Source organism: Heptranchias perlo, chromosome 20 (assembly GCF_035084215.1).
Source record: "Heptranchias perlo isolate sHepPer1 chromosome 20, sHepPer1.hap1, whole genome shotgun sequence".
In the NCBI taxonomy this organism is placed as follows: domain Eukaryota; kingdom Metazoa; phylum Chordata; class Chondrichthyes; order Hexanchiformes; family Hexanchidae; genus Heptranchias; species Heptranchias perlo.
In genome coordinates this window covers 28,622,080-28,694,168 of record NC_090344.1, presented here as the reverse complement: position 1 = coordinate 28,694,168, position 72,089 = coordinate 28,622,080, and the positions used below count along the sequence as shown (strand labels likewise).

At 43.9% G+C, this 72,089-nt stretch overlaps 9 non-coding genes across 9 annotated transcripts; 4 read left to right on the top strand and 5 right to left on the bottom strand.

Annotated features, from left to right (window-relative positions):
• Positions 1-5,761: 5,761 nt before the first annotated feature.
• trnas-gcu (transfer RNA serine (anticodon GCU)) lies at positions 5,762-5,843 on the bottom strand. Its single transcript has one exon. It is a non-coding gene; the product is annotated as a tRNA-Ser (tRNA).
• Positions 5,844-9,165: 3,322 nt separating this feature from the next.
• Positions 9,166-9,239, bottom strand: trnat-ugu (transfer RNA threonine (anticodon UGU)). Its single transcript has one exon. It is a non-coding gene; the product is annotated as a tRNA-Thr (tRNA).
• Positions 9,240-18,057: 8,818 nt separating this feature from the next.
• Positions 18,058-18,130, bottom strand: trnav-aac (transfer RNA valine (anticodon AAC)). The gene has a single exon. It is a non-coding gene; the product is annotated as a tRNA-Val (tRNA).
• A 443-nt stretch (positions 18,131-18,573) lies between these two features.
• On the bottom strand, positions 18,574-18,646 carry trnav-aac (transfer RNA valine (anticodon AAC)). Its single transcript has one exon. It is a non-coding gene; the product is annotated as a tRNA-Val (tRNA).
• Positions 18,647-43,422: 24,776 nt separating this feature from the next.
• trnat-agu (transfer RNA threonine (anticodon AGU)) lies at positions 43,423-43,496 on the bottom strand. Its single transcript has one exon. It is a non-coding gene; the product is annotated as a tRNA-Thr (tRNA).
• Positions 43,497-47,690: 4,194 nt separating this feature from the next.
• On the top strand, positions 47,691-47,779 carry trnap-agg (transfer RNA proline (anticodon AGG)). Its single transcript is given in 2 exon segments — positions 47,691-47,726; positions 47,744-47,779. It is a non-coding gene; the product is annotated as a tRNA-Pro (tRNA).
• An 11,015-nt stretch (positions 47,780-58,794) lies between these two features.
• Positions 58,795-58,865, top strand: trnag-gcc (transfer RNA glycine (anticodon GCC)). Its single transcript has one exon. It is a non-coding gene; the product is annotated as a tRNA-Gly (tRNA).
• A 2,947-nt stretch (positions 58,866-61,812) lies between these two features.
• Positions 61,813-61,883, top strand: trnag-gcc (transfer RNA glycine (anticodon GCC)). The gene has a single exon. It is a non-coding gene; the product is annotated as a tRNA-Gly (tRNA).
• A 7,901-nt stretch (positions 61,884-69,784) lies between these two features.
• trnar-acg (transfer RNA arginine (anticodon ACG)) lies at positions 69,785-69,857 on the top strand. Its single transcript has one exon. It is a non-coding gene; the product is annotated as a tRNA-Arg (tRNA).
• Positions 69,858-72,089: the final 2,232 nt, after the last annotated feature.

Sequence of the window (72,089 nt, the reverse complement as noted above, 5' to 3'; positions counted from 1 at the left end):
GGTCAAGAACCAGAGGACATAGATTGAAGGTGATTGACAAAATAACCAAAGGTGACATGAGGAAAAACTTTTTTACACAGCGAGAGGTTTGGATCTGGAATGCACTGCCCGAGGGTGTGATGGCGGCAGATTCAATCATGGCCTTCAAAGGGGAACTGGATTCGTTCTTGAAAGGAAAAAAAATGCAGGGCTTCGGGGAAAGGCCGGTGGAGTGGTTCTAACTGGATTGCTCTTGTCGAGATCTCGCACGGACTCGATGGCGCGAATGGCGTCTTTCCGTGCTGTCACCTTTCTATGATTCAATTCTACGTGTCGGAGGCAATGGAAAGGGAACAGAGCGTGCCATAAATCGACACAACTCTCAGTATCCTCACAAGCAATGTAGTTTAAGAGCAACTAATTCTGAAACGTCTTACTTGATTACTCAAGTCGTTTACTCGAAAGCAATTTGGGAAAGGGAGACTAATATTGGTGACTGGAAATAGTTCGTGTACAACTTGATATTGCTGTACACCCGATTAGAAAACGAGATTGGATGGATCGAAGTGGTCTGAAAGGATGGTCGATCGGCTGTGGGAGGCAACGAACGTTTACACTGGTTGCACAACTAATTTAACAGCGGCTCGTTAATCTAGGGGTATGATTCTAGCTTAGAGATTTTGATTTGAGTTAGGTGGGAGAGGTCCCGGTTTCAAATCCAGGACGAGCCCTCATGTGTTTCTCCTTTTAGTGAAAAGTCACAAATTGGCTTTTCACATCTTTTCAGTTTTGCTGTTGCTGGAACTGAATTATGTCCAGAGGATGTTTGAGCTCCAGTTGTGTGAATGCCGAAGTTTCGTCGGCGCAACACACATGAAGCAAATGAAATGTCTCAAGATGATGAGGAGATTGATACTGAATTTGGATTTTTCCCAATTCAGGCGGATATTAGGTGACGGGATAGAAAGCCACATATCCAAGTTTGCCGATGACACCAAGATGGGCAGCATTGTAAGCAGTGCAGATGAAAGCATAAAATTGCAGCGAGGCATTAATATAATAAATGAATGTGCAAATTTGTGGCAAATCGATATGAATTTAGTCAAGTGTGAGGTCATCCACTTTGGACCTAAAAGGAGAGATGAGAGTACTTTCTAAATGGTGAAAAGCTCGAAACAGTGGAGGTCCAAAAGACTGAGGTGTCCATGAACATACATCATTAAAATGTCATGGACAGGTATAAAAAATAATCAAAAAGGTTAATGGAATGTTGGTCTTTATATCCAGAGGACTAGAATACAAGGGGATAGGCATTATGATACAGTTATACAAAGCTCTGGTTAGACCACACCTGAAGTATTGCATTCAGTTCTGGGCAACGCACCTTCGGAAGGATATATTGACTATGAAGGGAGTGCATCGTCGATTTACCAGAATGCTACCTGGACTCCAAAGTTGAAATTACGCGGAGAGATTACACAAACTCGGGTTTGCCTCGAATTTGTAGATTAAGGGCTGATTTGATCGAACATTTCAAAATATTAAGGGGAACTGATGGGGTAAATAGAAAAAAAAAAGATTTCCACCCGTTAGCGTGCCTTGGACTCGGGGACGCAGCCTAAATATTAGGGTCAGGACTTTCAGGAGTGAAGTTGGGAAACTCCTCTGCAAGCAAAGGGAGGTAGAAGTTTGGAACTCTCTTCCACAAACGGCAGTTGATGCGAGCTCAATTGTTAATTTTAAAACTGAAATTGAACGATTTTTGTTAACCAAAGGCATTAAGGGACATGGGGCTAAGGCGATAATATGCAGTCAGGTTACATATCAACCAGGATCTCACTGAATTGCGCATAAGGCTCGAGGGGCGAAATAGTATACTTTTGCTCCTCAGTTCCTCATTGTTGCAGAATGATCCTGCATTGTATTGGGAATCGAACCAAGGTCTCCAGCGTAACAGGTAAGAATTCGACCCCTGCACAACCAATGCGCGCGTTTGTAACAGCAGCATGTGTCCATTTGGAATCCGATCTGAACGAACATGCCGTTCACAGCTGCGGTGGCCGAGTGTTCAAAGCGTTGGACTCAAAATTCAATTGAGGATTTCCTGCGCAGGTTTGAATTCTGCTCGCAGAGCTACTGTTTAAAGATCACTTCAGTTCTGAAATAGATTAATTGGAGTTAATTGACCGCATTTATCTCTCTCCCAGAATGAGAGATTCTCCAGCGAGGCCGGTGCTTTTAACTTCTGTCCAATCTTCTCTTGAAAGATTTCAACACCCGAGAAGGAATCTCTCCCAATCTGTAACTTAAATTCTGCTAGTTTGCAAAACCTGACATTTATACTCTTGATTTTCTTTGTCTGCATCTCTCTGTCTCTCCATGTCTCTGTCTCTTGTCTCTCTGTATTGTCCCCAATGGACTTCTCAGGCTTCCTTGAACGGCGATGGCTGATCTAACCGTCAACAATAGCAGAGAAGGGTAAAGAAAAAAAAAAGACTGAGACAGCAGGAAAAGGAAAGGTGCAACCCAGGTGATAAATTCGTAATAATGTATCCACATTCATGGCTCTTCGCTCTCACAGTGAATAAAAGCAGCAATTTGAGTGAAGTGTACTTATGGTGGCGTGTAAACTATGACGATGCCGAGACAGACGACAATGTCGTTTCAGAGTAATTCATTCTGTAAAGTGTTACTTGATAATACAAGTCGTACATTCAAAACAAATTTGATAAAGAGAGAGTAATATTGTTGATATGAAATAATTAGTTTAGAACCTGATATTGCTCTACATCGTATATCGTACAAGAAAGCGAGATTGGATGGCCATGGTGTTCTGAAATGATGGTGGATCAGCTGCGTGGCAGCGAAATTTTACATTGGCTGCACGGCTCTGTTGCCAGTTGGACTTTGGATCTGATTCTCGCTCAGGGAGTTTCACCGGTACAAATCCGGGATGAGCCCCCTTGCGTCCCCATTTTTCGTCAAAAACCACCAATTGGCTTCTCACATCTTTGCAGCAAGTGCACAAGGCAGGTTTGACTTATCTCCAGCAGAGCATGTTTGAACACCATGGACAGAATGCAGAAGGTTATGTCCACGAAAGACACGTGGACGAAATGAAGATAATCTTTCAAGAAGTTGTACAGATTGAAGCCGGCACATGAATTCATCCCAATTCAGGCTATCTCATGGGTACAGATGCAAAAGGTAAAGGAAGCTGCATTGGCCTGGAACCAAACCCCTGGTTTCCCACCGGCAGGCGAGGGTTCTGCACTGAATCACCAATGCCCGCACGACTGCAGGCTGCACGTGTCGTGCTGGATACGTGTCTAAGAACATGCAGTCTGGCAGAGTTCCTGTGATAACCGTATGCAGTCTGTTCGACAGCCGCGTGCTACCTGTGGGTGACGTAATGAGTGGGTGAAGCATGGTCTTGAATTTCACTGGGATTCGAAATCACCTCACATTGTCACTGTGAAATGCTCAAATAAATAAGAGCCGTCGTTACCAAGCAGTGTTTACTTCTCTCAGAAATAAAGTTGTAATCCAACCCTATATACACCTCTAAGATTTCACGACATGCGACGGACTTCCTTTAAGCTGCTCAATCACAGAATTTGGAGATTTATATTATTTTTCTTTGCATGTATCCCTCTATCTCTGTCTGCATTTCTTCACTTTCGGTGTTGCTCCCTAATGGACTTATCAGGCTTCCTTCAACGGCCAGTTCTGGAAACCAGGGATGGGAAAAGGCTGTCGGATCTTCGACCAATTGTTGGATTTCGACGGAATGAGTTTTGCTATTTTCCGTCTCCGCTTTCGGAAAATATAAACCCAGATGGGATTTCCCCTCCTCGGGTCCCGTCACCCCCGGGTCATGGGAATGAACCCGATCTCGCACTCGATCTTAATATCTGTATTCTCATTGCTTAACAATAAAATTACGGGCTGACAGCTATTTTGAGGACACATTTTAGAAATTAACACATAACAGACATATTCGAAATCTAGAAGCACGTGGGATTAAAGGGCCGGTGGTAACGTGGGCAAGTAATTGGCTCAGGGATAGGAGGCCGAGAGTAGTGGTGAACGGATGTTTTTTGTGACTGGTGAGAAATATGCAGTGGGATCCCCCAGGGGTCGGTATTCGGACTATTGCTTTTCTTGTTATATATAAATGATTTTGATGTGGCAATAGGGAGTACAATTTCGAAGTTTGCGGATGATACAAAACTTGGTAACGTAGTAAATAGTGAGGAAGATAGTAGCAGATTTCAGGAGGACATAGACAGACTGGGGAAATGGGCAGTCACGTGACAGATTTAACGCCGATCAGTGTGAAGTGATGCACTTTTGGAAGAAGAACATGGAGAGGCAGTATAATCTAAACGGAACAATTTATGGGGGTTTCTAAGAGCAGAGGGACCTGGGGGTTCATATTCAGAAAACAGGGTAAGTTGATAAGGTGGTTAAGAAAGCGTATGGGATACTTTGCTTTGTAAATAGGGGCATTGAATACATTAAAAAGGGAAATCATACTAATCCTTACAAATCTTTGGTTAGCCCTCAGCTGAAGTATATTGTACAGATCTGGGCACCACACTTTTGGATGAAAAGGCATTGAAGAGGATTCAGAGCAGGTTGATCTGGATGACACCAGTGATGAGGGACTTCAGTTATGTGGAGAGATTGGAGAAGCTGGGATTGTTCTCCTTACAGCAGAGATGGTTAACGGGAGACCTAATAGAGGTATTCAAAATAATGAGGGGTTTTGAAAGAGCAAGTAGGGAGAAACTGTTTCCTCTGGTAAGTAGGTCGGTAACCGGAGATCACAGATTGAAAATAATTGGCAAAAGAACAAGAGGGGAATTGAGGAGAATTTTTTTCACACAGAGGGTTTGTTAAGATCAGGAACGCACTTCCTGAAAGGGTGGTGGAAGCAGATTCCATAGGATCATTCAAAAGGCAATTGGACATAATTGAAGAGGACTAATTTGCAGGGTTATGGGGAAAATCTGGGGTGTGGGTCTAATTTGGACAGATCTTCGAAAAAGCTGACACTGGCACGACGGCCGAATGGCCTCCTTCTGTGCTGTAAGATTCTATGATTCTATGATAACCTTCTGAATCATTGCAATTGATGCTATTCAGTGTTGAGCAACCAAGAAAATTATAACCGTGATATTTGGCTTCTCCATTCCCTTATGAATATCGCAGATTATAATGTCCAGGCGGGGGTGGGACTGAATGTGGGATAGAGTGCGGAGATTGGAATGGAAGCCCAGCAAAATGAACTTGGTCTCATCAGTTTTTGTTGTTTTTCCTACCAGTTGCCCGAAGCAGGCGGTGAACCTTCTTCTTGAGAGAGGATCGTCATTTCAGTTCAGAAGGGAAAAGGTATCAAGAAAATCTGGTAAAACGCACACAGAATGATACGGGACTGACAGCACACCCCTTTTAAACAGACACAGATACGGAATAATCCGGGACTAACAGTACGTCCCTTTTTAACGGACACAGACACGGAATGATCCGGTCATAAATCTTCATTGTGGTCCATAAGTTTCTCTTCCGTTCACCATAAGATTTACTCTTTTTACAATGACACCAATGTACAATCTGATATTTCGCGACCATACAATCTCAACACCTTCCTGGAAGGAACTGTTGCTGATTTCGGCAAACAATGCAATACCCACGGTCTGCCGTTTCGAGAAGGATGGGACTTCGACCAGAACTTCTGGGTGGACTGAATGAGAGAAACAAAACTTAAACAAAATAACGACGAGGGTGGGATTCGAACCCACGCGTGCATCGCACAATGGATTAGCAGTCCATCGCCTTAACCTCTCGGCCACCTCGTCGCATGCTGAAGTAAGCGAAAGCTCCTTTATTCAAAATGAAAATACTGGCTATGTTGCCAACCTGAAATGAAAACTGTGAATTGTTTATCCTCAGCAGGTCAGGCAGAATCTTTAGATATGGAAACAGAGTTAACGTTTCAGGTCGATGACCATCACATGAGCATTCCAACTCACTCAACTTGCGCCTTGTAGATGGTTGAACGGCTTGAGGGAATTAGAAGGTGAGTGACTTGGCTCTGAATCTCCAGCCTCTGATCTGCTCTTGTAACCACAGCATGTATGTGGCTGGTCCAGTTATGTTTCTGGTTAATGATAACCACTAGTATGTTGATGGTGGGGGTTCGGCGATGTTAATACCAAATCCCAACAGAAGAGATTTACTGTAAAGATTCTAGGGATGAGGGGCATAAGTTTCATGGATTGATTAGAGAAGCTGGGGTTGTTCTGCTTGGAACAGAGACGGTTACGAGGAGATTTGATAGAGGTATTCAAAATCATGAAGGATCTGGACAGAGTAGATAGAGAGAAACTGTTCCTATTGGCGGAAGGTTCAAGGACCAGAGAACATCGATTAAAGGTGTTTGGCAAAATAACGAAAGGTGACATGAGGAGAAACATTTCTGCACAGCGAGTGTTTAGGATCTGGAATGTACTGCCCGAGGTGGTGGTGGAGGCAGATTCAATCATGGTCTTCAATAAGGAACTGAATAAGTATTTTAAACGAAAGAGAATTCAGGGCTACAGGGAAAGGGTGGGGGAGTGGGTCTGTCTGGGTTGCACTTGCAGAGAGCCGGCACGGACTCGATGTGCCGAATGGCCTCTTTTCGTGCTGTGACCATTCTATGATTCTATTCTATTTGTGGGAGGCGATGCGAAGCGACCGGAGCGTGACGTAAATCGACCTGTTCATGTACATTCCCTGATAATAAATCCTAGTGTGATGCAAAGAAGAAATTCATAATTATGGTGCATATCTTTTATATTATACTGACTATAAGAGGTACTCGGTTCACCAGGGCGCCATTGTGCACATTGGTTGATACTTCGCCGAGATCACACCTTACAGTCCCAACTCCTCCGTCGAAGAAACAGTTGGGTGGCAATCCAGACTTTGCTGAATTGTGCAAATAGGTGGAAACCAGCAATGCGGAAAAGCACTTCGTTTTTAAGAAGGCTTTTTGGTGAGGCGGTCAAAATGGAAGGGTGTACAAATTCTGGCAGCAGTGAGATTCGGACCCACATAATTCAGAGATGGAAACCAGCATCGCAGACAGCGCAGTTACTCACGCATAGGGTAAGCTATTCAGATCTGACGATAAATGCCATAGAGCTGAAACATTCCCTCTGGCTCTTTGGCCACAGGTGCTGCCTGACCTTTTCAGCATTTTCTGTTTTCATTTTTGTGATTTCACAATGGCTGTTTTCCTGAAAACACCCAATTTGACCCAAGGACAAAGCTCGCACTTCACTTTCCCCACGCGCTTAAAGTCTGCGGTTTCCGAACTAAATCTCCTCCACGCCGAGCTTTCAAATGACCTTTCGCTCACGGCCAACCTCCTGTAATCGACACCTTTTCACCATTGCCGCTCTTTTCATTTCTCCTCATTCATTTTCAATCGGACATTTCCACAGACCAAGTAAGATCAAGCGGAACATTTCCGACTTTCCTGCACCGCCCAGATTGCCAAAAATGCACCTTTCAGCCCTCATTCGCAGCGATGTCGCGCCGTCCGTCTCTCCCGCACATCAACTGCTCGGGGAAAAGCGCCAACGACCATGGAAACAAAACCCAGTTCTTCAGTTAACATCCCCCGTGTCACAAGATACCCCATGGAAATTTCCTGGAAAAGTATGCGATGTCCTACCGAATGCCAGCCCTGCTTTCTTAGAGCTTGTCTCTGGAGCAGATCGAAATGTATCGATTGGTTTCATGCACAAATGAACATTGATGCGAACGGGGCATGTGCCACCGAGAAACAGCGGTCGATGTAGAGCAAACTTAAAGGTGTATGAATGTGAAAGTGAGTGTTAGAGTCGGCAAGGCCGCAGGAAAGTCTCAATGAAATAGACCATGATTGTGGAAGGAAGGGAAAGCTGGAAGAAGCGGCGGGTCTGAATTTTGGATCATCCAACAGAGACACACGAGAGAACAAAAACAGGATACAGACAAAGGTGCTGGGGCAGAAAGAAAAATAACGAAATAAGACGAATGAAAAGAGAGTGAAAGAAATAATGGGAGAGAGGGAGGTGAAAGAAAGAAAGAGAGAAAGAAAGATAGAAGGGAGAGAGAAAATCAAGCGTGCAATACTCACCCCGCAAACGGGCGCTGCTCCCAATCTCCTGCACTTCGCCCCACAGACCCTCATCCCATTCACACCATCCGACAATACACTGTCAATGTTGTGCAGTGAAACAGAGAGTTTAAAGGTATAAAGACAAACACACCGTCCTACAATACACTTTCAATACCTGTGCAGAGAGACAGTGAGTTTAAAGATACAGAGATACTTACAGTACACATTAAACATCCGTGCAGTGAGTCAGAGAGTTGACAGGCACAGAGACACTCACAGCGTCCCACAATACACTTTATAAATCATGTGCAGTGAGACAGAGCATTTAAAGATATGGAGAAATTCACCTTTTTTTTCAAAAGTGTCACATCCCAGAAGCAAGAGAGAGCGTGGGTCAGTCTCCCTCTCCTGATAGAGCTGAGGCTTGTCAGTCAAGAATCCTCTCCTCCCTGTATTGGCCGTGGAGGAAGTGCAGAGTAGATTTAATAGAATACCTTCAGCCTGACTGGCCTGTAATTACTTGATCTATCCTTTTCTCCCTGTTTATACAACAGTACAACTTTAGCAGTCCTCCAATCCTTCGGCATATCACCTGTAACCAGAGAGGATTGGAAAATGATGACCAGAGCCTCCGTTATTTCCTTCCTTGCTTCTGTTAACAGCCTGGGATATATTTCATCGGGGTCTGGAGATTCAGGTGGAGTGATCTGCGGACTTCATTTTCCTCTTTGCAAAGATTTTCACCGCAGGTCAAGATCACAAGTCTCGGTCCAAATTAGGACTACTTCCGGGTTTGAATCTCAAATCGTGAATTACACCCTGACCTCAACGAGCCCAAAAACGAGAACGTGTCTTTAAGTTAACCCGTTGCTGACACATTCTATGAGAGGTCTGACTGTACACTGAAAGGGCGTTTCAGAAGAGTCAATCTGATATCCGTTTCCTCCTCAAACCTGAACAAATACCAATTCCAAAGTGCCATTTTGTCGCTTAATTCCACAAATTAGGTAAAAATAATTAGTTATGCAAGGCACTGCTGGAAGTTGAACCCAGGATCTCCTGTTTACAAAACGGATGCTTTAACCAACTAAGCCACAGCGCCCATTCATGATAGCTCAGCCCCACCTCCTCTCACTAATATCTATCAGCGATACGTTACTGTCTGTTTGTGGTTCAGACCTTTTCATCTTTGTCTGTTTGGTTTGTCCGTTCACCTGTGCATCCCGATGCTGCCGACAAATCTCGTTATGTTTATCTTTGTGTCTCCATCAATGCGTTGATATACGGATGAGTATGTGTACTTATGTTTGTTACATTAAATAAATTACCGGTTTAGACAATTCTCGCTCTGAAAGTGAAGAACTATTGAGACGCACTTTACTTTGTTTATTTTGGTGCTGAAAATAAAAAACCGTAAGAGGTCCAAACAGGGAAAAGGAGATAAACCTGTTAGGGAAAATGAGGACAACAGTCAAGATTTTTACCAGTATATTAAGTGAAAGAAGGGAGGCTGAGAGTAATGTGGGCCGCTTAAAGACAGATGGAGGTGATATTGTAATTGAAAATCATGAAATGTCGAGTTGCTAAATATTTACTTTGCTTCGTTCGTCACAGAAATAAATGAGGCTAACATATCAGAAATATGAGGAAAACTGTAAATAAATCAAGGGGTTTCAGTATAAGTAAAATAATGGCAATGGAGAAAATAATTAGATTAAAGATAGACAAATCTCCAGGACCTGATGGTTACCATCCCAGGGGACTGAGAGGACTAGGTGAGGAAATTGTACATGCTTTAGTCTTGATCGTTCAAAATCTCTTGATTCAGGAATTGTTCCTTTGATGGAAACAATTTCAATGTCACTCCATTATTTGGGATGGGTAGCAGAGATGATGTTGGAAATTATAGACCCATTAGTCTGACATCCGTTGTGGGGAAGTTGCCAGTATCCGTTATTAGGCAAAGAAAGATTGAGCACTTGGATAAACATGAATTGATCAGAGAGAGCCAGAATGGATATTTTGTAAGTCATGTCTAACAAAACTAGTTGAACTTTATGAAGATGTAACTAACGTGGCAGATAATGGAGTGTCCATGGTTGTTAAATGATATTGACTTCCAGAGGTATTCGATAAGGTACCATATAAGAGACTGTTAACGACAATGACAGTGCGTGGAATTTAAGGCAACCTAATGAAATGGGTAGGGAGTTGGATAGAAGGTGGGAGACAGAGTCCCGGTATATAAATGACATAGACGAAGGAATCGAGAGCCGTGTATCCACGTGTGTCGCTGACACCAAGATAGGTGTCGCAGTGAGTCGTGTAGATGGAAGCATAAAGTTACAAAGGGAAATTGATAAATTAAGAAAGTTGGCAAAACTGTGGCAGATGGAGCAACATCGAATTACATGGAAAGTACATCACGGAAACAGGCAATTCGGCCCAACTAGACAATGGCGGTGTTTATGCTGCAAACAAGCCTCCGCCATCCCCATTTAATCAAACCCTATGAGCAAACCCTTAGATTCCTTTCTCCTCCATTTGTTTTTCTAGCTTCGATGTAAACGAATCCATGCTATTCGCCTAAACTACTCCTTGTGGGAGCGAATTGAACATTCTAACCACTCTCTGGGTGAATGTGTTCCTCTTGAATGCCATATTGAATTAAATAGTGACTACCTTATATTCATTGCCTCAATGATTTGGAGTCCCCACCTCCACAAATGCAAACACCTTATCTACGTCTAACCTATCAAACCCTTGCATAATCTTAAAGTCCGATATCAGGTCACCCCTCAGCCTTCTCTTTTCTATACAGAAGAGTTCCAGTCTGTTCAAACTTTCAATATGGAGAAGTGTGAGTTCATCTGCTTTGGACTGAAGCAAGATAGATCAGAGTATTTTCTGAAAGGTGAGAAGCTAGGAACTGTGGAGGAGCAGAGAGATTTCGGGGTCCAAGTACAGAAATCGCTAAAAGCCAGTGGAATGGTCGAAAAATTTATTTAAATGTCTCATGGGATGTTGGCCTTTATCTCAAAGAAGCTGGTATTCAAAGGGGGAGAATGTTACAGATAGAAATATCTGCTGAGACCCCATTTAAAGTACTGCATTCAGCTCTGGGCACCAAACATCAGGAAGGAAATATTGGCCTTGGAGGGGCTGCAGCGCAGATTCACCAGAATGATACCGGGGCTAAAATGGTTAAATTATGAAGACAGGTTATGCGGAGGTCGGTCCTCATTTTTCTCTTATGGATCCGGCCCCATCCGTTTACTGTTGACGAGAGCGCGTCTGATACTAAGTCAGTCAGAATCGGATGCAAATCACATAACCGGCACAGCGGCTCTGGAACTGGCGACTGGTTTTACATTGAGTCTTTTTTATGGAATAGGCTGTACATTGTTTGTATAATAATAATAAGTTTGATACAATGAAGGTTTTTTCAGTTATTTCCCATTTCCACCCAGTTTTACATAGCAAAAGGTAACAATATTTAAGGGATGTGATGTACAGTGTTGGTGGAATCAATGTAATTTAACTTGATATATTGTAGAATCTCTTGTCTATCCAAGGCTCTTACCTCAGGCTTAGATCCTCACCTAGTTTAAAACCAGTCTCTCACTGATATAAATAAACCAGTAACAACCCCGAAACCTCAGCGGGTATATTTGTTCCGATACTAAGTGACGGTCCCAATTTCCACTGAAATTCTCGATCAGCAAATACCAGAGGCTGTTTTGGGTTTGACAAACTGTGAAACAAATTGTTTTAAAAGCCGGAAAGAGGGAAAAACTGGTGGTTGATATTAAGTGTTTTACATTAACGATTTCTCTTCCAGATTTACAATTTATCTTTGTGTGTGACTGACAGGAGCGGCTATAACGGAGCCCAGTGACTGGGTAACGAGCTGCACTGAATCATTGTCCTGTGTTACAGACCGGCTCGTTAAACCTGTTCATTTCTTCTCATCTCATTGTCAGCAAACAGGAAATTACTAAAGTTAAGGCTGGTGAATAACAGCTCGAAATATCAATTCTCTCTACCATTGGGGACAGAGTCTTCCGAAAAACAGGGATTTTCACTCGTGCAAATTTCATCCACATTTTCTGCTCTTCATTTCTCTGATCTGTTTGATGCGGCTTTCCCTTCCATTCACGACCTACAGGAAAAACCCGATTTTATCGTCGATTTTCGGGTCAAGAGGTCTGGTGAGATTTCAAATAATTGAAATCGACCCTTATTAACGCCAATATCGTCACCTACACGTTTGATGAATGCAAAGCGGCTTCACTCACGGTTTTGCTGCACAACTCGTTCAAAGATACTGTCGGTAATTGGAGGGTCTTTGAAGTGATGACACGAACATCACAGTTCGCGCTGCCATTTTCCTCAAGACGCTTCAGATTCATGTGGAATGATTACGGTCTGGCGTTTAAATCTGTTCCCTTTTCACAAATTCCCCTTTGAACCTGTATCCTTCAGTATTTTTGATAACCGATACCAAATCGGTTTGCCCTGTACTGTACATTACTTTTTAAATATTACAGCTAAGCGGAGCACTTGAGCTGTCACAGCTGTGACTTTGACTTTTCTCCCTCTCCTCTCGATCTCCCCGGTAACAGCCACTAACCACAACCTTCTGTCACACTTCTCCATCAGAAAGTTCCGAGCCTCGGTTTTCAATGAAATAACGTCCATCTCTTCAATCAACGACAGCTCAGAGAGAGTTTCTCAGTTTCATTTCACACTTTATCCAAATCCTCCTTAAAGCACCATCAAAAGTTGTCCTTTAGTTAATAATAATATAAATAAAAGTAATGTGGGCCGCTTAAAGACAGATGGAGGTGATATTGTAATTGAAAATCATGAAATGTAGAGTTGCTAAATATTTACTTTGCTACGTTCTTCACAGAAATAAATGAGGCTAACATATCAGAGATATGAGGAAAACTGTAAATAAATCAAGGGGATTCAGTATAAGTAAAATAATGGCAATGGAGAAAATAATTAGATTAAAGATCGACAAATCTCCAGGACCTGATGGTTACCATCCCAGGGGACTGAGAGGACTCGGTGAGGAAATTGTACATGATTTAGTCATGATCGTTCAAACTCTCTCGATTCAGGAATTGTTCCTTCGATGGAAACAATTTCAATGTCACTCCATTATTTGGGATGGGTAGCAGAGATGATGTTGGAAATTATAGACCCATTTATCTGACATCCTTTGTGGGGAAGTTGCCAGTATCCGTTATTAGGGAAAGAGAGATTGAGCACTTGGATAAACATGAATTGATCATAGAGAACCAGCATGGATTTGTAAAGGGTAAGTCAAGTCTAACAAAACTAGTTGAACTTTATGAAGATGTAACTAACGTGGTAGATAATGGAGTGTCCATGGTTGTTATATGATATTGACTTCCAGAGGTATTCGATAAGGTACCATATAAGAGACTGTTAACGACAATGACAGTGCGTAGAATTTAAGGCAACCTAATGAAATGGGCAGGGAGTTGGTTAGAAGGTGGGAGACAGAGTCCCGGTATATAAATGACGTAGACGAAGGAATAGAGAGCCGTGTATCCACGTGTGTCGCTGACACCAAGATAGGTGTCACAGTGAGTCGTGTAGATGGAAGCATAAAGTTACAAAGGGAAATTGATAAATTAAGAGAGTTGGCAAAACTGTGGCAGATGGAGCAACATAGAATTACATGGAAAGTACATCACGGAAACAGGCAATTCGGCCCAACTAGACAATGCCGGTGTTTATGCTGCAAACAAGCCTCCGCCATCCCCATTTAATCAAACCCTATGAGCAAACCCTTAGATTCCTTTCTCCTCCATTTGTTTTTCTAGCTTCGATGTAAACGAATCCATGCTATTCGCCTAAACTACTCCTTGTGGGAGCGAATTGAACATTCTAACCACTCTCTGGGTGAATGTGTTCCTCTTGAATGCCATATTGAATTAAATAGTGACTACCTTATATTCATTGCCTCAATGATTTGGAGTCCCCACCTCCACAAATGCAAACACCTTATCTACGTCTAACCTATCAAACCCTTGCATAATCTTAAAGTCCGATATCAGGTCACCCCTCAGCCTTCTCTTTTCTATACAGAAGAGTTCCAGTCTGTTCAAACTTTCAATATGGAGAAGTGTGAGTTCATCTGCTTTGGACTGAAGCAAGATAGATCAGAGTATTTTCTGAAAGGTGAGAAGCTAGGAACTGTGGAGGAGCAGAGAGATTTCGGGGTCCAAGTACAGAAATCGCTAAAAGCCAGTGGAATGGTCGAAAAATTTATTTAAATGTCTCATGGGATGTTGGCCTTTATCTCAAAGAAGCTGGTATTCAAAGGGGGAGAATGTTACAGATAGAAATATCTGCTGAGACCCCATTTAAAGTACTGCATTCAGCTCTGGGCACCAAACATCAGGAAGGAAATATTGGCCTTGGAGGGGCTGCAGCGCAGATTCACCAGAATGATACCGGGGCTAAAATGGTTAAATTATGAGGACAGGTTATGCGGAGGTCGGTCCTCATTTTTCTCTTATGGATCCGGCCCCATCCGTTTACTGTGGACGGGAGCGCGTCTGATACTAAGTCAGTCAGAATCGGATGCAAATCACATAACCGGCACAGCGGCTCTGGAACTGGCGACTGGTTTTACATTGAGTCTTTTTTATGGGATAGGCTGTACATTGTTTGTATTATAATAATAAGTTTGATACAATGAAGGTTTTTTCAGTTATTTCCCATTTCCACCCACACCAGTTTTACATAGCAAAAGGTAACAATATTTAAGGGATGTGATGTACAGTGTTGGTGGAATCAATGTAATTTAACTTGATATATTGTAGAATCTCTTGTCCATCCCAGGCTCTTACCTCAGGCTTAGATCCTCACCTAGTTTAAAACCAGTCACTCACTGATATAAATAAACCAGTAACAACCCCGAAACCTCAGCGGGTATATTTGTTCCGATACTAAGTGACGGTCCCAATTTCCACTGAAATTCTCGATCAGCAAATACCAGAGGCTGTTTTGGGTTTGACAAACTGTGAAACAGATTGTTTTAAAAGCCGGAAAGAGGGAAAAACTGGTGGTTGATATTAAGTGTTTTACATTAACGCTTTCTGTTTCAGATTTACAATTTCTCTTTGTGTGTGACTGACAGGAGCGGCTATAACGGAGCCCATTGACTGGGTAACGAGCTGCACTGAATCATTGTCCTGTGTTACAGACCGGCTCGTTAGACCTGTTCATTTCTTCTCATCTCATTGTCAGCAAACAGGAAATTACTGAAGTTAAGGCTGGTGAATAACAGCTCGAAATATCAGTCCTCTCCACCATTGGGGACTGAGTCTTCCGAAAAACAGGGATTTTCACTCGTACAAATTTCATCCACCTTTTCTGCTCTTCATTTCTCTGATCTGTTTGATGCGGCTTTCCCTTCAATTCACGACCGACAGGAAAAACCCGATTTTATCGTCGATTTTCGGGTCAAGAGGTATGGTGAGATTTCAAATAATTGAAATCGACCCTTATTAACTCCAATATCGTCACCGACACGTTTGACAAATGCAAAGCGGCTTCACTCACGGTTTTGCTGCACAACTCGTTCAAAGATACTGTCGGTAATTGGAGGGTCTTTGAAGTGATGACACGAACATCACAGTTCGCGCTGCCGTTTTTCTCAAGACACTTCAGATTCATGTGGAATGATTTCGGTCTGGCGGTTAAATCCATTCCCTCTTCACAAATCCGCCTTTGAACCTGTATCCTTTAGTATTTTTTATAACCGATACCAAATCGGTTTGCCATGTACTGTACATTACTTTTTAAAATATTACAGATGAGCGGAGCACTTGAGCTGTCACAGCTGTGACTTTGACCTTTCTCCCTTTGCTCTCGATCTCCCCGGTAACTGTCACTAACCACAACCTTCTGTCTCACTTCTCCATCAGAAAGTTCCGAGCCTAGGTTTTCAAATGAAATAACACCCATCTCTTCAGTCAACGACAGCTGAGAAAGAGTTTCTTAGTTTCATTACACACTTTATCCAAATCCTCCTTAAAGCACCATCAAAAGTTGTCCTTTAGTTAATAATAAGATCAATAAAAGTTCTTATCTTCTGGGGTTTTGTTTCAGATTCCAGGGCTTTTAAAGTTCACTGCGGATATTTATCGAAGCGCATCTTGATTGGAGGCTTCTTGGAGAAATCGGAGAAAGATCACAAAGCGATAATTCAGAGACGGAAAATGAAGCTGTTTGACGGGAGCACTGAAAGGACCGATTGTGCGCTGCTCTTGTGGCGCAAGCGCTCAGAGTGCGATACTTTTATGAACTCCAGAAATGCCCAGGTTGTGAATTTGAGCCTCATCTGGAACAATCGAACATTTTGAGTTCAAAGTACAACTGGTATGTTCCATAACGCATCTACTTCTTAGTGTTCCCATGTGAGCACTTGGGTTCCTCTGGCCAACCGTCTTGCAATAGCAGGTGTGAGTTTACTTGTTTATAGCGGGAGAGGGGGCTTTTAGCGGCAGCTGATATGGCAAAGGGGCCGGTACGAGAACTTTCAATCCAAAGAACTAAACATACAATTCTTCTTTTCGTTTAGCGGATATTCATCAGTTGGAAGTTTCGTGTGGGGAAAATCTGGATGGGAAATATTCTCCCTGGTGTCACTGTGCAACGGGTGAAATTATTCAGCTCACAGATGTTCATACGCTGAAAGATCGAGAGGCCTTTTCCAGCTGCCGTGTGGGACAAGTTTAGCTTTTGAGCCACTATGTAAAGTGTTATTTTAATTGCTGCTAACGAATGACAAGACATTGTTAAATAATAGCAACATCATGAAATAAATTTAAAACAGAAATAGATAGTTTCCTAGATGTAAAGGGAATTCGGGGTTACGGGGAGCGGGCAGGAAATTGGACATTAATTTAGATTTGAGGTTAGGATCAGATCAGCCATGATCTTATTGAATGGCGGAGCAGGCTCGAGGGGCCGATTGGCCTACTCCTGCTCCTATTTCTTATGTTCTTATGTTCATATTTGGCACAAACACGAGAATTGTAAACTCGCGAGTTCACTGTCCATGTTTCTCACATCATGTTCAACAGAAACAAGGATTCTCCTCAACACGTTGCTGACAATTTTATAACAGGGACCCTCACCCAATTTCGACATCTACGATGGATAATTCAGAGTCCTACAATGAATATGTACGATAGGAACTTAACAAATTGCGAGCCTGCGTCGCTCAGTAGATAGAGTAACAGACTTTTAAAACGGATAGTGATCTGAGGATCCAGTGTTCTGGTTGTAAATTTTGAAACAGCTGGCAAGTTCTGTCTTCGCAGCGGAGCAACAACTACGGGACAGACGATGCCTGCGATGTGTTGTCAAAGCTTTGGTGTTAACTTGTTTCCCAGGGATGGGCAGTAAGGCGCTGCCTGAAGCGGCAATTGCAGCTTCCCGCCAGCAACGTGTGATCGGACAGGCGGCCTGAATGTTGTTGCTCTCGTGGCCTCACTCAATGCGGGAGCTGGGGAACGGGGAACATCGAAAAACTGATCTGTTTCTTGCCGCGGCTGCAATGCTGTTTATAACTGTATTTATAAACCGAGGCAGCGCTGCAGGATCCTTTAATGACCTCTCACAAATCAACTGAAAACAATCGCAATGTGCAGCTTTGAGAGGGGCTTCCTGCACAGTCGGGGCATGAAACGTGAATGAGGGCGAGACACTGTCTGTATATGTGTAGTGTTTGAATGTGTATTGAACTCGACAGAGAATGGAAAACATATCGGTTCTGTGAGGTGTGGTATTTTATTCACATTCAACCACAGAATGAATTCTTGCTTTTTTTCAGACGTATTGATTTTTAGTGGGGAACTTTTTCAAAATGTTTCTGCCCGGTTTCGAACCGGGGACCTTTCGCGTGTTAGGCGAACGTGATAACCACTACACTACAGAAACTCTGCTATACAGTTCACTATAGGAAACCCTCAGAAGATAGCTGCCGACTGCAAATGCTCTCAGTGTGGGAGACGGGTCCCTGTCCCGTTCAGGGAATTAAATTCTCCAAAATAGTTGACTGTATTAATTTCGCAATACTCATTAAACTCTGAAAAAAGAATAGTTGTTCAAATCGCCATTAGTCAACTAATAACTTTTTGTTTCAAGCTGACGGAAATACTGACTTTTAAAAAAATTATTCACCAGGTAGATTACAGAAAGTTCAGAGGGGAACTGAAAGGGGAAATAAGAGGGGCAAAGAGAGGGTATGAGAATAGACTGGCGGCCAACATAAAAGGCAATCCAAAAGTCTTCCACAGGCATTGAAACATTAAACGGGTCGTGAGAACCCGACTCTGATTCGGGACCACAAAGGAGATCGATTCATGGAGGCAGCTCAAAAATGCTTCTGCTCGGTTTCGAACCGGAGAATTTTCGCGTGTTAGGCGAATGTGATAACCACTACACTACAGAAACTCGGCTGGATATATTGTTATAGGAAACCCTCAGAAGATAGCTGCCGTCTGCAAATGCTCTCAGTGTGGGTGACGGGTCCCTTTCCCGTTCAGGGGATTAACTTCTACAAAATAGTTTACAAAATTAATTTCGCAATACTCATTAAACTCAGAAAAAAGACGAATAGTTGTTAAAATCGCCAATAATCAACTCATAACTTTCTGTTTCAGGCTGACGGAAATCCTAACTTTTTTTTTATTCATTCACCAGGCAGAATACAGAAAGTTCAGAGGGGAACTGATAGGGGAAATAAGAGGGGCAAAGAGAGGGTATGAGAATAGACTGGCGGCCAACATAAAAGGCAATCCAAAAGTCTTCCACAGGCATGTAAACATTAAACGGGTGGGAAGAACCCGACGCTGATTCGGGATCATAAAGGAGATCGACTCATGGAGGCAGAGTGGGTGGCCCAAAAATATTGCTGTCCGGTTTGAAACCAGGGACTTTTCGTGTGTAGCGAACGTGATAACCACTACACTGCAGAAACTGTGCTGCACACGTTGTTTTCGGAAACCCTCAGAAGATAGCTGCCGTCTGCAAATGCTCTCAGTGTGGGAGATGGGTCACTTTCCCGTTCAGGGAATTAACTTCTACAAAATAGTTTACTCTATTAATTTCGCAATACTCATTAAACTCTGAAAAAAGACGAATAGTTGTTCAAATCGCCATTAATCAACTAATAACTTTCTGTTTCAGGCTGACGGAAATCCTAACTTTTTTTTCATTCAATCACCAGGCAGAATACAGAAAGTTCAGAGGGGAACTGAAAGTGGAAATAAGAGGGGCAAAGAGAGGGTATGAGAATAGACTGGCGGCCAACATAAAAGGCAATCCAAAAGTCTTCCACAGGCATGTAAATATTAAACGGGTCGTAAGAACCCGACTGTGATTGGGGAGCATGAAGGAGATTTGACTCATGGAGGCAGCCCAAAAAATTTTTTTCCTGGTTTTGAACCGGGGACTTTTCGCGTGTGTTGTGGACTTGATAACCACGACACGACAAAAACTCTGCTGCGCACGTTATTTAAGGAAACCCTCAGAAGACAGCTGCCGTCTGCCAATGCTCTCAGTGTGGGAGGCGGGTCCCTTTCCCGTTCAGGGAATGAACTAAGGCAAAATAGTTTACTGTATTAATTTCGCAATACTCATTAAACTCTAAAAAAAAGACGAATACTTGTTCAAATCGCCATTAATCAACTAATAACTTTCTGTTTCAGGCTGACGTAAATCCTAACTTTTTTTTATTCATTCACCAGGCAGAATACAGAAAGTTCAGAGGGGAACTGAAAAGGGAAATAAGAGGGGCAAAGAGAGGGTATGAGAATTGACTGGCGGCCAAAAGTCTTCCACAGGCATGTAAACATAAAACGGGTCGTGAGAACCCGACTATGATTCGGGACCATGAAGGAGATCGACTCATGGAGGCAGAGGGGGTGGCCCAAAAATGTTTTTGTACGGTTTTGAACGTGCTGCACACGTTGTTTTCGGAAACCCTCAGAAGATAGCTGCCGTCTGCAAATGCTCTCAGTGTGGGAGACGGGTCCCTTTCTCGTTCAGGGAATTAACTTCTACAAAATAGTTTACTCTATTAATTTCGCAATACTCATTGAACTCTGAAAAAAGACGAATAGTTGTTCACATCGCGAATAATCAACGAATAACTTCCTGTTTCAGGCTGACGGAAATCCTAACTTTTTTTAAATTCAATCACCAGGCAGAATATGGAAAGTTCAGAGGGGAACTGAAAGGGGAAATAAGAGGGGCAAAGAGAGGGTATGAGAATAGACTGGTGGCCAACATAAAAGGCAAACCAAAAGTCTTCAACAGGCATGCAAACATTAAACGGGTCGTGAGAACCCGACTCTGATTTGGGAGCATCAAGGAGATCGACTCATGGAGGCAGAGGGGGTGGCCCAAAAGACTGTGGACCAAACTCTGGAAAGTGGGTTGAGGCTCGATACCTCTTTTTCGGACGGCTCAGACACGAAGGGCCGAATAGCCTCCTTCTGTGGGGTAACTTTCTATGATTGCATGATTCCATGATATTATTGCCGTCTGTCTCGGAATGGTGTTAATATACAATCTACTATAAGTATACTTTAATCAAATTGGTGCCTCTGTCTCACTGCGAGAGAGAAGAGGCATTAATGTGTGGACATTGGCTGCAGCAGCTGGATTGCCCCTTTACTTTTCCTCCTGTCCCAATCTTTCTTTAACCTCCTCTGCTGGTGTTGCAGGTTCGATCAGCCATCACCGTGCAAGGAAGCCTGAGAAGTCCATCAGGGGATAACACAAGAGACAGAGACAGGGAGAGATAGAGAAATGCATGCAATGAAAATTAACTGTATAAATAGAATTATACAGTCATTATTTTTTGAGTTCGTTCATGGGATGTGGGCGTCGCTGGCGAGGCCAGCATTTATTGCCCATCCCTCATTGCCCTTGAGGTTGGTTACAGTACAGAAGGAAGTTATTCAGCCAATCGAGCCCGTGCAGGCTCATCGTAAGAGCAATCCAGTTAGTCCCAATCCGCCGCTCCTTTCCGGGAGCCCTGCATTTTTTCCCTTCAAGTACTTATCAAATTTCTTTTTGAAAGCCACGATTGAATCTGCTTCCACCATCCGTTCAGGCTGCGCGTTCCAGATTACAACTACTCGTTGGTAAAAAAGTGTTTCCCCATGTCGCCTTTGGATCTTTTGCCAATCACCTTAAATCTGTGTCCTCTGCTTCACGACCCTTCCGCCAATGGGAACAGTTTCTATTCATTTACTTTTTCTAAACCCTACATTATTTTGAACACTTCTATCAAATCTCCTCTAAATGTTCTCTGCTCCGAGGAGAACAACCCCAGCACGGGGCAAATGCGGTCAATTAGCTTCAATTCATTTATTTGAGCATTAAACAGCTCTTTAAACGTTGCTGTGACATTATGGTAGCGTGCACTCGCGGTCTCAGGTGTTCCATCAAATTTCTACGGAGGCGTGGGTTTGAACCCCACTGCTGTTAGAATTTCTGCCAATGTTCATTTTGGCTTGTTCGCTGAAAAACCGATTGTCGTGCGATGGAGCAGAGGATGTGAAAGAAACTGAAAGTGAAAGTTCAGATATTATTTTCATCGCAATGACTGGACACGTTTCCACAGGTAAGGGCCTCTCACCTTAAGGTTCTTTCCAGCAGAGTGGGACAGGTGATCAAAGTGACTGGGCTCTAGCGGCGCAACCAGTCAGTGCGCGGTCCTTATATGACAGTCCAGGGCCGGGAAATGGCGAGGTTGTTATTCGAGGCCCACCGAAACCAACCAATCCTTTTCCTTGTGAAAATTTCGGCCGGAGTTGAAGGTACAATTCGTGTGTTCCAAAATGCATCTAGTTATTTGCATAGCCGTGTGGTTCCTCCGGCGTATACTGTTGCAATAGCAGATGAGAACATTTCGGACTGAAATGAGGAGAAATTTCTTCACTCAGAGGGTGGTGAACCTATGGAATTCTCTACCACAGAAGGCTGTGGAACCCAAGTCACTGAATATATGTAAGAAGGAGCTGGATAGATTTCTAGACACAAAAGGCATCAAGGGGTATGGGGAGAGAGCGGGAATATGGTATTGAGGTCCAGGATCAGCCATGATCGTATTGAATGGCTGAGCAGGCTCGAACGGCCGAATGGCCTACTCCTGCTCCTATTTTCTAAGTTTCTATTTACAATTGGTGTGTTCCGTAATGCGCCTAGTTATTTGTTCAGCCATGTGGTTTCTCCGGCCTACTCTGTCGCAATCGCAGATGAGATGTTTAGTCTTCTTAGTTTACAGAGGGAGGCTTCGGAATTGAAGCTACAAACTATGATTTTGATCCATCTACAAATTATGGGATTTATCTTGAGCTTTAAACCAGCGCGTTAGACCGCTCAGCCACGATACTTTCCATCTTGCGATCTTCACAAGCTAGTTTTACAGGAATAGAATTACTGCAAGCAAGAATTCTACCCCTCAAGCACCAATGTTCGCACCGCAGCAGGATGAATGTGTCCAGTTAGAAACCTGTCTGAAGGAACATCCCGTCTGACAGAGCTGGAAGTCCAGCAGATTGACTTCCGCGGTAAGCAGATGATGAGCCTCCTTCTTGAGAGTGTTTCGCCAATCCAGCTCAGAGTGGTTTCAGCATTATAAATTCGGGTGGGACTGGAGCCACTTGTACAAGAGGAAGTGGATGGGGGCTGTTTCCCTTCCTTGACAGATATTAATGATCCTGTTCCGGTTTTGCTGCAAAATTTCACTTCCCAGCTCCGAAATCAACGAACTAAAATTTAACGGTGGTGTGATGCGAACACACAATTTCTGAGCGAAAACTCTGTTGTGTTACCCATTGCGCGACTAAACCGGTTATGAATTATATGATTTCACATTACCCATATGCTGCTTATGAACTTTTGATGCGGTAGAGCAAGTGGTTCGAAAGCTCAGTGGGGTTTCAAATGAACTCCTGAGAAAGTTTGTCCAATGCATAGTGCTCTCTCTCCCTCTTTCGTTTGCTCTCTCTCGCTTTCTCTCTTGAGCTCTCACTCTCCCCGTTTATCTATAGAGGGTTCGAATACAAAGAGGTGGAAGTTATGTTACAGCTGCACAGAGCTCTGGTGAGACGCCATCTGGAGGACTGCATTCAGTTCTGAGCACCCCACCTCAAGATGTATGTATTAACCTGGAGACTCGAGGGGCTGAATGGCCTATTCCTGTTCCTATTTTGCAATGAATGAAACAATAATTCAAGAATCGAGACGCTAATGTATCAGGATGAGTGAGTGAAGAATGTTTTCTGTTTGAAGTACTGATTTCATTAATTGAATATCCTCAGTGACTCAGCTCAGTGCAGTCCAGTCCAAACACCTGCTTGCACAAAGTGGCATTTTCTCTGAGAACACGAAAGACGTGTTCAGGCCATGACAGTACCGAGTGCGGATAGTCCTGTGCATGAAATGGAAAAGTGAGGTGAAATACTCCCACAAGCAGCGGATGTCTCTGTTTCCATTTCCAAAATGCACGCACGCACGGGCCGAATCGATGCAGCTCCTGGGAAAGCTGCGAGGCGAGGCAGGGCTGCCGTGGATCATTTGAAGCAACTGAAACACACAAGATTCTGCCCGTTTCACGTGGCATCTCCTGTTTCTGACTTTTCTTCCCCTCCCGCTTCCTCTACTCTTCCAGCTGCCAGGTGAATTAGATGCTTGATGAAAGCACAGGGGAATTCATGAATCCCATCCTGACCTGGACAGAAGGGAGAGAGAGGGAAAGAACGGTGCTGGCCATTGAGAAGGGATTTTGCACATGCCGGGAAAAATAGACACACATATCTCATCTCCCTGCTTCTTTGGTATGTGGGATACCTTAATGCTCAGGTGATGATATCACTGCACCCCCCCACCCCACCCCGGCCCAGGATATCCACTCGCACTCTCCTTCCAATCTCGCACACCTTTGCTTAGGTTTGAAATCGTGTAAGTTTTCACACTGGGATTCAATTTGAAGAAAGCGATGCTGTGATAACCTGGGGCTATTGAGGAGTTGCAGTGCAAGAAGGCTAATGATAACAGTGACAGTTCTGACACTGTGAGCGACAGTTAAAGGTGGACAACATTTAAAGTCTCATGCAGCAGTCTGGGTCCAAATCTTTCACGTGGCATGTCCTTCTGCTGCTGCTGTCACTCATTTTCCTCCACGCAGAGTTCATTTGAAATTCCTGTGAGGCTGCATTGCGCATTTTCCAGTTCTGCTTCGAACATTCGGGACTTTAACGGCACCTCTGTGACCTGCACTTTCTTTAAATGAGTTTTGTTCGCGTTGCATTCGACTGTGAAATCGCTCTCGGTTTTCATCTCAATGAACCAGACTGTGACCGCATTGTATCTGTCAGCGTGTCAGTGGCGAGGTTGGGGTCAGCACGGGTGGTTTTCAACTTTTGAAATCTCACCAATTACAAGAGAAAAGAGACATTTAATCAAACCTTCCCTGTCAGTGAATAATTGAATGAATATCGCTCCAAGCAGATCTGGACAATGCGCAGTGCAGCTGCACAGGAGTTCCAAATCCACCCTCTCGCCACTCGGCAATCGCATGAACTGAACTTTACTGTGACCCAGTGTCACCGCGCTGAAATCGAGTGTTTGTAGGCCACATTTTTTCTTAACATCATAGTTACTGGTTTAATGGTGAAAACTGCCGTCCGCTTCACTGTAAGTGCAAGAGCCAACTTTGTAGACACCGTGCAGTGTCACAGACCTGCTCGTTGGACCTGCTCGTTTGATCTTCTCTCATTTTCACCACACCTGAATATTACTGGAATAGAGAATGGAGAATCACAGCTCGAAAAATCAATCCTCTCTGTCACGATGGGACTAAGACTTCCAACATACAGATGTTTAATGGCAAGGTGAGTTTAATGTTCAGAAATAATAGAGCACAGATTTTCACTCATGCAAGCTTCACACCCTTTATTTTGGAAAAGTAAACTGATGATAGAGAGATGTTATATTGATCGCGGCAACCTGATTTTTTAGCTGGTTGAATCAATGGTTCAACAATAAACGTATCGTGTCTCTGTCGCGCAATCGGTAAACGGGTTCAGCTATTAACTAAAAGGTTGGTGGTTCGAGCCCACCCAGGGACGGAAGGGAAACTTTTACCTTAAGATTCATGGTCTCGCATTTCCTGGTGTCAAGTATATGTTTTGTCTGCAAAAAAATGCACGGTTTCGATGGCCAGCTGAGCACGGCCGATCTTCCACCATTTAACCTGAGATTGCCTTCACGGAAATCAGAATTCTTCTTGACAGACAAAGTCCAAAGATTTCAGGAGAGCCGCTTCACGCTGACATGGATGTTTCTGCAGTGAGAGACACCAGACTGTTTCCACAATAAATGTCAGTCCTTTTATTTTGGAAACGCAAAATTGTTTTCGCATTCCGAAAGGTTTCATTTCATTTGTGAACTCCACCACTGACACTGCTGAAGGTTGTAGGCTCAGGGAATGGGACCTCCAGGAGTGGACTGTCAGGAAACTAGGTTTCGGCATCCTGATAAATATATGCCGAGGAACCAGAGAAAACCTTACGAAGGAACCGTCTGGGGTTTTACCTGTTAGTTTAAGTCTCAGGGTGAATGATTCCTGACTCCCCGAACTGTCTCACATTTAACTCAGGTCAGATCAGGATGAATTCAGTTTACAGGAGGATAGTGTCAAATATCACCCACAATCGAGGGAGACAAAATCAGCCATTAGACAAACTACGAGATCATTGGAAAAGAAGATGGTGCACAATTGTGGGAATAAAAGCAAACGCTTTTTCAGCTGCGTCAGGAGTCAGAAGACCATTAAAGATAGATTAGGTCCACTGAAAGGCAGTTCAGGACAGATTCCCAGGCTATGGCAGAGCTGTTAAATGACTATTTCTCATCAGCCTGCACTCCTGTGGATGAGGCTCAGATTCCAGTTGTGGGATGTGCTGTCGACAATAACATCATAAATATTAAAATAGAAAGGGATGTCATCTTGGATGAAATACGAAATCTCAAAATAGATTGTGCTCCAGGTCCAGATGATATTCACCCACGGGTGTTTAAAGAGATGAGACGGTGCTCTGTGAGCCCCTTGCCTGTATCTTCAACAGCTCAGTGGAGTCAGCGATTGTCTCCTGAGATAGGAAAATAGCTTACGTAGTTCCCATTTTAATTAAATGGGACAAATCAGAGCCAGGGAATGACAGGTCCATCGGTGTGATATCGATCAGAGGGAATATGCTTGAACGGATCCTAAGCGATGCTGTTTATGACCACGGGGAAAGAGAAGGGGCCATTTGAGATACTCAACACGGCTTCCGGGAAAGAAGGTCGTGTCTTACAAACTTGCTTCAGTTATTTGAAGAAGTTGCTGGGTTAGTGGATGAGGGAAATCCGCTTCACATTGTCTATCACAAGGGTGTCAAACTCATTTTGGATGATGAGCCTGATCCGATATCATGGCACTTGGCCTGGGCCACATACAGCAAAAGTTATTGAACTGGAAATAGATGAAGGTGAACCATATTGTTACTTACTTACGTTTAGATTTTATTTACTGCTACTGCAGCTCCCGATAACTGGCACCTATTAGCTTGAACCATTGCATCAATATTTGGAGAAAATGACTGGGCTGTGTGATGTCTTGGATAAAAACATGAGGCCACTTGTCATTACAGAACTTTGGAAGTGATTTCCACAGTTTCACAACTCCCTGTGTAAAGAGGTTTCTCTTGATCACTGCACTAAAGCAGAAAGTCGGGGTTAAGGGTCGCTACTGAGACTGGTAAAAGGTGGAAAGTGGTGTTCCACAAGGATCGGTGCTGGGACCAATATTCACAATTTATAGAAACGATTTGGACTCGGGAATCGGATGTACAATTTCAAAATTTACGGATGACACCAGTTTGGGGCGAGGGATAGATGATACTGATGAATATTACAAGAATATGCAAGAAGACATCAATAAACTTGCAGCATGGGGGTGTAATTGGCAAATTAGTTTTAATAAAGATGAGGATGAAGTGGAGCATTTTGGTAGCAAGAACAAGGAGGCCTCATAATGCTTGGACAATAAGACTCTGTATGGGGTACAGGAGTAGAGGGATCTAGGGACACAGATACACAAATCACTAAAATTAGTGATGCAGGTTAAAAAGGCCATAAAAAAGCAAACCAAACACTGGGGTTCATTTCTAGAGGGATAGAATTGAAAAGCTATGTTAAACTTGTATGGAACCTTGATTAGACTACACTTGGAGTACTGGTGAACATTTCTGGTCTCCATATTATAAGAAGGATATAGAGATACTGGAGAAGGTGCAAAAAGGATGTCACCATATAAGTGGTCGCTGGATTTGGTGTCTCTGTGCAACTGATCCCTGTATTTGGTGCCCCAAATGTAAGTGATCCCTGGACTTGGCGTCTCAGTGTAAGTGGTCCCTGGAACTGTTGTCTTAGTGTCAGTGGTCCCTGGATTTGGTGCCCTGTCTAAGTTGCCCTAGATTTGGTGTCACAGCGTACGTGGTCCCTTTTGTATTGAGGCCTTGCTCGTGGAATTTTTCTCCTCTTTTCACTTTTGCAAAAATTGTTGCCAGCTTATTAAAGCCATTAACTGGCTCTCGGGTAGGGCACAGAAAAAAATGACACTTCGTCAGTTTCCCTGAGAATGACAGGTCTGAATTCGAGTTAGAGAAAATTTAGCAATTAAACCAGACTGGGTGGGTCGGGTCTGAGTTGCGACTTAGGAACGGAAAACTGGCGGCCAGTTTACTTCGCACCATGGGGAAGGGCCGAGCACTCGGGTTTCTGTATAATTTATTTATTTATTTTGTTTGTTGCCTCCCTGGCACCGACCTCGATTGGATGACAATAATTAATTTTCTGTTCACCAATTCCGGCTTTCAATGGCAGGGCATTTCCCCACAAACCCCCGCGCCTCAGTCTGTGCCTTATCAATGACTACAGGAGACACATGTAACGAGTCGCACAACACCAGGTATAGTCCAACAGCTTTATTAGAAATCACAAGCTTTCGGAGCTTTGCTCCTTCGTCAGCTGAAGTGAAGAGTTATATAAAAGCACAGCATATATAGTCAGAGAACAATGCCAGGTGATGACAGATAATCTTTCTAACTGCCCTTTATCACACCTCGGCAGAGAGATACTCACAGCAATCAAAGGAGTGTTCAAACAGGTTAGTCAGGAAACATTGCATCCAAGAATACTGAGGTGGGGTCACCAGGGGTCAAATGTAGCAAATGCTGGGGTTTGTATTAAAAACAGATAACTTTTTTTTGCTGGAAATCGCAGCAGGTCCGGCCGCATCTGTGTATGGAGAACAAGCCAACAATGACTTGAGCCTGGATGACTCGACATCAGGTGGGGTTACATGTAGCATGACATGAACCCAAGATCCCGGTTGAGGCTGTCCTCATGGGTGCGGAACTTGGCTATCAATTTCTGCTTGACGATTTTGCGTTGTCGTGTGTCTCGAAGGCCGCCTTGGAGTACGCTTACCCGAAGATCGGTGGCTGAATGTCCTTGACTGCTGAAGTGTTCCCCGACTGGGAGGGAACCCTCCTGTCTGGCGATTGTTCTGCGGTGTCTTCAACATGTCATCGATGATGACGAACACCTCGTTAAGGGCATCCCCACGCCTCCACGATTCGCCTTCAAACAGCCACGTAACCTCAAACAGACCATCGTTCGCAGCAAACTACCCAGCTTTCAGGAGAACAGCGTCCACGACACCACACAACCCTGCCACGACAACCTCTGCAAGACATGCCAGATCATCGACACAGACACCACCATCACACGAGAGGACACCACCCACCAGGTACATGGTTCTTACTCCTGTGACTCGGCCAACGTTGTCTTCCTCATACGTTGCAGGAAAGGATGCCCCGGAGCATGGTACATCGGCGAGACCATGCAGACACTGCGACAACGGATGAACGGACACTTTTACAGGGTATTTGAAGGGGAGGATTGCAGACGGGAAATTCAAACCAAAGATCACGTCAAGATCTGACAGAGTCACACGATTCAACAAGACCTGACTATTATCGGCCTTTGAATGTGAAAGGAGAAATGTTTGTCTTTTCTGTCTGCGGGAAACGCTTTCAAACATCAGTGTGACTGGAAAAGCACCGAGACACACACCCGAGTGAGAGTGTTCCAGTGCACTGACAGTGGAAAGAGATTTAACCAGTTACAGCCTGAAAAAACGCCACACCATTCAGTACACGTGTTGTGTGTGTGGACGAGGCTTCAACTGATCGTCCAACCTGGAGAGACACAAGGACACCCGGACCACGGAGAAACCGTGGAAATGTGGGGACTGTGGGAAGGGATTCAATTACCCGTCAGAGCTGGAAACTCATTGACGCAGTCACACTGGGGAGAGGCCGTTCACCTGCTCCACACAAAACAGGAAAAGCACAGTTTCCGCTCTGGGGTGCGTTTCCTGATCTCACCCGGAGTGGTACTGAGCCCCACAGAGCAGGAAACGCCCAGGCTCAGTCCCAGGCCTGTGCTGAGTTTTATATTGTCAGGCTCGTGGTTTCGAGCCCAACTTCGAGTGGTTTGTGTTTTAATTTTTAGGCTGATTTCACAAGCGATCCTCAGTTCCAAATTCCCCCGGCAGAGAGTTCAAGGAGTATTTGATATAAATTAGATTCAAGGGCAGTATCAGAAATGTCCTCCTTGATTCTGGACCTTGATCTCTCTCCAACTACTCGCTGCTGCAGATTGATCTTTATTTCAATTCACCTGCAGCCCGGGATCAGTGCGGATCAGAGTGTCTTCGGGCCCATCTCTCCCTTCACAGCTCATCAATGCCCGGAAAAGAATGGAGAATTTTACGAACATTACATGTTCTGTAACTTCTCATACTGTGAGGTCTCCCCTGGTGTGTCCACTTTCTGTGTTTATAAACACTTCGGTGTATTTCGTTCCGTGTCCATAACTGTGAAGTCTCCCCTGGTGTATTAGCATTTTGTGTTTCTAAAGAGTGTAAATTATTGACCGGGGGTTTGTGTGTAGGGGGTTTGAGGGTGAGCTCTGATTCCCGCTACCTGATGGATTGAATGGAGGAAAGAATGAATGAGAGAGAGGCGCGATGTGGGAGACGGGATGATGGAAGAATGTGTCCACGAACCTGGTTAACATAAGAACAAAAGAAATAGGAGCAGGAGTAGGCCCATCGGCCCCTCGAGCCTGCTCCGCCATTCAATAAGATCATGGCTGATCTGATCCTAAACTCAAATCTAAATTCATGTCCAATTTCCTGCCCGCTCCCCGTAACCCCTAATTCCCTTTACTCTAGTAAAAGTGGCCAAAACACACGATAACATTAAGATATCATCAGCAGAACATTAACATAACCTGAGCTCCGAGATCTGGTCGGGTCCCATTCCCCAGAAGTAAGGAATGAGCGGGAGAGGCAATTCCACCCGGTTCATGTTTTATTTCCAAAGCAACGCCAGACAGTCCAACTTGGGATGGAGCCGATATAGTTTAGTTGAGAATGCGAAAATTTGAAAGTCCCTGTTTCAATTCCGAATTTCAGCAAAATTTGGTTGTTTGGCTCTCGTTCTTTTGGTCGAATCTCGCATTAATTTACACTGACATTTTTACCGGCGCTGGAGGCTTGCGGAAGGAGCAGAGAGGCATCAAGATTGAGAAATATTGATAGCATCTTTATTTAGCTTTATTTCTTTCTGCATTTTTCTCTGTTTTTGCCTCTCTCAGTGCCGGGTGAACATTTGATTGAAACATTTGATTCCTAAACTGATGCCTTCTCCACATCTCGGGCGGCCAGACGCGCTTTGTCTGTTTGTTACTGCTTGTGACCATTTAGGGGAACAAGCCCCGAGTTAAAGGTTTATCAGCAAACCGACAGAGAGATAACACAGCGGGAATAAATCTCGTTGCCTCACATTGTTAGATACTGAGTGATACAGATTGTCATGTGTGTCATTAAAACATACCCGGATACTGAGTAACACAGGATGAAACGTGTGTCAGCAAACATACCCGGATACTGAGTGACACAGGATGTAATGTGCGTTAGCAAACATACCCGGATACTGAGTGACACAGGATGTAATGTGCGTTAGCAAACATACCCGGATTCTGAGTGACACAGATTGTAATGTGTGTCAGTAAACATACCCGGATACTGAGTGACACAGATTGTAATGTGCGTCAGTAAACATACCCGGATACTGAGTGACACAGGATGTAATGTGCGTCAGTAAACATACCCGGATACTGAGTGACACAGATTGTAATGTGTGTCAGTAAATCTCCCCGGATACTGAGTGAAACAGGATGTAAAGTGTATCAGTAAACATATCCTGATACTGAGTGACACAGGTTGTAATGTGCGTCAGTAAACATACCCGGATACTGAGTGACACAGATTGTAATGTGTGTCAATAAGCATACCCGGATACTTAGTGACACAGATTGCAATGTGTGTCAGTAAACATAACCGGATACTGAGTGATACAGATTGTAATGTGTGTCAGTAAACATACCCGGATACTGAGTGATACCAGATGTAAATTGTATCAGTAAACATATCCTGATACTGAGTGACACAGGTTGTAATGTGCGTCAGTAAACGTACCCGGATACTGACTGACACAGGTTGTAATGTGTGTCAGTAAACATACCCGGATACTGAGTGACACAGGTTGTAATGTATGTCAGTAAACATACCCGGATACTGAGTGACACAGGTTGTAATGTTTTTCAGTCAGCATACCCGGAAAAATGGTTCCGGAAATGGAAAGAAATAGAGAGATAGGAAAAGAGAGAAAAGAGACAGATCGAAAGAGATAGAGACACAGAAAGGTGATTGAGAAAAGAAGGATAAATGAAGAATGAAAAGAAACCTGCGTTTCTCCGCCCCAATGGCAAAGATAAATCAAGCATTGTAATGAATGTTATTCCAAACACTATTCCCTCTGACTTTTTGTGTGAATTTGCTTGTTTGTAAAACCTGGATTTTCAAAGTCACTAAAATAATGCAATATGTAATTGATGGCCCGTACGGGGATCGAACCCGCCATCTTGGCGTTATTAGCACCACGCTCGAACCAGCCATTCGTTATTTTCACGGCTATTGACTTGGGGCACGCGTTGGGTGGTCTGTGTTTTATTTCTCACACTGCGTATTACGGTTATTGCACGAACATTGAACAAACCACAACCCTTAAACATTCTTACTTGTTTCTGTATAAAACTGGCAAGGGGGCACATCGAAATTAACAGATAAGGAGCACTTTAATGCCACAAATTTAATTCTGGTAATAATTATGTTCTGAACATTGAAGAACCCATGGCTGAAACACTGCTCCGCTGTTAAACCAGTGGGCAGGACCCTGAGGTACTGCCAAAATCGTGTGCTGAGGTTTCCGTAGTGTCGTGCTTATCATGTTCGACTCTTCCGCGAAAAAGCTCCAATTCAGTTCCCGCGTATAAATATTGTTTTGAGGAACTTGCTTCGGATAAACCTCCAGGCGTCAACTTGTGCTGAGAGAAGGGACAATTATTGTTCCTTCCTGTTAACTTTAACAACGGCTGTAACAAATTCCAGGTGTCATAAACTATCAACATTTTAAACCAGACTCTTCAAATGCAATCTGGAAAGTGAGAATCGGTGAAAGTTCATCACATACAAAGCACAAAAACTTATTGAAAGTTTCATTGTTCGTGTTAGTATTTCCGTGAGTCGGCAGCATAAAGTTATCGGTTACAACAATTATTCATCTTTCACCGACTTTTATTAGTTTCATTAATTAATTTAATAACGTTCATTGCTCATTGCACCAACAAGCTTTAGCTCGGTGAAATATTAATTTTGTTAACCATGCGATGTGATGTTTTTCTTTGGCACAATCATTTGGCGCTTTCGGCTCTGAACCCAAAATTTGGTGGTTCGATGACTCCCAGGGATGATACAATATCCCGGATTTCAATGCGTGTTTTCACTGCAAGAAAATGCACCATGAATGAATTTGATGAAAAGTGACTAATATTGTTGACTTGAAATAGTTTGTGTGCAACTTGACAATGCACCACATCGGAATCCAATTGAAGGTTCGGGGCCAAAAAAGCAGATATATGCACGGAGGCAGAGGACAAGGCTGGAGTATTAAATGAGTACTTTGCAACTGTCTTCACCAAGGAAGAAGAAGCTGCCAGAGTCAGTAAAAGAGGAGGTCGTGGAGATACTGGATGGGATAAAAAATGATAAAGAGGAGATACGAGAAAGGCTGGCTTTACTTAAAGTGGGGTAGTCACACGGTCCGGATCGGAGGCATCCTTGGTTGCTGAGGGAAGTAAGGGTGAAAATTTCAGAGTTGCTGGCCATAATCTCCAATCGTCCTTAGATATGGGGGTGTGCCAGACGACTGGAAAATCTCAAATGTTACTCCCTTTTTAAAAACGTGTGCAAGGATAAACCCAGCAACTACAGGCCAGTCAGTTAAACCTCAATGGTAGGGAAGCTTTTAGGAACGACAAATAAGGGATCAAATTAACAGCCAGTTCGACAAGTTGAGATGAATAAAGAAAGCCAGCACGAATTTGTTAAAGGCAAATCGTGTTTAACTAACTTGATCGAGTTTTTCGATGAAGCAAAGTGCCACATAATTGGCTTGTGAGCAAAATTGAAGTCCATGGAATAAAAGCATGGAAACTAAATTGTCCAAACAACAGGAAAGATAGAGTAATGGTGAACGGATTTTTTTTGGACTGGAGGAAGGTGTTGCTTCCCAGGGGTCGGGGAGAGGACCACTGCTTTTTTGATATATATTAATAACTTGGACTTGTGTGTACAGGAACAATTTCAAACATTGCAGATAACACAATACTAGGAATTGTAGTAAACAGTGAAGAGGATAATAATAGTCTTCAAGAGGACACAGACGGGCTGGTGGAATGGACGGACACATGGCCGATAAAATTTAATGCAGAGAAGTGCGAAGTGATATATTTTGGCAGGAAGAATGAGGAGAGGCAATATAAACTAAATGATACAATTCTAAATGAGGTGTGGGAATAGAGAGTCCTGAGGGCATATGCGCACACATCTTTGAAGGTGGCAGGACAGGCTGAGAAAGTGGTCCTGGGCTTTATAAATAGAGACATAGAGTACAAAATCAAGAAAGTTATGTTGAACCTTTATAAAACACTGGTTCGGCTACAACCAGATTATTGTGTCCAATTCTGGGCACCGAATTTTAGGAAGGATGTGAAGGCCTTAGAGAGCATGCAGAAAAGATTTACTGGAATGGTTCCAGGGACGAGGGACTTCAGTTACGTGGACAGACTGGAGAAGTTGTGATTGTTCTTAGAGCAGAGTCGGTTGAGAGGAAATTTGATGGAAGTGTTCAAAATCATGAAGTGTTGAGAAAAAGTAAATGAAGAGAAGCTGTTCCCATTGGCAGAAAGGTCGAGAACCAGACAACATAGATTTAAGGTGATTGGCAAAGAAACCAAAGGCGAAATGAGTAAAACTTTTTGACGCAGCGAGTGGTTATGATCTGGAAGGAGCTGCCTGAAACGGTGGAATCAGATTCAATCATGGCTATCAAAAAGCAATTGGATAAATACTTCATGCGAAAAAATGTAGGGCCACGTGGAAAGAGCGGGGGAATGGGACGAACTGGATTGCTCTGACAAAGAGATGGCACGGTCTGGATGGGCCGAATTGACTTCCTTCTGTGCTTTAACCATTCTATGATTCGATGATTGGATGGACAGAGCGGTCTAAAAGGATAGGCGATCGGTTGGGGGGAGCAGGGAAACTTTCGACTGGTTGCACGGCTGTGTTACTGACGGCTCGTTGGTCTCGGATTATGGTTTTCACTTTGGGCGTTTCACGAATTGATATGTGAGAGGTCCGGGGTTCAAATTCACGGACGAGCACTCCTGTGTCACTATTTTCAGTGGAAATTCATTCATTTGTTTCCCACATCTTTCCAGCGTTGCAGAATACAGGATTGACTTAATTCTAGAGCATGTTTGACGTTCAGAGGCCAGAACGCAGAGGGTTTGTCGACGCCAAACCACACAGAGAAAGGAAATGTCTCAACGTGGTGTGCAGATTGAAGCTGAATGTGAATGTATCCTTTTTCAGGCGATCTCATCGGTGCAGAATGAAAATGCTCCTTAATCGGCCGGGAATCAATCCCCGTCTCCTCGGGTGGCAGGTGAGAATTTTACCAATGAAACAGCAACGTCCGGACGGTAGCGGCTGCATGTGTTCAGTTGGAAACCTGTCCGAAAGAACAGAAAGTCTCACAAATCTCCTGTGAGTACCCTGTTCATTCTGATTTACAGCCGTGCATAAAAAGGCGCTCGCAGCTGCGGTAGTCGATTGGTTAAGACGTTAGATCTGAAACCCAATGGGATGTTCCGGCAGAGGTTGGAATCGTGCTATCGGCGCTATTGTGTAAAGTTTTGTTCAATGCTCAAATAATAACTGGAGATAACGGGTTGCAATTCCTTCCCTCAGAGAGATACTCCACCGCGGCAGATCCTTTTAATTGGGAGCCCAGTGGTCTCTTGCAAAATATCAAGATTCGTGAAGGGAACTTCACAACATTCCACAACTGTCCAAAACTGGGCACCGCACGGAAGAAAGGATGTGAAGGCGTCAGAGAGGGTGCAGAAACATTAACTGGAATGATTCCAGGGATGAGGTCTTCAGTGACGTGGGTAGACTGGAGAAGCTGGAGCTGTTCCTTGAGAGCAGAGAAGGTTGAGTGGAGATTTGATAGAAGTGTTCAAAATCATGACAGGTTTCGATAAATTAAATAAAGAGAAACTGCTCCCGTTGGCGGAAGGGTCGAGAACAAGAGGACGCAGATTTACGGTGGTTGACAAAAGAATCAAAGGCGATATGAGAAAAAAACTTTTTTAAACCAGCGAGTAGATATAATCTGGAATGCATCGGCAGAAAAGGGTGGTGGAAGCAGATTTAATCGTGGTTTCTAAAAGGAATTGGATAAGTATTTGAAGGGAAAATATTTGCAGGTATACGGTGAAAGAACGGGGGAATGGGACGATCTGGATTGCACTTAACGAGAGCCGGCACAGGCTCGATGGGCCGAATGGCCTCTTTCTGTGCAGTGACGCTTCTATATCTCCCAATCTCCATCTTAAATTCTGCTAACTTGATGCTAGGTTTTTTCTATACTTTTATCTCTCTATCTCTCTCTGTCTCTGCCTCTCTGTGTTTCCCCCTGATGGACTTCTCAGGCAGCCTTGAACGTCGATAGCTGATCGAACCTGCGACACCAGCAGATAACGGTAAAGATAGAAAGACTGAGACGGTAGGAAAAGTAAAAATCCAACCCAGATGATGAATTCGCAGATAATGTCTGCACATTCATGTCTCTTCGTCCTCACAGTGAAAACATCAATAATTTTAGCCCAGTATAAAAAGAAAGAAAGTCTTGTATTTATAAAGCGCTTTTCACGACCTCAAGACGTCCCAAAGCGCTTCACAACCAATGAAGTATTTTTGAAGTGTCGTCACTGTTATACTTGTGGTCGAGTGGATAATCTGCGGATGCCGAGGGAGACAACAATGTAACTTTAGAGCAATTAATCATGCAAAGTCTCACTTGATAATACAAGTCGCACATTGAAAACAAATGTGGTAAAGAGAGGCTAATATTGTTGATATGAAATAGTTAGTGTACAACTTCACATTGCTGTACATCGGAATAGAAAACGTGATTGGATGGAGAGGAGGATGGACGATCGGCTGTGGGTGGCACCGAATTCTGCACTGGTTGTACCTTTTGGTAGCAGTAGCTGGTGTATCTTTGCATAGCTGCGATGGCCGAGTGGTTAAGGCGTTGAAATTGAAATCCAATGGGGTTTCCCTGCGCAGGTTCGAATCCGGTTCGTCGCGCTGTTTCTTAAAAATTTGTTCAATGCTCAAATAAATATGGATTGGAGTTGTTTCCTTCGTCATGGAGATGCTCCAGCGCGGCAAGCGCTTTTAATTCGGAGCCCAGTGGTCTCTTGCAAAGTTGCACGGCACGTGAAAGAATCTCTACCATCTCCATCTTCAACTCTGCTCGTTCGCAGAGCTTGATATTTATACTATTTGTTTCTACACTTTAATCTCTCCCTGTCCCTGTCTCTTGACTCTCTGAATTTTCCCCTGATGGACTTCTCAGGCTTTCTTGAACGGCCAAGGATGATCGAACCTGCAACACCAGCAGAGAAGGGTAAAGATGGAAAGACTGAGACGGGGGGAGAAGCAAAGGTGCAACCCAGTTGATGTATTCGTAGCGATTGTCCACAGTTTTATGTCTCTTCGACAGTGAAAAAATCAGCAATTTGAGTACAGTGTACTTATAGTCGAGTGTATAAATGCGGATGTCGAGACAGACACCAATCGAACCGTTGCCATGGTGATGATCGAATCTGAACACTGGACCACAAAGAAACGCTGAAAATTCTTTGGTGCGAACAAGCAGCCCAACGCGGCCTTTCCTACTTGCTTCTTTGTAATTCAGGTCATTATCGTGCGAGACAAGCTGCTCGCACAAAATTGCATTTTCTGTTCAAACTACGATTGCGACAGAAGGTGATGTTCAGGCAATGACAGCACCAAGTGCAACTAGGCATGTACATGAAATGGAAAGTGAGGTAAAATACTACCACAAGCTGCTGATGGACATGTTTCCATTTCCAAAATTCACGCACCGAATGCAGCTCCTGGGAAAACTGCAAGGTCACGCAGGTCCATCATGAATCATTTGAAGCAACTGGCAGTTTAAAGTAGCATCTCCTGCTGCTTCTGTCGGGGGTGAAGAGAGACACCGTCGGTATAAGCGTGCAGTTTGATTTTGTGCAGAACTGCAGAGAAGGAGCACATATACTGGGGCTGTGAGATATTCTATATTATTCATATTTAACCACAAGAATATCCGCAGTCAGAAGCTGAAAAGAAGGGAGAGATAAGAGGTCTGAGAATAAACACAGAGCTGAATGAATCACGGAAGAGTGAAAGGAAAGTAAATCTTACCAGTTCCGCTGTGTTTGGTGCGCAAGCTTGGGAGCTCCCCGATGGACTGATGATTAAAATTCAGTGCTCCCACCGCCGTATGAGTTCGACTCCAAGTTAGGGAATTAACTTTAGCAAAAGTTATTAAATTAATGACATGAAACTAATTAAACCCAATTGGTAGATGAATGATTGTTTTATTCACCATTAATCAAACGATAACTTTCTGTTTCATACAGAAGGAGATGTTGACGTGGTTACCGAGAGACAGTCAAGACTTTAATCAGATTTTTATGCTTTGCAGGTAATCAAATTTCATCATTTTACAGACTGTATCTTAATGGTATGATTAAAATCTCAGTGCAGCTGTTGTTAAATTTAAAATGAATAGGCAATTGTCGCCGTTTATCACAGGAACGCCCGAACCGGTTCTCGGATCAAGATGAAAGTAACGCAACGAGGAACATCTGAAACAAAAATCCTCACCGTTTTGCTTTTCCAACATTTATTTTCTGAACATCGAAACAGTCTGGACCCGCTCATCACAGAAATCTCCATGTCACAGCGAACCAGCTCTCCTGCAGCTGGTGCGGCCTCCCTTCGGGCCTTTCGGGGGCTTGTCTGCTAAGGAGAATTGTGATTTTCTTGCTTCCAAAACATACATTGAAACCCTGGAACTTTGAGGCGAAGAATCCTGAGGAAAAATCAAATAAGAGCTCGAGCCATCAAACTTCCGTGCTAACCTACAGCACCAACGAGACAGGCGAAGAGGTCACCTGCTGAACCAATAATTAATTGGGCTAAACTTTGAGTTTGCAGCGACCAATATAACAACTGTCTACAGTCAGTGAATAATGAATGGTTGAAGCTTGGAGGAGTGAAAATCCAACAAGCCGGTCTTCACTCTTAAACCAGCAACTGTGAAGAAAATCATGCCAGAGAAATACTCGATTTCAGTGCGGTGACAACGGACCAGAGTAAAGCTCAGTTAATATGATTGCCGAGTGGCTGGAGGGTGGATTTGGAACTCCTGACCGATTGCACTGCGCATTTTCCAGATCTGCTTGGAGCACCAATCCCTTCAATTCATCACTTAAAGGGACAATTCGATTCTCGGTTTCATTTCGCTGACGCTTGGTGAAATTTTACAAATTGGAAGCGATCAGTGTCAAAGCTAACCACGTCACCGACATGCTCGCAGATACAAAGCGGCCACACTCTGCTTCAGTTAGATGAAAGCCGAGAGCGATTTCACCGTCAAATATAATGGCTAACAAAATTTATTCAAAGAAAGTGCAGGTCGTTGAGTTGCCTTTAAAGTCCTGATTGTTTGCATTGAACTTCTTCCCAATGCGTTTGAGAGCCACGTGGGGCGATTTGGGGACTTCATTTCCTTTTATGCAAAAGTTTCAAATGCAGTTCAAGGTCATAAGTCCTGGGACCACTGTTGTTCACAATTTATCGGTGCTGGGACCACTGTTATTCACAATTTATCGGTGCTGGGACCACTGTTGATCACAATTTATCGGTGCTGGGACCACTGTTATTCACAATTTATCGGTGCTGGGACCACTGTTCTTCACAATTTATCGGTGCTGGGACCACTGTTGTTCGCAATTTATCGGTGCTGGGACAACTGTTGATCACAATTCATCGGTGCTGGGACCACTGTTGTTCACAATTTATCGGTGCTGGGGCCACTGTTGATCACAATTCATCGGTGCTGGGACCACTGTTCTTCACAATTTATCGGTGCTGGGGCCAATTGTTCACAATTTATCGGTGCTGGGGACACTGTTGATCACAATTCATCGGTGCTGGGACCACTGTTGTTCACAATTTATCGGTGCTGGGGCCAATTGTTCACAATTTATCGGTGCTGGGACCACTGTTGATCACAATTCATCGGTGCTGGGACCACTGTTCTTCACAATTTATCGGTGCTGGGACCACTGTTGATCACAATTCATCGGTGCTGGGACCACTGTTCTTCACAATTTATCGGTGCTGGGGCCAATTGTTCACAATTTATCGGTGCTGGGATCACTGTTGTTCACAATTTATCGGTGCTGGGACAACTGTTGTTCACAATTTATCAGTGCTGGGACCACTGTTGTTCACAATTTATCGGTGCTGGGACCACTGTTGTTCTCAATTTATCGGTGCTGGGATCACTGTTGTTCACAATTTATCGGTACTGGGATCACTGTTGTTCACAATTTATCGGTGCTGGGACCACTGTTGTTCACAATTTATCGGTGCTGGGACCACTGTTGATCACAATTTATCGGTGCTGGGACAACTGTTGTTCACAATTTATCGGTGCTGGGACCACTGTTGATCACAATTTATCGGTGCTGGGGCCAATTGTTCACAATTTATCGGTGCTGGGATCACTGTTGTTCACAATTTATCAGCGCTGGGACCACTGTTGTTCTCAATTTATTGGTGCTGGGACCACTGTTGATCACAATTCATCGGTGCTGGGACCACTGTTCTTCACAATTTATCGGTGCTGGGGCCAATTGTTCACAATTTATCGGTGCTGGGATCACTGTTGTTCACAATTTATCGGTGCTGGGACAACTGTTGTTCACAATTTATCAGTGCTGGGACGACTGTTGTTCACAATTTATCGGTGCTGGGACCACTGTTGTTCTCAATTTATCGGTGCTGGGATCACTGTTGTTCACAATTTATCGGTACTGGGATCACTGTTGTTCACAATTTATCGGTGCTGGGACCACTGTTGTTCACAATTTATCGGTGCTGGGACCACTGTTGATCACAATTTATCGGTGCTGGGACAACTGTTGTTTACAATTTATCGGTGCTGGGACCACTGTTGATCACAATTTATCGGTGCTGGGGCCAATTGTTCACAATTTATCGGTGCTGGGATCACTGTTGTTCACAATTTATCAGCGCTGGGACCACTGTTGTTCTCAATTTATTGGTGCTGGGACCACTGTTGATCACAATTCATCGGTGCTGGGACCACTGTTCTTCACAATTTATCGGTGCTGGGGCCAATTGTTCACAATTTATCGGTGCTGGGATCACTGTTGTTCACAATTTATCGGTGCTGGGACAACTGTTGTTCACAATTTATCAGTGCTGGGACCACTGTTGTTCACAATTTATCGGTGCTGGGACCACTGTTGTTCTCAATTTATCGGTGCTGGGATCACTGTTGTTCACAATTTATCGGTACTGGGATCACTGTTGTTCACAATTTATCGGTGCTGGGACCACTGTTGTTCACAATTTATCGGTGCTGGGACCACTGTTGATCACAATTTATCGGTGCTGGGACAACTGTTGTTTACAATTTATCGGTGCTGGGACCACTGTTGATCACAATTTATCGGTGCTGGGGCCAATTGTTCACAATTTATCGGTGCTGGGATCACTGTTGTTCACAATTTATCAGCGCTGGGACCACTGTTGTTCTCAATTTATTGGTGCTGGGACCACTTTTGTTCACAATTTATCGTTGCTGGGACCATTGTTGTTCACAATTTATCGGTACTGGGACCACGGTTGTTCACAATTTATCGGTGCTGGGACCATTGTTGTTCACAATTTATCGGTGCTGGGATCACTGTTTTCACAATTTGTCGGTGCTGGGTCCACTGTTGTTCACAATTTATCGGTGCTGGGATCACTGTTGTTCACAATTTATCGGTGCTGGGACCACTGTTGTTCACAATTTATCGGTTTCCTGGACCATTGTTGTTCTCAATTTATCGCTGCTGGTATCACTGTTGTTCACAATTTATCGGTGCTGGGATCACTGTTTTCACAATTTATCGGTTTCCTGGACCATTGTTGTTCTCAATTTATCGCTGCTGGTATCACTGTTGTTCACAATTTATCGGTGCTGGGATCACTGTTTTCACAATTTATCGGTGCTGGGACCATTGTTGTTCACAATTTATCTGTGCTGGGACCACTGTAGATCACAATTTATCTGTGGTGGGACCAAGGTTGGTCACAATTTATCAGTGCTGGGAGAACTGTTGTTCACAATTTATCGGTGATGGGACCACTGTTTTTCAAAATTTACATTTAATGATTTGGTCACAGGAATCTTAAATACAATTTCAAAATTGACAGACGGCACATAATTGGGAGCTGTAGTTAATACAAAGGAAAAATGCGAAAAATACAGGAAGACACCAGTGAACTTGCAGAATGGGCGTGTAAATGGCAAATTAGGTTCAATATTTATTGTGTATTCCCTTGCCTTGTTTGCCCTCCCTAAATACATTACCTCATTCTCCAAATTGAATGACATTTGCCACTATTCTATCCACCTGTCCAGTCCACTGATATCTTGCTGCAGTCTGCAGCTTCCCTCCTCACCATCTACCACACCACCAATTTTTGTTTCTTCTGCAAACTTGTTAATAATACCCCGTACATTTAAATCCAAATCAATGATCTGTACTACGAAAAGCAGCGACCGAGTACGGAGCCCTGCGGAACCCCACTCGAGACAGCCTTGCATTCACAAAAAAACACCCGTCGACCATTACCCTTTGCATCCTGCCACTCAGTCAATTTTGGATCAACTTGCCAATTTCCCATGGATCCAATGGGCCTTTACACTTTTGACCAATCTGCCATGTAGGACTTTGTCAAAAGCCTCGCGAAAATCTATGTAGACTACAAAAAACGCACTACCCTCATCCAACTTCCTTGATACCTCCTCAAAATATTCAATTCAAACGACCTTCCCTTAACAAATCCATGCTGACTGTCCTTTATTAATCCGTGCCTTTCCAAATGAAGATTAATACTGTTAACAGCCTGGGTTATATTTCATCCGGGCCTGGCGATTCAGGTTGAGTGATTTGGGGACTTCCTTTCCCTCTTTGGAAAAGTTTGCACCGCAGGTCAAGATCACAAGTCCAGGTACAAATTATGACAACATCCGGGTTTGAACCTCAAAACGAGCCCAGAAACAAGAACGTGTCTTTAAATTAACGTGTTACAGACACATTCCATGAGAGGTCTGTCTGTACAATGAAAGGGCGTTTTTGAACAGTCATTCTGGTATCCGTTTCCTCCTGAACAAACACAAACACCACAGTGTTATTTTGTCGCTCAATTCCACAAATTAGGTAAAATAATAAGCTACACCAGGCACTACTGGGAGTTGAACCCAGAGTCTTCTGTTTACTGGACAAACGCTTTAACCAACTAAGCCACAGCGCCAATTGATAAAGCTGTGCCCCCTCCTCCTCATTAATATCTATCAGCGACACTTCACTGTTGGGGGTTCAGGCTGTTTTGTCTTTGTCTGTTTCGCTTGTCGGTTTACCTGTGCATTCCGATGCTGCCTGCATTTCTTGCTGTGTTTATCTTTGTGTATCCATCAGTGCGTTGATACATGGATGATTATGTGTGATTGTATTTGTTACATTAAATAAACTAAGGGTTCAGACAATTCTTGCTCTGACATTGGAGAACTATTGAGCCGAACTTTACAGCGGAGTGTTGTTTATTGTGGTGCAGAAACTAAAAAATTGTGAGAGGAGCATAAAGTGAAAAGGAGAAAAACTTGTGAGGGCAAATTAGGACAACTCTCAAGGTTTTTAAAAGTATATTAAGAGAAAGAAGGGAGGCTTGGAGTAACGTGGGTCGCTTAAAGACAGATGGAGGTGATATTGTAATTGAAAATCAGGAAATGGCAGAGTTGCTAAAGTTTTACTTTGCATCGGTCGTCACAGAAATGGATGAGGCTAACATACCAGAGACACGAGGAAAACTGTTAATAAATCAAGGGGATTCGTATAAGTAAAATAATGGCAATGGAGAAAATAATTCGGCTAAAGATAGACAAATCTACAGGACCTGATGGTTACCATTCCAGGGATTAAATGGAACAGGTGAGGACATTGTACATGCTTTAGTCATGATCGATCAAAACTCTCTTGATTTTGGAATTGTTATTTAACGAAGCGCATCTTGATTGGAGGCTTCTGTTTGAGAAAGATCTCGAAGTGATAATTGAGAGACCGCAAATGAAGCTGTTTGGTAGGAGCGCTGATGCTGTCGGTTGTTCGCTGCTCTCATGTTGCACAATTGTTAAGCGTGCGTTACTTATTTATAGCAGTATGGGCTCCAGAAATGACCAGGTTGTGAGTTCGAGCGTCTTCTAAAACAATCAAACCTTTTACTCCGAACATTTTGACTGAAGTTCAAGGTACAGCTGTTATGTTCCATAACGCATCTACTTCTTAGTGTTCCCATGTGGGCTCTTGGGTTCCTCCGGCCTGCCGTCTTGCAATAGGAGGTGCGAGTTTACTTGTTCATCGGGGGAGAGGGGGCTTTTAGCGGCAGCTCATATGGCAAAGGGGCCGGTACGAGATCTTTAAATCTGAAGAACCAAACAAACAATTCTTCTTTTCGTTGAGCCGATATTCATCGGTTGGAAGTTTCGTGTGGGGAAAATTTGGAAGGAAAATATTCTGCTTGGTGTCACTGTGCAATGGGTGAAATTATTCAGCTCACAGATGTTAATACGCTGAAAGGTCGAGAGGCCTTTTCCAGCTCGCGTGTGGGACAAGTTCAGCTTTTGAGCCGCTGGGTAAAGTGTTATTTTAATTGCTGCTAACGAATGACACGACATTTGGCACAAACAAGAAGAATTGTAAACTCTCGAGTTCACTGTCCATGTTTCTTACATCATGTTCAACAGGAACAAGGATTCTCCTCAACACGTTACTGAGAATTTTATCAAACGCACCTCACCCGTGCTCGACGGCTGCAGGGATAATTCAGAGACCTCCCATGAATATTTACGATGGGAGCTCATATAGAATCGAGCCTGGGTAGCTCAGTCGGTAGAGTGTCAGAATTTAAAGTGGGCAGTGAGCTGAAGGTCTAGCGTTCAACTCCCTAACGAGGCTCCAAATTTCGGAACAGTTGGCAAGTTGTGACTTTGCAGGGGGACCTGCGATGTGTTGTCAAAGTTTCGGGAGTATCTTGTATCCCAGTGTGGGCAGTAATGCGCTGTCTGAGGCGGTTCCCGATCAGGATTTCAAATTTACTGTATTATTTCACTGTATTAGTTTCGCAAAACTCATTGAACTCTGTAAAAAAGACGAATACGTGTTCAAATCGCCATTAATCAACCAGTAACTTTCTGTTTCCGGCTGAAAGAAATGCTAACTTTTTTATGCGCTGATTCACCAGGCCGAATTTAGGGAGTTCAGAGGGGAAGTGAAAAAGGAAATAAGGGGCAAAGAGAAATATGACTATAGACTGACGGCCATCATAAAAGGGAATCGAAAAGTCTTCTGCAGGCATGTTAACAGTAAACGGGTAGTGTTGTGAGGGGTGAGGCCGAATAGGCACGATAAAGGAGATCTACTCATGGAGGCAGAGGGGATGGCCGAGGTACCAAATGAGTACTTTGCATCTATCTTTACCAAGGAAGAAGATGCTGCCAGAGTCTCAGCAAAGGAAGGTATAGTTGAGATACTGGATGGTCTAAAAATTGATAAAGAAGAGGCACTTGAACGGCTGGCTGTACTTAAAGTAGATAAACCACCACTCCGGATGGGATGCATGCTAGGTTGCTGAGGGAAGTAAGGGTGGAAATTGCGGAGGTGCTGGCCATAATCTAGCAACATCCTTAGATATGTGTGTGGTGCCAGAGGAGTGGAGAATTGCAAAGGTTACATCCTTGTTCAAAAAAGGATGTACGGATAAACCAAGCAATTAGAGGCCAGTCAGTTTCACCTCAGTGTTGGGGAAAATTTTAGAAACAATAATCCGGGACAGAATTAACAGTCACTTGGTCGAGGGTGGATTGATTAGGGAAAGCCAGCACGGATTTGTTAAAGGCAAATCGTGCTTAACTAACCTGTAAGAGTTTTTTAATGAGGTAACAGAGAGGATAGATGAGGGCCATTCAGTTAATGTGGTGTATATAGACTTTCAAAAGGTGTTTGATTAAGTGCCGCATGGTAGGCTTATCATCAAGATTGCGACCCATGGAATAAAGGGGGCAGTAGCAGCATGAATACAGAATTGACTAAGAGCAGGAAACAGAGATTACTGGTGAACAGTTGTTTTTCGAACTGGAGAGAGTTGTACAGTGGTGTTCCCCAGGGATCAGTGCTTGGGTCACTGCTTTTCTTGATGTATATTAATGACTTGGACTTGATTGCACAGGGCACAATTTCAAAATTTGCAGATGAAACAAAACGTGGAAGGGTCGTAAACAGTAATAAGGATAGTGATAGACTTCAAAGGATATAGACAGGTTGGTGGCATGGGCGGAGACGTGGCAGATGAAATTTAACGCAGAAAAATGCGAAGTGATACATTTCGGTTGGAAGAACGAGGAGAGGCAATATAAACTCCAGGGCACAAATGTAAAAGCGGTACAGGAACAAAGAGGGGCTTATGTGGCAAGGCAGGTTGAGAAAGCGGTTAAAAAGCAGAAGGGATCCTGAGCTTTATAAATGGATGCATAGAGTACAAAAATATGGAAGTCAGGATGAAACTTTATAACACACTGGTTCGAACACAACTGAAGTATTGTGTCCGGTTCTGGACACCGCACTTCAGGAAAGATGTGAAGCCCTGAGAGGGGGTGCAGAAAAAAATTACTAGCATAATTCCAGGAATGAGGGACTTTAGTTCCGTGGATCGACTGGAGAATCTGGGGTTGCTCTCCTTGGAACAGAGACGGTTTTGTCGAGTTTTGATAGAGGTATTCAAAATCATGAAGGACCTCGACATGGAAGAAGGAGAGAAACTGTTCACATTGGCGGAAGGGTTAAGAACCAGAGGACATAGATTTAAGGTGATTGGCAAAATAACCAAAGGTGACATGAGGAAAAACTTTTTCACACAGTGAGAGGTTCGGATTTGGAATGCACTGCCCGAGGATGTGATGGAGGCAGATTCAATCATGGCCTTGAAAGGGGAGCTGGATAAGTACTTGAACGGAAAAAAAATGCAGGGCTTCGGGGAAAGGCAAGGGAGTGTTTCTAGCTGGATCGCTCTTGCAGAGAGCCAGCACGGACTCGATGGGCCAAATGGCCTCTTTCCGTGCTGTAACCTTTCGATGATTCAAATTTATGTGTTGGAGGCGATTCAAAGGGAACAGAGCGTGCCGTAAATCGACACACCTCTCAGTATCCTCGCAAGCAATGTGGTTTCAGAGCAATTAATCCTGAAACGTTTTACTTGATAACTCAAGTCGTACACTCGAAACCAATTTGGTAAAGGAAGACTAATATTGGGGACTGGAAATAGTTAGTGTACAACTTGATATTGCTGTACACTGGAATAGAAAACGAGATTGGATGGACAGAAGTGGTCTGAAAGGATGGCCGATCGGCTGTGGGACGCAATGAACTTTTACAGTGGCTGCACAATTGAGCAAACAGCGGCTCGTTGGTCTAGGGGTATGATTCTTGCTTAGGGCGTTTCATTGAATAATATGCAAGAGGTCCCGGGTTCAAATCCCGGACGAGCCCTCCTGTGTTGCTCCTTTCAGTGAAAAGTCACCAATTGGCTTCTGACATCATTTCAGTGTTGCTGTTGGTGGAACTGAATACTTTCCAGACCATGTTTGAGCTCCAGTGGACTGAATGCCGAAGATTCATCGGCGCAACACACAGAAAGCAAATAAAATGTCTCAAGATGATGAGGAGATTGAAACTGAATTTGCATTTTTCCCAATTCAGGCGGATATTAGATGACGGGATGGAAAGCCACATATCCAAGTTTGCCGATGACACCAAGATGGGCAGCATTGTTAGCAGTGCAGATGAAAGCATAAAATTACAGAGATGCATTAATACAATGAATGACTGGGTAAAATTGTGTCAAATCGATATCTGTTTAGTCAAGTGTGAGGTCATCCAGTTTGGACCTAGAAGGATAAATCAGAGTATTTTCGAAATGGTGAAAAGTTCGAAAAAGTGAAGGTCCAAAAAGACTTCGGGGTCCATGTACATAAATCATTAAAATGTCATGGACAGGTAAAAAAAATAATCAAAAAGGTTAATGGAATGTTGGTCTTTATATCTAGACGACTAGAATACAAGGGGATAGGCATTATGATACAGTTATACAAAGCTCTGGTTAGACCACACCTGGAGTATTGTATTCAGTTCTGGGCAACGCACCTTCGGAAGGATATATTGGCTATGGAGTGAGTGCAGCGTCGATTTACTAGAATGTTACCTGGACACCAAGGGTTAAATTAGGCGGAAAGTTTACACAAACTGGGGTTTACCTCGAATTTAGTCGATTAAGGGCTGATTTGATCGAACTTTTCAAAATATTAAGGGGAACTGATGGAGTAGATCGAGAAAAACTATTTCCGCCGGTTGCGATGTCCAAGACTTGGGGACATCGCCTAATCATTTGGGTCAGGACTTTCAGGAGTGAAGTTGGGAAACACTTCTCCAAAGCAAAGGGAGGGAGAAGTTTGGAACTCTCTTCCGCAAACGGCAGTTGATGCGAACTGAATTGTTAATTTTAAACCTGAGATTGATCGATTTTTGTTAACTGAAGTTATTAAGCGATACGGGGCTAAAGCGATTATATGGAGTTCGGTCACATATCAGCCATGATCTGTTTGAATTGCGGAACAGGCTCGAGGGGTGAAATGGCACACTTATATTCCTCAGCTCCTCATTGGTGAGAATGATTCTGTATTGGCCGGAAATCGAACCAAAGTCTCCCGCATAAGTGTTGAGAATTCGACCCCTGCACAACCAATGCGCGCGTTCTTAATAGCGGCAAGTGTCCATTTGGAATCCGATCTGAACGAACATGCCGTTTACAGCTGCGGTGGCCGAGTGTTTAAAGCGTTGGACTCAAAATTCAATTGAGGTTTTCCTGCGCAGGTTTGAATTCTGCTCGCAGAGCTTCTGTTTCAAGATCACTTCAGTGCTGAAATAGATTAACTTGGAGTTAATTGACCGCATTTATCTCTCTCCCAGAATGAGAGATTTTACAGCGTGGCCGATGCTTTTAATTAGTGTCGGATCTTCTCTTGCAAGATTTCAAGACCCGAGAAGGAATCTCTCCCAATCTGTAACTTAAATTCTGCTAGTTTGCAAAACCTGACATTTTTACTCTTTATTTTCTTTGTCTGCATCTCTCTCTCTCTCCCTGTCTCTGTCTCTTGTCTCTCTGTTTTGTCCCGATGGACTTGTCAGGCTTCCTTGAACGGCGACAGCTGATCTCACCAGCAACAATAGCAGAGAATGTGAAAGGAAAAAAAAGACTGAGACAGTAGGAAAAGGAAAGGTGCAACCCAGCTGATAAATTGGTAGCTAATGTATCCACATTCATGGATCTTCGCTCTCACAGTGAATGAAAGCAGCAATTTGAGTAAAATGTACTTATGGTGGAGTGTAAACTGTGACGATGCCGAGACAGACGACAATGTCGTTTCTGTAAAGTGTTACTTGATAATACAAGTCGTACATTCAAAACTAATTTGATATTTTTGATGTGATATAATTAGTGCAGAACTTGACATTGTACAAGAAAGCGGGATTCTATCGACAGAGCCTTCTGAAAGGATGGCGGATCGGCTGCGTGGCAGCGAAATTTTACAGTGGTTGCACGGCTCTGTTGCCAGTTGGTCTTTGGGTCTGATTCTCGCTCAGGGAGTTTCATTGGTTCAAATCCAGGATAAGCCCCGTTGTGTCCCCATTTTTAGTCAAAAATCACCAATTGGCTTCTCACATCTTTTCAGCGGTGCAGAAGGCAGGTTTGACTTATCTCCAGCAGAAAATGTTTGAGCACCAGAGGACAGAATGCAAAGGGTTTGTCCACGCAACACACGGAGACGAAATGAAGATAATCTTTCAAGAAGTTGGACAGATTGAAGCCGTCACATGAATTTATCCCAATTCAGGCGATCTCATGGGTGCAGAATACAAAAGGTAAAGGATGCTGCATTGTCCTGGAAACAAACTCATGGTTTACCGCCGGCAGGCAAGGGTTTCACACTGAGCCACCAATGCACACCACGGCTGCAGACTGCACGTGCAACGTTGGATACATGTCTGGAACATGCAGACTGGCAGAGTTCCGGTTTGTCCACCTCAAAAATTTCAAGAATTGCCTTCAAGCTGCACCTTAAAATCTGCTCAATCACAGAATTTGGAGATTTATACTATTTTTCTTTGCATGCATCTCGATATCTCTGTCTGCGTTTCTTCCCTCTCTGCCATTCCCCCTGATGGACTTATCCAGCTTCTTTGAACGGCCAGACGGGTTTCTGGAACGCCCAGGTTTCCAGACTGTAGAATCTTCAGTCCATTTATTGTATTTCGACAGGATGATCTTTGCTATTTTTCCGTCTCCGTTTTCAGAAAATATAAGCCCAGATGGGATTTCATCTCCTCGTGTCCCGTCACCTTCCGGTAATGGGAATGAACCCAATCTATCATTCGGTCTTAATATCTGTATTCTCATTGCTTAAGAATAAAATTACGGGGTTACAGTTATTTTGAGGACACATTTTAGAAATTAACACATAAGCGACAGGTCTGAATTTTGGATCATCCAGCAGAGACACATGAGAGAACAAAAACAGGATACAGACAAAGGTGCTGGAGGCAGAAAGAAAAAGCACGAAATAAGAGGAATGAAAAGAGAGCAACTTAGTGGAGCGCGAAGAGATACTGGAGCATAGTGGTTATGTTAAGTGGCTAATAAGCCAGAGACCTGGACTCAGAATCCGGGGTCACGAGTTCATAATCCCGCCATGACAGCTGGAGAAATTCAATTCATGAAAAATAAAAGTTGGAATTAAAATACCAGTATCAGTAATGGTGGCCATGAAACAACCGGATTGTTGTAAAAACCCATCTGGTTTACTCATGCCCTTCAGGGAAGGAAACCTGCCGTCCTTACCCAGTCTGGCCTCCATGTGACTCCAGACCCACAGCGACCAATGTGGTTCATTCCTAATTGCCCTCTAAAATGGCCTGGCACACCACTCAGTTGTAAAATCTCGATTAACAAAAAAGTCTTAATAAAACCGGACGGGCCACCAGGCACCGCACACGACAAAGGCTCAAACCAAGCCCAGTCGAGTCTGCAAAGTCCTCCTCACGAACATCTGGGGACTTGTGCCAAAATTGGGAGAGCTGTCCCACAGACTTGTCAAGCAACAGCCTGACATAGCCATACTCACAGATTCATACCTTTCAGCCAAAATCCGCAGACTCTTCCATCACCATCCCTGGGTATGTCCTTTCCCACTGGCAGGACAGACGGACCAGACAGTGGCGGTACAGTGATATGCAGTCAGGATGGGAGTGCTCAACATTGACTGTGGACCTCATGGCATCAGGTCAAACATGGGCAAGTGAAACCACCTACTGACAAGCCCTCAGCAGCTGATATCAGTCCTCCTCCATGTTGAACACCACTTGGAGGAAGCACTGAGGGTAGCTGGAAGACTTCAATGCTCATCACCAAAGGTGGCTCGGTAGCACCACTACTCGCCGAGGCCTGAAGGGCATTGCTGCAAGATTGGGCCGACTGTAGATGGTGAATGAATCAACACGAGGGAAAAACCAACTTGACCTCGTCCTCACCAATCGACGTGTCGCAAATGCATCTGTCCATGACAGTATTGGTAGGAGTGACCACTGCACAGTCCTCGTGGAGACGAAGTCCTGTCTTCGCACTGAGGATACCATCCAACGTGTTGTGTGGCACTACCACCGTGCTAAATGGGATAGATTCAGAACAAATCCAGCAGCTCAAAACTGGGCATTCCATGAGGTGCTGTGTGGCCTTCCTGTAGCAGCATAATTGTATTCCAGCACAATCTGTAACTTCTTCGCCCGGCATATTCCTCACTCTGCCAACAAGCCAGGGAATCAATCCGGGTACAATGAGGAGTGTGGAAGAGCATGCCAGAAGCAGCACCAGGCGTACCTAAAAATGAGGTGCCAACCTGGTGAAGCTACAACTCAGGGCTAAACATGCTGTAGATTAGAGCAAAGCGAATCCACAAGCAACGGATCAGAACAAAGCTCTGCAGTCCTGCCACAGCCAATCGTGAATGGTAGTGGACAATTAAACAACTAACGCGAGGAGGAGGCTCTGTGAACTCTGTAGACATCCCCATCCTTAAGTGATGGACGAGTCCAGCACGTGAGTGCAAAAGACAAGGCTGGAAGCGTTTGCAGCCAGAAGTGCCAAGTGGATGAATCCATCACGGCCTCCTCCCAATATTCATCGCAGCCAGTCATCAACCAATTCGATTCACTCCACGTGATATCAAGAAACGGCAAAATGCACTGGATACATCAAAGGCTATGGGCCCCGACAACATTCCGGCGGTAGTACTGAGGTCTTGTGCTCCAGAACTAGCTGCGCCTCCAGCCAAGCTGTTTCAGTACAGCTACAACACTGGCATCTACCCGACAATGTGGAAAATTGCCCAGGTATGTCCTGTCAACAAAAAGCAGGACAAATCCAATCTGGCCAATTACTGCCCCATCAGTCGACTCTCAATCATCAGCAAAGTGATGGAAGGTGTCGTTGACAGTGCTATCAATCGGCACTTACTCACCAATAACCTGTTCAACGATGCTCAGTTTGATTCCGCCAGGACCACTCGGCCCCAGACCTCATTACAGTCTTGGTCCAAACATGGACAAAAGAGCTGAATTCCAGAGGTGAGGTGAGAGTGACTGCCCTTGACATCAAGGCAGCATTTGACCGAGTGTGACACGAAGAAGCCCTAGTAAAATTGAAGTCAATGGGAATCAGGGGAAAACTCTCCAGTGGCTAACACAAAGGAAGATGGTAGTGGTTGTTGGAGGCCAATCATCTCAGCCCCAGGTCATTGCTGCAGGAGTTCCTCATGGCAGTGTCCTCGGCCCAACCATCTTCAGCTGCTTCATCAATGACCTTCCCGCCATCATAAGGTCAGAAATGGGGATGTTCGCTGATGATTGCACAGTGTTCAGTTCCATTCGCAACCCCTCAAATAACGAAGCAGTCCGAGCCCGCATGCAGCAAGACCTGGACAACATCCAGGCTTGGGATGACAAGTGGCAAGTAACATTCGCGCCAGACAAGTGCCTGGCAATGACCATCTCCAACAAGAGAGAGTCCAGCCACCTCCCCTTGACGTTCAACGGCATTACCATCGCCGAATCCCCCACCATTAACATCCTGGCGGTCACTATTGACCAGAAAATTTACTGGACCAGCCATGTAAATGCTGTGGCGACGAGATGCTGTGTATTCTGCGGAGAGTGACTCACCTCCTGACTCCCCAAAGCCTTTCCGCCGTCTACAAGGCTAAGGTCTGGAGTATAATGGAATACTGTCCACTTGCCTGGATGAGTGCAGCTCCAACAACACTCAAGAAGCTCGACACCATCCAGGACAAAGCAGCCCCCTTGAATGGCACCCTAGCCACCACCCTAAACATTCACTCCCTTCACCACCTGCGCATAGTGGCTGCAGTGTGTACCATCCACGGGATACACTGCAGCAACTCGCCAAGGCTTCTTCGACAGCACCTCCTAAACCGACGACCTCTACCACCTAGAAGGACAAGAGCAGCAGGCACATGGGAACAAAACCACCTGCACGTTCCCCTCCAAGTCACACACCATCCCGACTTGGAAATATATCGCCGTTCCTTTATCGTCGCTTGGTCAAAATCCTGGAATTCCATTCCTAACAGCACTTTGGGAGAACCTTCACCACACGGACTGCAGCGATTCAAGAAGTCGGCTCACCACCACATTCTCAAGGGGCAATTAGGGATGGGCAATAAATGCCGGCCTCGCCAGCGACGCCCACATCCAGTGAACGAAGAAAACATTAATGTGAAGACATTGGCTGCAGCAGCGGGGTTGCACTTTCTATTTTCCCACTGTCTCAATCTTTCTTTATTAACTGGATAAATCAAATTGGGCAGGGCAGCATTGAGGAAGAGTTTATTGAGTGTATTAGGGATGGATTTCTTGAGCAGTATGTAACTGATCCAACAAGGGGCCAAGCAACCTTGGACCTGGTCCTGTGTAATGAGCCAGGATTAATTATTAATGTCCTAGTTAAGGATCGCCTTGGAATGAGTGACCATAACATGGTGACATTCCATATCGAATTTGAGGGTGAGAAGATTGGTTCTCAAAGAAGCGTACTGAGCTTGAATAAAGGAGACTATGATGGTATGAGAGCAGAATTGATTAAAGTGGACTGGGAAAATAGATTAAAGGGTAAGACGGTACATGAGCAGTGGTGTTCATTCTAGGAGTTATTTTACAACTTTCAAAAAAAAAATATTCCACTGAGGAAAAAAGGGTGTAAAAGAAATGACAGCCATCCTTGGCTAAGTAAAGAAATTAAGTAAAGTATCCGACTAAAAACAAGGACATATAAGATAGCCAAACTTAGTGGGAGGATAGAAGATTGGGAAGACTTCAAAAGACAGCAAAAAGTAACTAAAGGATTGATTATGAAAGGGAAGATAGATTATGAAAATAAATTAGCAAAAAATATAAAAGCAGATAGCAAGAGTTTCTATAGTTATATAAAAAGAAAAAAGGGTGGCAAAGGTAAACGTCGGTCCCTTTCGAGGATGAGAACGGGAAATTAATCGTGGGAAACATGGAAACGGCAAAAATGCTGAACAAATATTTTGTTTCAATCTTTACGGTAGAGGACACTAAGAATATCTCAACACTGGACAAACAGGGGGCTCGAGGGGGGGAGGAGCTAAATACGATTAAAATCACTAAGGAATTGGTACTCAGTAAAATAATGGGACTGAAGGCGGATAAATCCCCTGGACTTGATGGCTTACATCCGAGGGTCTTGAGGGAAGTGGCAGTAGGGATTGTGGATGCTTTGGTAATAATTTTCCAAAATTCTCTGGACTCGGCAAAGGTCCCGGCAGATTGGAAAACTGCAAATGCAACACCCTTATTTAAAAAGGGTAGTCGGCAGAAGGCTGGAAATTATAGACCAGTTAGCCTAACATCTGTGGTGGGTAAAATTTTGGAATCTATTATTAAGGAGACAGTAGCGGAACATTTGGATAAACATAATTTAATAGGACAAAGTCAGCATGGCTTTACCACGGGGAAGTCATGTCTGACAAATTTGCTTGAGTTCTTTGAGGACATAACGTGCAGGGTGGATAAAGGGGAACCAGTGGACGTAGTGTATTTAGACTTCCAGAAGGCATTCGACAAGGTGCCACATAAAAGATTATTGCTTAAGATAAAGAATCACTGGATTGGGGGTAATATTCTGGCATGGGTGGAGGATTGGTTATCGAACAGGAAGCAGAGAGTTGGTATGAACAGTTCATTCTCGGACTGGCAACCAGGAGCCAGTGGCGTTCCGCAGGGGTCGGTGCTGGGTCCCCAACTCTTTACAATCTATATTAACGATTTGGAGGAGGGGACCAAGTGTAACATTTCAAAGTTTGCAGATGATACAAAGATGGGAGGGAAAGTGGAGAAGGAGGAAGACATAAAAAACCGACAGGGGGATATAGACAGGCTGGGTGAGCGGGCGGAGATTTGGCAGATGCAATACAATATTGGAAAATGTGAGGTTATACACTTTGGCAGGAAAAATCAGAGAGCAAGTTATTATCTTAAAGGCGAGAAACTGGAAAGTACTGCAGTACAAAGGGATCTGGGGGTCCTCGTGCAAGAAAATCAAAAAGTTCGTATGCAGGTGCAGCAGGTGATCAAGAAGGCCAACGGAATGTTGGCTTTTATTGCTCTGGGGATAGAATATAAAAACAGGGAGGTATTGCTGCAGTTATGTAAGGTATTGATGAGACCGCACCTGGAATACTGCATACCGTTTTGGTCTCCATACTTACTCTCGAGGCGGTACAACGAAGGTTCACTCGGTTAATCCCGGGGATGAGGGGGTGGACATATGAGGAGAGGTTGAGTAGATTGGGACTCTACTCATTGGAGTTCAGAAGAATGAGAGGCGATCTTATTGAAACATATAAGATTGTGAAGGGGCTTGATCGGGTGGATGCGGTAAGGATGTTCCCAAGGATGGGTGAAACTAGAACTACGGGGCATAATCTTAGAATAAGGGGCTGCTTTTTCAAAACTGATATGAGGAGAAACTTCTTCACTCAGAGGGTAGTAGGTCTGTGGAATTTGCTGCCCCAGGAAGCTGTGGAAGCTACATCATTAAATAAATTTAAAACGGAAATCGACAGTTTCCTAGAAGTAAAGGGAATTAGGGGTTACGGGGAGCGGGCAGGAAATTGGACATGAATTTAGATTTGAGATTAGGATCAGATCAGCCATGATCTTATTGAATGGCGGAGCAGGCTCGAGGGGCCGATTGGCCGACTCCTGCTCCTATTTCTTATTGACCTTCTCTGCTGGTGTTGCAGATTCAATCAGGCATCGCCGTTTCAGGAAGCCTGAGAAGTCCATCAGGGGACAATACAAGAGACAGAGACAGGGAGAGATAAAGAAATGCATGCAAAGAAAATAAAGAGAATACATAGAATCATGCAGTCATAAAATGGAAACAACACAGAAGGAGGCTATTCGGTCCATTGAGCCCGTGCCGGCTCATTGTAAGAGCGATCCAGTTCGTCCCACTCACCCGCTCCTTCACGTGTGTTGCGCCTTGGAAACTTCCACACCCTGTCCTCTGGAGCTCAAATATTCTCTGGAAAAAAAATCAATTCTCCCAACAGCAACACCGAAATGATGTCGGAAGCTAATTGCTGACTTTTCACGAAAAGCACTGAGATAGGAAAGATCGTGCGGAATTTGAAACTGAGATCTCACGTTTACCATTAAACGCAAAAGCTCTAAGCGAGAATCATACCCCGAGACCCACGAACCGCTGACATTGAAATCGTACACCAGTTAAAATGTGCGCTGCCTCCCACTGCCGATAGGCCATCCTTTCAGACCTCTTCTGTCCATCCAATCTCGTTTTCTATTCTGGTGCACAGCAATATCAAGTTGTGCATTAACTACTTCCAGTGACCAATATTAGTCTCCCTTTACCAAATTGGTTTCGACTGTACGACTTGAATTATGAAGTAAGACGTTTCAGAATTAGTTGCTCTGAAACTACATTGCTTGGGAGGAGACTGAGAGATCCAGATGAACAGCGGAACCTTGCAGTGCATGTCCACAGATCACAGAAGGTGGTAGAACAGGTAGATAAGGTGGTTGTGAAATCACAAAGGATACTCTCCTTTATTTGCGAGGCATAGAATAAAAGAGCAGGGAGGTTATGGAAGAAATGTATGAAACAATAGTTAGGCCACAGCCAGAATACTGCGTACAGTTGTGGTCACACATTACAGGATAGGTGTGATTGCACGAGAGATGGTACAGAGGACATTTACGACAACGTTGCCAGAACTGGAGAATTTTAACGATGAGGATAGATTGAATAGGCTGGGGTTGTTTACTTTGGAACTGATGAGGCTTTTGGGAGAATTAATTAAGGTGTATAAAATTATGACGGGCCTAGATAGAGTGGATAGCAAGAACCTATTTCCCTTAGCAGGGCGGTCAATAATCAGGGTACATGGATCTAAGATAATTGGTCGAAGGATTAGAGGGGAGCGGAAGATTTAATTCCCAGCCAGTGAGCGGTGGGTGTCGGGAATTCACTGCCTGAAAGGGTGGGAGAGGAGGAAACCCTCATCGCATTGAAAAATAAAAACTTCAACATGCACGTGAAGATCCGTAACCTACAAGATTAGTGACCAAACGCTGGAAAGTGAGATGAGATTCGGTACCGATTTTTCGGTAAGCACAGGCAAGATGTGCAGAATGGCTTCCTTCAGTGGCCTAACTTTCTATGATTCGATGATATGATTGCCGTCTGTCTCGGCATCGCGATAATATACACTCTACCATAAGTATACTTTAATCAAATTGGTGCTTTGTTTCACTGTGAGAGCGAAGAGACATAAGTGTGTAGACATTGGCTGCTGCAACTCGGTTGCACCTTTACTTTTCCTACCGTCTCAGTCCTCTTCTCCAGCCTTCTCTGCTGGTGTTGCAGGTTAGATCAGCCTTCGCCGTTCAAGGAAGCCTGAGAAGTCCATCAAGGGACACACAGAGAGACATGAGACAGAGACAGGGAAAGATAGAGATATGCATGCAAATCAAATAAAGAGTATAAATGTCAGGTTTTGCAAACTAGAAGAATTTAAGTTACAAATTGGGAGAGATTCCTTCTCGGGTCTTGAAATCTTAGAAGAGAAGATTGGACGCCCGATTAAAAGCACCGGCCACGTTGAAGCATCTGGGAGAGAGGTAAATGTGGTCAATTAATTCCATTTAATGTATTTGAGCATTGAAGAGATCTTTGAAGAGGAGCGCTTCGAGCAGAATTCAAACCTAGGCAGGAAAACCACATCGGAGTTTTGAGACCACCGCTTCAACCTCTCGGCCATCCCAGCTGTAAACGGCATGTTCGTTCAAACAGGATTCCATTCAGAAACATGCAATTTCTGCACAAGTTAGCATTGGTGGTTCAGGGGTAGAATTCTCGCCTGCCACGCGGGAGAACCGGGTTCGATTCCCGGCCAATGCACGATTATTTTGCATTCTGCACCAAGGAGGAACTTCGGAACAGGATTGTGGTTTTAAGTCCTTCCAGCCTGTTCCGCAACTCAATGAGATCATGGCTGAGTTGTGACCTAAGTCCCTGTCCCCGCCTTCGTCCCATAGTTCTCAATACCTTTGGTAAACAAAAATCTATGAATCACGGGTTTGAAATTAACAATTGAGCTTACATCAACTGCCGTTTGTGGAAGAGACTTCCACACTTCAACCTCCCTTTGCTTGTGGAAGTGTGTCCTAACTTCACTCCCGAAAGTCCTGACTCTAATGTTTAGGCGATGCCCCCAAGTCCAAGACACCCCAACGAGCGGAAATAGTTTCTTTGTAACTACCCCATCAGTTCCTCTTAATATCTTGATAATTTCGATCATATCAGCCTTTAATCTACTAAATTGCAAGGAATACAACCATAGTTTGTGTAATCTCTCCTCGTAATTTAACGCTTAGAGTCCAGGTATCATTCTCGTAAATCTACACTGCACTCCCTCCAAGGACGGTATATCCTTCCTAAGATGCGGTGCCCAGAACTGAACACAGCACTCCAGGTGTGGTCGAACCAGAGCTTTGTGTTGATGTAGCATAATGTCTATTCCCTTGTATTCTTATCCTCTAAATTTACAGGCCACCATTCCATTAGCCTTTTTGATTATTTCCTGTACCTGCCCATGACATGTTATTGATCTATGTACACGGACACCTAAGTTCCTGTGGAACTTCACAGTTTCGAATTATTCACCTTTTGTAAAGTATTCTGATCTATCATTGTGAAGTCCAAAGTGGATGACCTCACACTTGCCAAAATTGAAATCCATTTGCCACGGTTTTGGCCATTCATTTATTATATTACTGTCTCTCTGGAATGTTATGCTTTCATCTGCACTGCTCACAACGCTGCCCATTTTGGAGCCATCCACAAACTTCGATATGTCGTTCTCGAACCCGTCATCTAATATTAATGAGAACGCCTGAACTGGGGGAATTCACATTCAGCATCAATCTCTTCATCATCCAGAGACATTTTATTTACTTTACATGTGTTGCGCCTTGGGAAACTCAGCACTCTGTCTTCTGGAGCTTAAACATGCTCTGCATGTCATTCAATCCTACCAACAGCAATTCTGAGAAGATGTCAGAAGCCAATTGGTGTATTTTCACTCAAAGTTTTGGAATAGCAAGGCTCATCCGGGATTTGAACGCAGAACTTCTCGGACTTTAATTAACTAAAGCCCCAAAGCGAGAATCATGCATTTGGATCAACCAGGCGCTGTTACTTGCTTTGTGCAGCCAGTGACAAGTTTCGTTGTCTTCCAAAGCCGATCGGCCATCCTTTCAGAACTCTTCTGTGCATCCAATCTTGTTTTCCATTCCGGTGTGCACTAATATCAAGCTGTACACTAACTATTTCCTGTCGCCAATATTAGTTTCCCTTTACTAAATTGGTTTCGTCTGTGCGACTTTTATTATCAAGCAAGACGTTTCAGAATTAGTTGCTCTGAAACTACATTGCTTTGGAGGACACTGAGAGGTATCGATGAAAAGAGGGATCTTGGAGTGCATGTCCACAGATTCCTGAAGGTAAGAGGACACGTAGTTAAAGTGGTTAAAAAGGCATACAGGATACTCTCCTTTATTAGCTGACGCATAGAATGTAAGAGCATGGAGGTTATGGTAGAAATTTATAAAACAATGGTTCAGCCTCAGCAAGAAAGCAACATATAGTTGTGGTCACCACATTACAGGAAAGATGTGATTGCACTAAAGATGGTACAGAGGTGATTTACGACACTGTTGCCAGAACATGATAATTTTAGCTATGAGATTAGATTGGATAGGATGAGGTTGTTTGCTTTGGAGATGAGGAGGCTGTTGGCAGATTTTATTGAGGTGTATAAAATTATGACGGGCCGAGATTGAGTGGATAGCAAGGACCTATTTCCCTTAGCAGGGAGGTCAATAATCAGGGTACATCGATCTAAGGTAATTGGTAGAAGGATGAGAGGGGAGAGGAAGATTTATTTCCCACCCAGTGGACGGTGGGGGTCGGGAAATTACTGCCCGAAAGGGTGGGAGATGCAGAAACCTTCATCGCATTGAAAAAATAAAAACTTCAATATGCATGTTAAGATCCGTTACTAAAAGTATTAGGTATCAAACGCTGGATAGTGTGATAAGGCTTGGTATCGATTTTTTCGGCCGGCACAAGCACGATGTGCAGAATGTTTTCCTTCTGTGGCCTAACTTTCTAGGATTCGATGATATGATTGCCGTCTGTCTCGGCATCGTGATAACATGCACTCTCCCATAAGTATACTTTAATCAAGTTGGTGCTTTGTTTCACTGTGAGAGCAGAGACATAAGTGTGTAATCATTTGCTGCAGCAGCTGGGTTGCACCTTTATTTTCCTACCGTCTCAGTCCATTTTTTTACCCTCCTCTGCTGATGTTGCAGGTTCGGTCAGCCTTCGCCGTTCAAGGAAGCCTGAGAAGTCCATCCGGGGTCACACAGAGAGACAAGAGACAGAGACAGGGAAAGATAGAGAGATGCATGCAAAGAAAATAAAGAGTATAAATGTCAGGTTTTGAAAACTCGCGGAATTTAAGTTACAGATTGGGAAATATTGCTTCTCGGTCTTGAAATCTTGGAAGAGAAGATTGGACGCCCAATCAAAAGTACCGGCCACGTTGAAGTATCTCTCATGCTGGGACAGAGGTAAATGCGGTCAATTAATTCCAATTTATGTATTTGAGCATTGAAGAGATCTTTGAACCGGAGCACTGCGAGCCGAATTCAAACCAAGGCAGGAAAACTCCATTGGGGTTTTGAGACAACAGCTTGAACCACTCGTCCATCGCAGCTGGAAACGGCATGTTCGTTCAGACAGGATTCCATTTAGAAACATGCAAATTCTATACAACCCAGCATTGGTGGTTCAGGGGTAGAATTCTCGCCTGCCACGCGGGAGACCCGGGTTCGATTCCCGGCCAATGCATGATCGTTTTGCATTCTGCACCAAGGAGGAACTTCGGAACAGGAGTTTGGTCTTTGATCCTTCCAGCCTGTTCCGTAACTCAATGAGTTGTGACCGAACTCCCTGCACCCGCTTTCCTCCCATATCTCGAAATACCTTTGGTTAACAAAAATCTATAAATCACGGGTTTGAAATTAACAATTGAGCTCGCATCAACTGCCGTTTGTGGAAGAGATTTCCACACTTCTACCTCCCTTTGCTTGTAGAAGTGTGTCCTAACTTCACTCCTGAAAGTCCTGACACCAATGTTTAGGCGATGCCCCCAAGTCCTCGAAACCCCAACGAGCGGAAATAGTTTCTTTGTAACTACCCCATCAGTTCCTAATAATATCGTGATAATTTCGATCACATCAGCCTTTAATCTACTAAATTGCAGTGAATACAACCATAGTTTGTGTAATCTCTCCTCGTAATTTAACGCTTCTGGCCCAGGCATCATTCTAGTAAATCTACACTGCACTCCCTCCAAGGACAGAATATCCTTCCTAAGGTGCGGTGCCCAGAACTGAACACAGTACTCCAGGTGTGGTCCAACCAGAGCTTCTTGTAGCTGTAGAATAATGTCTATTCCCTTGTATTCTCGTCCTCTAAACATATAGGCCACCATTCCATTATCCTTTTTGATTATTTCCTGTACCGGTCCATGACATGTTATTGATCTATGTACAGGGAAAACCTAAGTTCCTATGGAACGCCACAGTTTCGAATTTTTCACCTTTTGTAAAGTATTCTGATCTATCTTTGTGATGTCCAAAGTGGATGACCTCACACTTGCCAAAATTGAAATCCATTTGCCACGGTTTTGTCCATTCATTTATTACATTAATGTCTCTCTGGAATGTTATGCTTTCATCTACACTGCTTACATCGCTTCCCATTTTGGGTCCATCGGCAAACTTCGATATGTCGTTCTCTATCCCGTCATCCAATATCAATTAGACCGCCTGACCTTGGGGAAATTCACATTCAGCATCAATCTCTTCATCATCTTGAGAAATGTTATTTACTTTACATGTGTTGCCCAGGCATAGAATGTAAGAGCAGTGAGGTCGTTCTTGAAATGAATATAACACTAGTTAGGCCACAGCTGGAGTATTGCATACAGTTGTGGTCACCACATTACAGGAAAGATGCGACTGCACGAGAAATGGTACAGATGTGATTTACGACGATGTTTCGAGGACTGGAGAATTTTAGCTATGAGAATAGATTGGATAGGCTGAGGGTGTTTTCTCTGGAACCGAGGAGGCTGAGGGGAGATTTAATTGAGGTGTACAAAATTATGACGGGCCTGGATAGAGTGGAAAGGAAGGACCTGTTTCACTTAGCAGGGAGGTCAATAAAAAGGGCGCATAGATTTAGGGTAATTGGTCGAGGATTAGAGTGGAGCAGAGGGGATTTTTTTCCACCCAGCGTGTGGTGGGGGTCTGAAACTCACTGCCTGAGAGGGTGGGAGAAGCAGAAACCCTCATCGGATTTAAAAAGCACTTCAATATGCACTTCAAGAGCCATAACCGACAAGACTACGGACCAAACGCTGGTAAGTCGGGCGATGCTGGATACCTCTTTTCCGGCCGGTACAAACACGATCGGCGGAATGGCCTCCACTGGCGTAAATTTTTCAGAATGTCTGATTCTCTGATATGATTGCCGTCTGTCTCGGCATGGTGATAACATACACTCTACCATAAGAATACTTTAATCAAATTGGTGATTTGATTCACTGTGAGAGCGACGATACATAAATGTGTCGACATTGGCTGCAGCAGCTGGGTTACACCTTCACTTTTCCCACCGTCTCAGTCTTTCTTTAATCTTCTCTGCTGGTGTTGCAGGTTCGATCAGCCGTCGCCGTTCCATTTCACGCTCAGGCCTACCCGCACTCGGTACTGTCATGGCCTGAACACGTCTTTCGTGTTCTCACAGAAAATGCCACTTTTGCGAGTAGATTGTCTGGACTGGACTGCACTGAGCTGGGACACTGGGAGTATTCAATTAATGAAATCAGTACTTCAAACAGAAAAAAATCTTCACTCACTCATCCTGATACATTAGGGTCTCATTAGAAGCCTAAAAAGCCCATCAGGCAACAACACAAGAGACAGAGATAGGGAGAGAAAGAGAAATGCATGCAAAGAAAATAAAGGTTTTCAATAGAATCATACAATCATAAAATGGTTACACAACAGAAGGAGGCTATTCGGCCCATCGAGCCCGTGCCGAGTCATTTCAAGAGCAATCCAGTTAGTCCCATTCCCCCGCTCCTTCCGGTCGCTCGATATTTTTATGCCTTCAAGTATTTATCGAATTCCTTTTTAAAAGCCACGATTGAATCTGCTTCCACCATCCTTTCAGGCAGCGCATTCCAGATTATAACTACTCGCTGGGTAAAAAAGTGTTTCCTCATGTCGCCTTTGGTTCTTTTGCCAATCACCGTAAATCTGTGTCCTCTGGTTCTCGATCCTTCCGCCAATGGGAACAGGTTCTCTTTATTTACTTTATCTAAACCCTTTATGACTTTGAACACTTCTATCAAATCTCCTCTTAACGTTCTCTGCTCCAAGGAGAACAACCCCAGCACGGGGTAAATGCGATCAATCAGCTTCAATTCATTAATTTGAGCATTAAACAGCTCTTTCAACGTTACTGTGACATTATGGTAGCGTGGCCTCGCGGTCTAAAGTGTTCCATCAAATTTCTATGGAGGCGTGGGTTTGAATCCCACTGATGCTAGAATTTCTGGCAATGTTTATTTTGATCTGTTCACAGAAAACCCGATTGTCGTGCGATGGAGCAGAGGATGTGAAAGAAGCTAAAAGTGAAATGCAGATATTATTTTCATCAAGGGGACAGGACACGTTTCCACAGGTAAGCGTCTCTCACCTTAAGATTCTTTCCAGCAGAGTGGGCCAGTTGATCAGAGTGACCGGGCTCCAGCGGCGCAAGCAGTCAGTGCGTCGTCCTTGTATGACTGTACAGGGTCGGGAAATGGCGAGGTTGTTAGTTGAGCCTCACCTCAATAAACGAATCTTTTTCCTTTTGAACATTTCGAACGGAGCAAAAGGAATAATTGAGGTGTTCCAAAATGCATCAATTATTTGTATCGCCACGTGGTTCCTCTTGTTGCAATAGCAGATTAGATATTTAGTGTTATCAGTTTACAGGCGGTAGACTGCGGAATTGGAGCCACGCACTATGATTTTGATCCATCTGTAAATTATGGGATTTAGCTTGAGCTTTAAACCAGCGCGTTCGACCGCTCAGCCACGATAATTTCCATCTTGCGATCTTCAGGAGCTACTTCTACAGCATAGAATTACTGCAAGCAAGAATTCTACCCCTGAAGCACCAATGCTTGCACGGCAGCCGGATGCATTTGTCCAGTTGGAAACCTGTCTGATGGAACATGCAGTCTGATAGAACCGGAAGTCCAGCAGATTGACTTTTGCGGTGAGCAGATGATGAGCCTCCTTCTTGAGAGTGTTTCGCCAATCCAGCTCAGAGTGGATGAAGCATTATAAATTCGGGTGGGACTGGAGCCACTTGTATAAGAGGAAGTGTAGGGGGTTGTTTCCCTTCCTTGAAGGGCATTAATGATCCTGTTGAGGTTTTGCTGCAACATTTCACTTCCCAGCGCCGAAATTACCGAACCCTGAGCTAAAATTCAACGATGGTGAGAGTCGGACACACAACTTTTGCAGTGATTAGAAGAAGCCCCACGTGCTACGCATGGCATCACAAACCGGCTATCGATTAGGTTATTTCACGTAACCCTTATGCTGTTTTGGAACTTTTGCTGCGGTGCAGTAAGTGGTTCAAAAGCTCAGTGGGGACTCAAAGCTGCTCCTGAGAAAGCGACACAGCGACGGTTTGTACAATGCATAGTCCTCTCTCTCTCTCTCCCATTTGCTCACTCTCGCTTTCTATCTTGAGCTCTCACTCTCCCCGTTTATCTCATGAGCGCGGGAATACAAAAGGGTGGAAGTTATGTTAAAGCTGCACAGAGTTCTGGCAAGACCCCATCTGGAGGACAGCATTCAATTCTGGGCACCCCACCTCAGGAAGGATGTATGAACCTGGATGTTCGAGGGGCTGAATGGCCTACTCATGTTCATATGTTCCAATAAATGAAATAATAATTCAAGTATAGAGACCCTAATGTATCAGGATGAGTGAGTGAAGAATGTTTTCTGTTTGAAGTACTGATTTTATTAATTGAATACTCCCAGTGTCCCAGCTCAGTGCAGTCCAGTCCAGGCAAGCTGCTCGCAAAAGTGGCATTTTCTGTGAGAACACGAAAGACCTGTTCAGGCCATGACAGTACCGAATGCGGGTTGGCCTGAGCGTGAAATGGAAAAGTGAGGTGAAATACTCCCACAAGCAGCGGATGTCTCTGTTTCCATTTCCACATTGCACGCATGCACGGGCCGAATCGAAGCAGCTCCTGGGAGATCTGTGAGGCGACGCAGGGCTGTCGTGGATCATTTGAAGCAACCGGTACACAAAAGATTCGGCCCGTTTCACGGGGCATCAACTGTTTCTGAATCTTCTTTCCTTCCTGCTTCCTCTGCTCCTCCAGCTGCCAGTTGAATTAGATGCTTGATGCAAACACAGCGAATACATGAAACCCATCTTGACCTGGTCAGCATGGAGAGGGAAAGAACGGTGCTGGCCATTGAGAAGGGATGGATTTTGCACATACCAGGAAAAATAGACGCAAAGGTCTCATCTCCCTGCTTCTTTGCTTTGCGGAATATCTTGGTATTCAGGAGATGATCTCACTGCCCCCCAGGCCCATGATCCCCACTCGCACTCTCCTTCCAATCTCAAACACTTTGCTTAGGTTTGAAATCGTATATGTTTGCACTCTGGGGTTTAATTTGCAGAAAACGATGCTGTGATAAGCCGGGGCTATTGAGGAGATGCAGTGCAAGAAGATACATAAAAGGCTAATGATAACAATGACTGTTCTCACACTGTGAGCTACAGTTAAAGGCTGACAACATTTAAAGTCTCATGCAGCAGGTCCGGGTCGAAATCTTCCACATGGCATCTCCTTCTGCTTCTGTCACTGCGTTTCCTCCACGGAGAGTTCATTTGGAATTCCTGTGCGGCTGCATTGCGGATTTTCCAGAACTGCTTCGAGCGCAATTCGCTCCAGTCCATCAATTGCAGACATTAGTTTGATCAAGGGGAGAGGACACCTTTTTACAGGCAAGGGCTGTTCATCCTATTGTTTTTCTGCCAGATTAGGGCAGATGATCAAAGTGACCGGATAAGGTGCCTGGTGGGCTCGTGTTTATGATTCGGCGCTCACACCTATATAATTAATTACATGAATCCAAATAAACTCTACAAAAAGAGGAATATTTCTGTAAACACCATTAACCAACCTATAACTTTCTGTTGCAGACTGAAAGAGACGCTAACATGGTTACCGAGTGACACTCATAAGTTTAATAATGATTTGTTTTGTATGTGAAACGCTTTTCAGACTGCATTTTAGGAGACTGTTTGGAAATGTTCAGTGTGTATCACACCAGGAGTTTGGTGCAGCCGTTGTTAAATTGAACAGGAACAGCCGATTGTCGACCTATCAACACAGGAGAAGAAACTCGCCCCTGGAGGTACATCTGGAGCAAGTTCCAATATAATGAAAAAATTCTGCCCGGGATCGAATCGGGGGCTTTTTGCTTGTGAGGCGAACGTGATAATCGCGACAATACAGAAACCAGAACAGGGTAAGTATTTGTAAAAATGCTCAGTGTTTATCACACCAGAAATCTCAGCGGGTATATTTGTTGCAATAATTCGTGACCATCTCGATTTCCATTGAAAATTTAAATCAGCAAATCCCAGCGGGTATTTTGGGTTTGATAATCTAAATTAATTACTTGACTGTTTCCTGGAAATGATCCAGTGGGGATTTCCTTACCCGTACCGACATTTAAATAAATGCATTCGTTCATTTCGCAAATGACAGTTGCGTAAATAAATAAATCGCGATATGTAACATGTAAACGCAGCTCTTCCTATCATTAAAAACAACTTACGCTTTGTTTTGTTTATTCGCTTACGTTTAAATGTAGAACATACATTCAGAACTGCTCTCTACACCTAAATAATGGTAGAATAATCCCAGATTTCAAACACAGAGCATGATGCTAATGTATAAGTGAGATTAATCATTACTTTGTGAAATTTGTATTCTAATTGTCTTTATGATGTTACGGAAAATATTTCTAGATGTCCGTCCCCAACTTAACGGAGAAACTAAGATGAAAACCAAAAGGATTTTTCAAAAACTATTTGGAGCGATTTGATCGGTTCCCCTTCTCCTTTCTTTAATTGTTACCTTTTGCTAATTGTTCATCTTGATCCGTTTGCTTCATTTTGTCCTCAGGCATTTATGGAGAATTTTCTACCTGTTAACGTTCTTAAATATTTGATTTGTTTGGTCTCTCCCTCTTGAATTGTGATTTGTTAATCTTCAGGTAAAAGACTGAAACAGAAATATGTTCATATTCAGGAGTGACTCTGAAATGTGAGACCGAGAGGTGATGCCGGATATGTGGCCGAGAGAACAATCGCTGGAGGAGAACTGGCGGTAACCTAACATACCCACTGTGGCATTGCTCATGGTCGGTCGGATGACAATGTTTTATATTGAATGAATGGCTATGGAAATAACACACAACGGATTTACTGCTGCTTTAACACCACAAAGTATAATCACCATAAATGACCAAAGTCTCAGATCAGTTAGAATTGAATTACTGTTGGTGAGGGGAGTTTGTACATTGGAAGGAGTTTATACATTTACAGCTCCAGGTAAACCTGCAAACCTCCCTCGCCTGTCGGTGACGTCACCATCAGCTGTCTACGTTTCTTTGCGCTTCTGGAGTTCTGAAGTGTGATTGAACCTTACCAAAAGTTTCCTATAATTAGTGAGGAAGGAAGGTATCAGTGCAAATGTGCGATATAAACGTGGATGTTTCACTGGGTACCATGGGAACCTGATACACTGCTCATTCCAGTTATTTGTCCAGCAGGAAACAGAAATCATTCTCTTCAACTGTGCTCGCCCGAAGGAAAAGGAAAGAAACAAAACTGCTCAGTTCTTTGTTTTAGCTTCTTCTGCTGGTTTACGTTCACTCACCGAGAAAGTGAGAGAGAGAGAGACTGAGAGATTGGATTGGCTTTTTCACTTTGTAATCGATTATACTTTGTACTTATTGCAAGAGACGGTTTCATCCCAATTGTCATGTGCCTGATATTCTCATTAATACTAAGATATGTTCAAAATGAGTTTCTACTAATTTTACAAAAGCTGAACAGCGAAAACTGCTCTGAAACGAGTATCGCTTCGTAACTTTTAATGGAGATGGGTTGCTGGTTGTAACTAAAGTAGTTTGTAAAATCAGCCCTCTGGAACAGTATCCTCGAAACGTGTTTCGGAGACATTCCATGAGAGGTCCGTCTGTACAATGAAAGAGCACTTCCGCACTGCAGTTCTGGAATCCTTTCCTTGTTGACTCTGAAACTAATACAAATATTATTTTGTTAAAGATCATTTTGTTGCTGAACTCACAAATTGGGTAAATATCACATCGGAGGCTTAAGTCAATAAAGGACCGGACGAAACAGGCACTTTGAGCAGCGAAGCAACGGAGCCAAATCAAGCTGCAAAATCACCATCTCCCCTCACTGATACCTGTCAGATACTCGCAACTGTTTGTTGGAGTTTGAAGCCGTTTGGTTCATTTCTGTTTCTCTTGTCGATTTCGCTGTGTTTATCTGTGTCAACCTGTCGGTTGATTCTGAATGAAAAATGAAATAAAATACAATCATTGATATCACATGGGCCAGTGGCGCAATGGATAACGCGTCTGACTACGGATCAGAAGATTGTAGGTTCGACTCCTACCTGGCTCGGGTTCGTGCAATTTTATCTCTGACACTGGGGAACTAAGAATCAAATTTCGTAATAAGGTATTGTTTATGGTGAAGCAGCAAAGAAAACATTCCATCTTGAAAGATTTAGGTTCAATTACAAAAAGAAACTGTGACCACAACGTTTTCCAACAAGCCGCCTTTTAGTTTCATGTCAGACACACGAACATTGCAGCACGACGTGGAGGCACCGCGCTGATGACCTTCAGGTGTATCCGGGCCGTTCAGACACTTCGTGTGACACAAGAGCTTTCCAATCCCCGCCAGCTCCTGGACGCCGAGACTTTCGTTAAAAGCAGCATTCACCGGCAGGACCGCTATTCCGCTCCCTTTGCCGGTCTGCGGGAAATCCGATGCTGAAAAACACAAAGCAGGACGGACAGTATCTGGAAAACAGTTGAACTTTCAGTGTTCAGACTTTGATGAGAACCATAAACAAGACTTTGGGTACATATAAAGTGGGTGTGGTGTAGCAGTGCGCTGTTCCTTTATAAACTGTGGGAGTGTAGATATGAGTGCGATGTTTATGTATGAACTGTGGGAGTGTAGATATGAGTGCGATGTTTATATATGAACTGTGGGAGTGTGGACATGAGTGCGATGTTTATATGTGAACTGTGGGAGTGTAGATATGAGTACGATGTTTATATATGAACTATGGGTCTGTATATATGAGTGCGATGTTTATACATGAAGTGCGGAATGACCGGGAGGGGCAATTCCTCCCGGGGTTATACGTTCTTCCAACATAAGGACACAACGTTCAATTAACAGTGGGGCGGAAATAGCTCAGTTGGGAGGGCGTTAGAATAAAGGTCTTCTGATCTCGTGTTTCGGCAGTTTGAGTTATTTAGTTTCTGCTTCTTTGAATCCTAGAATCATAGAATGGTTTCAGCACGGAAGGAGACCATTTGGTGCGTCGGGTCCGTGCTTGCCCTTTGCAAGAGCATTCCAGCTCGTCACACTCCCCCGCAGTTTACCCGGAGCCCAGCACCTTTTCCCTTCAAGTACTTATCCAGTTCCATTTTGAAAGCCACGATTGAATTTGCCTCCAGCACTCACTCAGGCAGTGAATTCCAGATCTTAACTACTCGCTGTGTAAAATCGTTTTACCTCATGTCGACTTTGATTCTTTTGCAATCACCATAAATCTTTGTCCTCTGGTTCTTGACTCTCCGACCATGGGAGCAGTTTCTCTCTATCTACCCTGTCTGGACTCTTCATGATTTTAAATACATCGACCAAATCTCCTCTCAACATTCTCTGCTCGAAGGAGAACAACCCCAGCTTCTCCAGTCCACCCACGGAACTGAAGTCCTTCATCCCTACAACCATTCTATTAAATCTCTTCTGCACCCTCTCTAAGGCCTTCACAGCCTTCCTAAAGTGCGGTGCCCAGAACTGGACACAATACTGCAGTTGTGGCCGAAGCAGTGTTTTATAAAGGCTCATTGTAACTTCCTTGTTTTTACACTCTATGCCTCGATTTGTAAAGCCCACGATCCCGTGTGCATTTTTAACCGCTTTCTCAATTTGCGCTGCCACCTTTAAATATTTGTTCAGATTTCTCGGTTCTTGCAACTCCTTTCGAATTGTGCTCTTTAGTTTATTCCGCCTCTCCTCGTTCTTCCTCACAAAATGTATCGCTTCGCACTTCTCTGCATTAAATTTGATCTGCCATGTGTCCGCCCATTCCACCAGCCTGTCTTTGTCCTATCACTATCCCCCTCGCTGTTCACTACACTTCCAAGCTTTGTGTCATATGCTAATGTTGAATTTGTGCCCTGTACACCAAAGTCCAAGTCATTAATATATATCAAGAAAAGCAGTCGTCCGAGTACCGGCCCGTGGGGAACACGACTGTAGACCTCCCTCCAGTCTGATAAACAACCGTTCACCACTGCTCTCTGTTTACTGTCACTTAGCCAATTTCATACGGTCACAGCCCCTTTTATTCCATGGGCTTCAACTTTGATGACAAGCCTATTATACAACACTTTATCAAACGCCTATTGGTAGTCCATACATATCATGTCAACCACATCGCCCTCATAGACTCTCTCTCTTACTTCAACAAAAAACTCAATCAAGTTCGTTAAACACGATTTGCCTTCAACAAATCCGTGCTGCTTTCCTTAATTAATCCACACTTGTCCAAGTGACAATTAACTTTGTCTCGGATTATCGTTTCTAAAAGTTTCCCCTTCACCGAGG